Source organism: Miscanthus floridulus, chromosome 11, assembly GCF_019320115.1.
Source record: "Miscanthus floridulus cultivar M001 chromosome 11, ASM1932011v1, whole genome shotgun sequence".
In the NCBI taxonomy this organism is placed as follows: Eukaryota; Viridiplantae; Streptophyta; class Magnoliopsida; order Poales; family Poaceae; genus Miscanthus; species Miscanthus floridulus.
The window spans coordinates 29,827,212-29,899,300 of NC_089590.1; the positions used below are offsets into that span (position 1 = coordinate 29,827,212).

General features: G+C 43.3%; 2 protein-coding genes across 2 annotated transcripts; both read right to left on the reverse strand.

Annotated features, from left to right (window-relative positions):
• Positions 1-20,411: 20,411 nt before the first annotated feature.
• LOC136494726 (cysteine proteinase 1-like) lies at positions 20,412-25,052 on the reverse strand. Its single transcript, XM_066490908.1, has 4 exons — positions 24,559-25,052; positions 24,296-24,415; positions 21,071-21,314; positions 20,412-20,984 (listed from the first exon to the last, which is right to left on the reverse strand). Exons 1-4 carry the CDS (start codon positions 25,036-25,038, stop codon positions 20,695-20,697), a joined length of 1,134 nt encoding a protein of 377 aa, XP_066347005.1. The 5' UTR covers positions 25,039-25,052; the 3' UTR covers positions 20,412-20,694.
• A 1,999-nt stretch (positions 25,053-27,051) lies between these two features.
• Positions 27,052-34,027, reverse strand: LOC136494727 (3-oxoacyl-[acyl-carrier-protein] reductase 4-like). The gene is made up of 11 exons (XM_066490910.1): positions 33,611-34,027; positions 31,269-31,411; positions 30,708-30,761; positions 29,596-29,676; positions 29,449-29,494; positions 29,276-29,370; positions 29,174-29,206; positions 28,504-28,638; positions 28,326-28,419; positions 27,680-27,762; positions 27,052-27,595 (listed from the first exon to the last, which is right to left on the reverse strand). The coding sequence occupies exons 1-11, from the start codon at positions 33,762-33,764 to the stop codon at positions 27,563-27,565; spliced, it is 951 nt and encodes a 316-aa protein (XP_066347007.1). The 5' UTR covers positions 33,765-34,027; the 3' UTR covers positions 27,052-27,562.
• Positions 34,028-72,089: the final 38,062 nt, after the last annotated feature.

Sequence of the window (72,089 nt, forward strand, 5' to 3'; positions counted from 1 at the left end):
ACTTGGTCCAAGTTGCGGATTCAATGCAAAGAGTCTTATCAGTCATTAAGGATAATTCATCCCTAGTTCTCACCAAAGTCTTGTCACCTTTATCCACCATTGAAGATCAAGCCTCAAAGGTGAAAAAGTCTTAGAGGAACCTATCTAATCGTGAAGCTTTATTGGCCAAGAAGAACCCCAATAGGCAAGAGGCCAAAGAGCTAACACAACTGATTGACAATTTGAAGAATTCCCTCAGGATTGATCCAGAGCTGAACCAACTAGAGACCAAGTGTGCAAAACTTGAGAAGGAACTAGAGAACATGAAACCTGCCATAGATCACCATAAGTCCAGTCTGGCTCAAATACCCAATGCCATTAAGTAGAAGAAACAGGAGCTATTGACCAAGGTCAGAGAAGGCAGGGTCATCTGCAGCAGCCTTGAGAATATTCCTGGATTAGTCGAAGAAGACAAGCAACAAATCGCAGAAGTCGATGCTATCCGGCTAGAAGCATTGAGAGCAATCCAGGATATTCTAAACTTGTAATCTGCATACCAATATGTATTTTGTGTGGAACCAATGACAACCATGTTTTCTGTTAATCTATTGTCTTTCTTGTCTCAGCTAAAGAGCCAATTTGAAAATAGCTGATTCCAGACCTCTGTCCTTAATCCAATTAAATTTGAAAATATGGCCTTCATAAAGAAAACTCCTCAATCTTCTATCCTCAGTTATCAATGCTGCATTCTCTTCGGCATTAGTGAGGTGACGCTTCACCTTCTATTAATTGTGGTTGCCTTTTGCACGTCCTGAGATATCTACCACCTCGCTTTGTGGCTACAAATACCAGCTGAGGGCTTCGGCCTCGAACACATCTATACTCGCAACTGCTCTTGTTCCTTTGCACTTCTCTGCCCTCACAAACTCTACAGCGATTTTCTTCTCCCTTTTTGCAGATCCAATCGACCTTATGGCTAGCGAGGACAATAGCGACAAGCGCGTGGCAGAGGAGGTTCTAGAGGAGAACCTACTGATGAGCCAGTGCCTCCGTCGTATGAGGTGAGATCGATATCTTCTGCTCATGGCAATGTACTTTTCTAACTTGTTTATAGGTTCATCTTGAATGACAACCTTCGTCCTCTTCCTCCTAGGGCTGGCAAGCCCTCCAATGCTGCATCTGATGCTGCCTTCGCGCCAGACTCATCGTCAGACTCCTCTGATTCCTACAACAGCGAGGATGCCCAATGTTTCCTCTAAGAGTGGAGGGTAACCTAGGACTATTATTCTGAGGCAACTCGAGAAAATGGCCAGTTTGAGATCCACCTCGGGGTCTCTCAAGCTACCCTTCATGCCACCGAGGAAGAGGCCAGCATTTCTCGGGCACGGCTGGCCGAGTTCAACGCCATGGTGGCAAGTAAGATGGACTCCAAGAACACCTTTATTTTGATTTCTACTTTCTTTATCTTGATAGCTCTTTTATGTCTATGATCGCCAACCCTGATGGTGCAGTTGGAGTCCCTCCAACTGGCAGTGAATGTGGCTATGACAGCCATCAATGCCCGAGGCCCCCTCATCAATGCCCGCCTCCACAATGTCCTGGCCCGTGTCTAGGAGATCGCCCTTCATGGCATTCACCATGGCGCATCAATGGTGCTGGCCGCGGCGTAGGTCTAGACCGGGTATGAGCTCCACACCATGGAGACCAGTTTCCCAGTGGGCGATGGCCCCAAGGAGCTAATTGAGGAGTTCATCGATGCAACAGAGGCCATCGTGGACATCACATCCGCTCAGGATGTGATAAACAGTGTCTTTGATTAGTTTGTATTTAGGGCAAACTAATCAATGCACAAAATCTTCTGTTTTTCCATGATCATATCTCAGCGTACTTTTGCAATGTCTGTATACATCATGATTATTTCTATGTTTGTTTTTGCTCTATAGGCGATACATCTCGTATCGGCTTTTCCCTTTTTTGGGTTAATTTTGAGCTAAAGATGATACCCTTCTGGTACCAGCTATTAGAGCCGATGACTGAACAAATCGGCTGTCAAGTATGGATCCAAATGCTTGGATAATATTCCTTCAGACATTTTCCATCGATCGCTTCTTGATAGGTTATACCAGAACTCTTCAGACCAAAGATTAAACAATTGACTGATCTAGGCCAGGCACCTCATTAAGCAAAACAATGTTTAAACTTTCTTTAATAAATCTATCAACTCTGGCTTGTATTCAAGATTCGACTTAGCATTCACATACGTCGGTCTAGGCCTATCTCTAGGACTAATGTCTATCCCCTTTAATTCACTGGCCGACATGAAGCCATGCCCTAGCTTACCACCTGTACCATCCATTGGATTATCCATTAAAACAAACTCTTAGAGCCGATTGCTTGGATCGGCTATTGGCTTTCATCATTGATCTTCATGAAGCCTCCTTCCCATAGCTTGCTAGAAAAATACTTGAAGTCTTCTAGTTCCCAATATACTAGATCGGCTGTTGCGATACTTATAGAATCATCAGCATGAACTAGCTCAACATCGTCTCCATGCCACTGAATCAAGCACTAATGCATAGTCAACTATACATAATAGTTTGCATGGATCCAATCACAACCAAGGAGAAAACTATATGAACCTTTTCATCAATGATGAAGAATGTGGTGAGCAAAGTCATACTTCTAATTGTCAATTCGAAGTTCATTGCCCCCTGGTCTTGGATGCATTGCCCCCAAAATCTTTAAGCATCATGTCGGTCTCAATCAAATCTCTTGGTCCCTTGCTAAGCTTGCAAAAAGTAGTATAAGGCATAAGATTAACAGAAGCACCTCCGTCTACCAACACCTTGCTCATCGGCTTCCCATCAACAAAACCTTTAACATATAAAGCCTTTAAGTGCCGATGCATGACTAGCCTATAAAATATAGCTTGTTGTACTACTGTCAACTTGGCAACTATCTTCTCATATTCTAATTCATCAAAATCTGATTAGACTTCCTGATCTGTTGGAGCTCTGAATTCTGACGACAATATAAAAGTCATTTGAATATTAGCCGATGGTTGACCCCTATCGGCTATTTGTTTAGCACGCCACACTTGAGGTCTACTAGATGCCTGAACCTATTCTAACTCTCTATTCCTTAGGCATTGCACCCTTCTTTTCTGGCTTCTTGTCATACCTCCTAGGCACCATTGCCCTTCCTGCCAAACATATTCTTCTTCATTATCGTCTTCTTCATAATCAGCCCAGTTCTGATCAATAACTCGCTTCCCAAGCCGATCATGAATACTTCTATTTTTTAAGTGTCGATCCATATTATTATGATGATACTCATCTTGAGCATGGATAGACTAGCAGTTGGCTTGAGATTGCCTAAACTCCCAATATTGCTCACTACACTCTAGGAAATTATTTCTAGTAGGCAATTTCAAACCTTCATTCCAATAGCATCTAAAGAAAGGACAATTCCAATGTGATTCAACTTGCTTTTTTAAAAACCTCTCTTTCTCCTATTGATGTTGGTATTCTTTCTCTACTAACCAACGCTGATAATCCTTTTCCTTCTGCCATTGCCATTTATTCAACAAAATTTGAGATGTGACATGTGGCCTTATTGCCCCATCCCTTAACGTCTCTCCCAGCTCATATTGGCTCTTCTGTTGGTCATGATGCCTTCTAATCTCTCTATATTCATCAACCGATATTTACATCTCAGGATCGACTGTTCTAGTTTCTTTTGCTCTAGTTGATGTCAGGACCTTAGTCTTTCCTTTGAGCAACTTCGCATCAACCATATTCTGATCTCTTGGGAAAGGATTATCATCAACTTTCATCTTCTAAGGTGTATCAAATTTAAGCTTCCCTTGCTGAATAGCCCTCTATATTTGTTGCTGGAAGATTCTGCACTCATTAGTTGAATGAGAAGTGGCGTTATGAAACTTGCAGAACTTCTTATTCTTCAACTGATCTGGGGGCAACATAACATGATTGGTAGGCAACTTGATCTGTCCCTTCTCAAGCAAGAAATTGAAGAGCTTGTCCAATTTTGTTACGTCAAAATCATAACTCTCTTTAACTCCTTTTCCCCAAGGGTTTGGCACCGTTACTGTCTTCTTACCCCAATTCCATTCGATCGCAGCAATCTCTTCTTCTTCATCATCCTCATAGCCATCATCAACTGAATATGGGTTATAGACTTCGGCAATTGTGGCATTTTTCTAGAATTGGGTATCTCTGCGCATATTCTAGAATTGGCTATTGAGTGTTGCCACTCATTGAGCCAATAGACCTAAATTGTTAAACTCTTGCCCAAGCAGCTTCTCTCTCCATGCTGGCAACATTCCTTGAATGGCCAAAGCAGCTAGCTGATCATAAGTCAAGTTCAATGAGAAGCACAAATTTCTGGTCTCTTGGAACCTCTGAAGAAACTCGGTGCCCGATTCATTAGTTCTCTGCCTTATGGTCATTAAATCAGTAATTTTCTTTTCTCCTATCCCAGTATAGAAATATGTATGAAACTTCTTCTCTAGGTTAGCCCAATTGATAATGGAATTAACTGGCAACGATGAAACCAAGTAAAGGCTGGTCCTAGTAGGGACAAGGAGAAGAAACGAACTCGATGAGCCTCTTCAATGGATGCTTCGCCCAACTGTGTAAGATACCGACTGACATCTTCTATTGTGCTTGTGCTATCTTGGCCAGTGAACTTAGCAAACTCTGGGAGCATGTAATTTGTAGGAAGAGCAACCAAATCATACCACTCTGGATATGGATGTTTGTACAAAAAGGTCTACCCTTTTGGCTTCAAACCAAACTGATTCTTCATCATCTCAGTCACTCTGACAACAATTCATCAGCATTTGAATCTATATTTCTTTGCAACTGCTGACCCATCTGCATATTGAAATTTAGGGTACCTTGATACCGTAGATTTGGAACATATGAAGGGTATTGTAATCTGTGCCATAATGATATCCCTGTGGAATCTCTATCTATTGAGTCCTTTGCTAGTTTGCTGCTTGGAGTTTTTGGTTATAAATGTTAGGATCTATATCTCTATGAATCATTTGGACTGATGGTGCTATTTTTTGAGCCGAGAATGGTATCTGGCCTGCTATGCCAAAATTAACCATTTGATTCTAAACTTGCCTCATCGGCTGTTGCACATGCTGCACTAATGAACCAGGATTATACTGTATTTGATTAGTAGTAGCACCCTGAATTTGCTCAGATGAGCTCTAAACTGCCTGGACATCATCTTTACCAGCTGGTGCTGCTTCTTGATGGCTAGTACCAGCTTGATTAGTCCCCTAAGTCAACGGATGTGGAATATTGTAGTAAACCAGTCCAACCTGATCAATTGGATATCCATGAAACACCTCTTTCATGGTGTTGTGGAATGTGTTCAAGAAAATTGTATTATGATTCAATATGGCATCATGAATAGATTTGTTTATAGCCTCCATGAAGAAACGGCTATCCTCAGCTTCATTTGTATCTGACTGTCTATGCAACAAAACTCTTGGTAGTGGATATTTCTGAACAACTTTATTATCATGTGTCTTGGTGTAGGACAACAAACACTTGTTTTGAACTTCTTCTATACCTTTACTGATGACATCTTTATCCTCATCAGGTAGGTCTTCATAAGGCACCATAAGTATGTCACTATTGTTGTGAGTTGCCATGATGATTGTGGGGTCCCATCGGGTATGCCAGAATGTATGTCGGCGCAAAAACGTGTCGATGCACCTGGCACACAGCAAGTCGGAAGGATCAGTTTGATTGAGGAAGGCTGGAGATCCGCTTGGCTTCAACGCAGGGCTAGTCGATCCTGCAAATTCTTGAAGGCATGCCAGTCAATTTGACCTACAATTGACAAGGAGATAGTTCCAAGTGTGCCGCTACAGGAGCAGCCAGACAGGAAAAATTGACTAAACAGCCGATACATGAAGAAATCAGCTATTAAAGACTCATGGATTGCGATTGATTTTATGATGACAAGTAAAATACACACATATGTAAGTAAAATCATCAGCTAGGTGGATATTACCAGTGTAAAGCATTGAGCCGATGAATCTAACGAGAAAGGATATAACATGCAAACAAATCGACTGTCTAGTACAAATGGATCTACAAACACTCTGAATCTAATCTGTTACTATCAATAGTGAGGTTCAACCAGATCAATGGCAGCTATGATGATAATAACAAACTAAAACTAAAGAATCTATAAAATCGTCTGTACATTGATAGGTTTTCTAAAAGACATGCTATATGTGTGAAAGTACAAGCGAATCGGCTAAAATAGCCGATTCAGGTAGAAAGGGGACTACAACATGTAAACAATCGACTATTTAACATGGACAAACCTATGAACTCATTAGACTTAGCCTGTTATCTTTAACAGTGGGGTTCGACCGGATAGATGGTAGCCATGATAAAGACAACAAATCAACCCTTTAAAGTAAACAGATCTATTCGCATTCAACAGAATCATGGAGACACACTATAGGCGTTAAAGCACAGACGATCGGCTATTTAGCCAATGCGGACATAGCAAACGGCCAAGGTCATGCCTGGTCGAAAGCAAATCTACTAGCTAGCATCCTCCAATCTAAAGTACTAACAGTGGGGATCGACCGAATTAATACATCCATAATAGTGAGCTATGGACCAGATTCAACTAGCAAGCAAACCTTCTCAACATCAGACATGCCTTGATCATGTACTATGCATGACCAAGATTGAAGCAGAATAGTCAATGAAACATAATCCATCATTTAAAGTAAGAACCATCACAATGTAACATAATAAATGATGGATTAAAAGGATGTGAGGCTGATCTAGATCGATCTCGATCGGGCAGGTTGATATTACTAAAAACTAATGACAATAAAGACATCAGCAAGATCGGTAACTTGATGAATCTACCAGAAGGATGCCACCCTTAGGTAGAGCCGATAACTTGACCTTAATCTAATTCAAGCAGTGGAGGTCAAACTTAACCGATGCAGATGTACTTGAACTAGAAAAGAATCGATAACTAGCTTATGCTAGAGCTCGTAGTGGAGGTCGAACTTAACCGATGCAGCCTTATGAATAGAAGTATAATCCATGATGGTACTTACAAACAAGCCTGAGGTCAGTCGGACCGATGCAGCCCTGCTTGTTGAAGAACTCGCCGGGATCTACACTACTCCTACTCTTAAGGGTTGGCGTGAAGCTAAAAAAGTAATTGGTATTGATTGATTGGATGATCTTTACAATAGCCAGGGTCCAATATTTATACCCAGAATCTAAGCATGAATCCTACTCAAGTAATGACTCATTAAAATTTGGTGTAAGAGAAAACATTCCTAACCATAGCTTATTGACGTTATCTTTCCCTTTTTGTAGAGTCTGACATGTTTCTCCCGATGCCAACCGTAGCTTATTGACGTTATCTGTTGACATCATCCGAAGAGAGCCGATCCCAGTGCCGCATCTGAACCAGCTGATATCGATCCTTATGCAATTGATTCCTTGATGATACAAACTTGGAAGTTTCGAGTTTCCATGTTCTTCTTTCCAAATTTTGGTGTAAACACCCACAACGTAGGGAAGGTAGCTGGAGATTAGGAAGAACTAAGGAACAAATTCTATCTTGTTTTCTTCCCTATATCCCTAATCGCTTTCCTACGATAGGAGATACTCAACTTTCAACAAAAAGAGAAGGAACTATAGGTGCAGCTAGGGATAGATTCTCAATTTTAACAAGATCTAGCCCAAGCTTGTCTATACCCAACCATGTGCTTTTACAACATTTTTGGTTAGGGCTTAGCAAGGAATCTGGCCTACAGCTCGATATAGCTACCGGAGGCTCATTTACCTATAAAACCATAGCAGAAGCATAAGCTCTCCTAGACCGCATTCTAGAGAACACTCCCCCGCTAGAACCCCTCCGTATAGAACCCGAGCTAAACCATGAGGAAGTTTCTTCGGCCGAGGCCGAACCCATAACATCCCTAGAGAGACCCTCGGTCGAACTAAAAGATCCGGAGGAAGGTTTGCAACCTTCGGACCTTCCGTGCTTTGAGGATGAATTTTTCAAAGATTTTGGAAATACCTCAAACAACGCAGGCCAAAAGAGGCTGCCAGTCCTAGTCACTCCTTTAAGTCCCTTAGACAAACAATTCCTTAGGAAATCAATTAAAGAGTCAACCACAATTCTGAGCAACGAATGGAATGAGGAAGTGGAACATTCTTCTAAAGAAATTTAGATTCCTATGCCCTCTTCAACCATTCAATGCAATATTCGGGACGATAAGGTGGATGTGCTTTACAATCCAACTATTGGAGCAAACATTATGTCTGCATCTTTTGCGTCTGCCTATTTTGGCAATGAACCAATTGCTCCGACAAACAAATGCCTCAGGATTGCTCCACGGATCAACTTAAAGGGACGTGGAGTTATGCACAACATGTCCATGCATCACAATAATGTCGAAATGGATCTTGATTTCCATGTCTTTGACATAACAGATTTTGACATCTTGATAGGGTATCCCCTAGAAAAACTCTTCTTGGACCCACCAAAAATAGGGGATTTGAACGTAAAGTTGGGGAGAGACGTCTTTACCATTCCTATCACTCGAGCCAAAAACTCGGTGGTAGAATCTCTCCCCCATCTCGACCTACCCAAGGAGGTCATGTTGGTTTTACCCCTTGACTCCCCAGAGTCGTCCTTAGAAAAAGATGCAAAACTCTTCATAGAAGAAGAGGATGACTTAGGAGAAACCATTGATCTTCCCCAAGAGGAAGCAACGTCACAACTTCTAGTTAAGCTTAAACCCCTACCCACTGGTCTACGTTATGTTTTTCTAAATGGCGACAAAGAAACTCCTATAATCATTAGCGATAAGCTTTCTGATGAGGAGACGTCCAAACTCATCGCCATTTTAGAGAAACATAGGTCAATCTTTGGGTATTCCATGCAAGATCTCAAGGGGATTAGCCCAACTCTCTGTACCCATCGCATTCCAATAGATCCATCAAGCACACCATCTAGAGAGCCTCAGCGTAGGCTAAACAATGCGATGCGGAAAGTCATGAAGAAGGAAGTACTCAAACTTCTTCACACCAGGATTATTTATCCTATACCACATAGTGACTAGGTTAGTCCCGTCCAAGTGGTTCTAAAGAAAGGAGGAATGATGGTCGCTGAAAACAATAAAAATAAGTTAATTCCACAACATAACGTCACGGGGTGGAGAATGTGCATTGATTACTGGAAACTCAACACGACAACAAAGAAAGACCACTTCCCACTGCCTTTCATTGATGAAATGTTAGAGCGGTTGGCGAAGCATTCTTTTTTCTATTTCCTCGATGGGTATTCGGGATATCATCAGATTCCCACCCACCCCGATGATCAGAGCAAGACAACATTTATATGCCCTTATGGAACATACACTTATCGTAGAATGTCGTTTGGGTTGTGTAATGCACCCACATCATTTCAAAGGTGCATGATGTCTATTTTATCAGACATGATAGAAGAAATCATGGAGGTTTTCATGGATGATTTTTTAGTCTATGGCAAAACCTTTGATCACTATCTGGAGAACCTAGACAAAGTCTTGCAGAGATGCCAAGAGAAGGACCTGGTACTTAACTAGGAAAAGTGCCACTTCATGGTCCGTGAAGGCAACATTCTTGGGCACCTTGTGTCCAAGAGGGGGATTGAGGTAGATAAGGCCAAGATAGAAGTTATCAAGCAGCTACCACCCCCCATGAATATAAAAGGGATTTGTAGCTTCCTAGGTCATGTAGGGTCCTATAGACAGTTTATCAAGGATTTTTCACAAATCGCTAGACCCCTCATGAACCTGTTAGCTAAGGATGCACCTTTTGAGTTCATAGATGAGTGCTTAAACTCTTTCCACACTCTTAAGAAAGCACTCATCTCAGCGCCAATCATCCAACCACCTGATTGGTCGCTACCATTCGAGATAATGTGTGATGCTAGTGACTATGATGTTGGTGCGGTCCTTGGCCAAACCAAAAGATAAGAAGCATCACGCAATCGCTTATGCTAGCAAAACGTTGACAGGAGCACAACTTAACTATGCTACCACCAAAAAAGAGCTCTTAGCAGTCGTTTTTGCTATTGACAAGTTTAGGTCTTACTTAGTGGGTGCAAAAGTTATTGTTTATACTGATCATGCTACACTTAAATATTTGCTCACTAAGAAAGACGGTAAACCTAGATTAATAAGATGGGTTCTCTTACTCCAAGAATTTGACCTTCAAATAAAAGATAAAAAGGTAATAGAGAACATTGTAGCGGATCATCTATCGAATTTGACCTTGAAATAAGCTACTTGATGCCCTTTGGGCATATAGGACAGCTTATAAAACTCCCATCAGCATGTCGCCGTTCTAGCTCGTATATGGGAAAAGCTGCCATTTACCAGTTGAGCTTGAACACCGACCTCACTGGGCCATAAAAAGCTGGAACATGGATGTGAAGCTAGCTGGCAGAAATCATTAAAAACAAATTGCCAAGCTAGAAGATTGGCGAGAGAAGGCGTACAACAGTGCCAAGCTCTACAAGGAAAGAACTAAGAGATGGCATGATCACCGAATCCAATACAAAGAATTCAAGGAGGGAGATAAGGTTCTTCTATTGAACTCCCGAGTCAAACTCTTTGGTGAAGGAAAACTAAGAAGCAAATGGCAAGGATCGTACACCGTCGTCAACAGTTCGCCACACGGCACGATCACCATCTAGGACGATGACGGTAACATTTTCAAAGTTAATGGTCAACGTTTAAAAGTTTTTCTAGAGCCTTCTTATAACACTAACTTAGAAATAGATAGAATAGACTTAATTGCTTTTGATAAATTCATTCAAAACTTAAGAAAATTTAAAAAATAATTATACTAACATATTCTTTCATTCACTTAAAATATAAAAAAACTTGTTTTATCTTCTTAAGCAAGTCATCATAGTAAAATGACCTTTATACCCTCACTAGACAAACCATGATTCTTGCTCTATCTTGCTTGATTCTTGCTGATCACACGAGCATCCACTCATTAATACAAAATCATGTGAAATTTGAAACATGAATATTCTTGATTCAACTTGATCAAGTGCATCTTTGCTCTATCACGTTGTGATACTATTGAATCATAAATCAACACCAAGGATCCCCATGCACACAAATGAACCTAGACAAAATCTCGAACCAAGGGGAGGAGTTGGGGTGCGGGTGCACCCATGGTGTGGCCGCACCACCCCTAGCTCCACTGGCCCCAATCTTCTCATGCATGTTCTTGATCCTTGGTGTATCGCAGCCATGATGGTGCTTGGTTTGTTTCCATCATGGTAGAGGCCTGAACTCCTATATAAGCCACCCCATATCCTCTCCTCTCCTCACACCAAGCTCCAAGCATTTCTCTCTTCCTCACATAAGCATGATAAGCACTCTCAAGCCTAGCATGGCTAGCCATGACCTTGCCTTGTACACAACCTCGAAGGAGTGCCATGATACATTGACTTAGTGCCTGAGAGTTCCTTTGTGAGGGAAGAAGCACGACTCATCACCGAAGCACCACTCACTATCATGGCACCACCTAGCTATGCCATAAGCGGTGGTTCGAGCCTGAAGACCACGGCACATACCAAGGGGCCCCAAGGTGGTGCCAAGGAGAATAAGGCAGCACCAACACAACCTACCACCAGCACCATCAGCCTCAAGTGGAAGGCACCCGACATTAGCAAACCTAGCAAGCACTCTATTGTAACACCTTCGGGCAATACGGTCTCCCATGCTAGTTTGTCCTTCCATATCGCTAGGCCTAGTCTCTCCTACACCATGGTAGGAGTACGCAAACCCAAAGGAGGGTACAGGAAGGCACTCATGCGCAAGCCGGCTAAAAAGCCGGTGAGCAAGCCGGCTCCATCAGGAAAGGAGTCAGAATCCTCGGGTGCACCCCCTAGGTTCAAGAGGATGGTGAAGCCTCAAATTAGAGGGCAGCCCGCTAGATTCTTTAGCGACAGTGACAGCGAGCAGCCACCCAAAGGCCCCACGCTCCCATCCCTTAGTGCTAGCAATAGAAGTCTGTGCGAAAGCATTAAAAAGGCTAATGATCGTCTCGCCGGAAGTCTCATGAAAATCAAAGACCTCGGTGAAGAGATCAATGAGCTTCGCCACGACTTTGGAGAAAAGGTTGCTAGAGTCGCTAAAGCAGCGGAAGTTGAGCATGTTTTAAATCAACCTTTCTAGGCCGGTCCTGCTGCAACAATAAATTAGGCGCATTATCTTTATATTTCAAGTTTTCATTCCCATCATATTTGATTTCCGTCATGTAATGCGCCTATCATTTTATTATTGAATAAAGATTTTATTATTAGAAATATTTTGTTGCATCTTGTTTTCTTTGTCTTTTTGTTATCATAATAAAAATAGGAAAGAAAAAAGTGTGGAGGAGGAACCACACTTACGTCCAACTCGGTTGCACAAAAAGACAGTCAAATTCAAATTCAGTCTATGCAACTCTCTCATTTCATATTTGAATAGAAGCTTAAAAACTGAAATAAAAAGTATATGTTCCATTTCCATGTCTTCCTGTGATTAAGAAGTTAGTATACTTTTTATTCCTTGCTAATATTCCTAAAAAATTTATGAACACTTATAATAGGGAACCCATTCTATCTAAGTAATTGACAAATGAGAAATAATAGGATGACATGATGCTTGCTCATTTCTTGCAAAGTACTTGGGATTTATTTTACAAAACAAAACTCAAATAGCATGTTCCTTGAATGAAATTCAAATACCTACCAAGGCCATATATGATCTTAGATGACAAAACCTTCCATATATGCCTCTTACTTTGTGTTGAGTTTGGTCAAGTTTTGTGACCCCGTTGAGAGATGTTTCATGCTCCCAAGATCAAAACACATGTACACGCCACAGAATAAACAACTATTCCTACACTGGGAATACACTACAACATGTTTTCCATCACTAGCAAAATAAATACTCCATGCTATAAAATATGATCTCTCTAGCATATTTCTAGAATGAGACAGCAAGGTTATGCAAAAAAAGTATTGAAAAAAATGGGACACATGAAGGTCCCATATCATAGAAAAAAATAGGGACACATGAAGGTCCCAAAAGAAAAGAAAATAAAAAAATGATGAGCACATGAAGGCTCATAAGAAAAAGCTAGCCATGTCTCAAAACAAAAAGCTAGAAAAAAAGAGATCATATCAAACAAAGGAGTATAATTCCACCAAAAATTCCACACACTTGCACTGTTTTGATCTAAGAGTATGATGCTTCTCTCCGGTGCGGTCCGGAATTTGACTTTATAAAATATGCAAGGTAAGAGTGATTCACAAATTTTCATCCCTACCAAAAGCTCCATATAAGCTATTTAGAAGTAGGATGATCAAAAGAGAAAGCAAAATTTCAAAATATGCCTCGGTGAGGAACCACTTATAAATTTGAGTGACCCGAGAGAATCATTCAGGGAACAAAAAGCTATCTTTATGTTTTCAAAATCATACAAAAACCCAAGTTTCTGAGTAGGAACAGAGTGAGAGGATTTGTATCCAAGCTATTCTATTTTTCAATTGCCCAAGATATTTTGGTAGACACTTGGAAGTTCATAGGTTCAGGTGAAGCTCGGAATAACCTGTACGTAGATTTTTAAATCAAGGAGATGAACCCGCTTAGTCATTAGAACTTTACTCGAGGACGAGCAAAGAACTAAGTGTGGGGGAGCTTGTTGGTGGTCCTTAATTCACATTTCTACCACCAACATTGAAACAAAATAAAACAAATATGATTGCCAAAACTTAGAATTAGGGTTTACAACTCACATTTTCCACGAGTCTTGGTATATACATATTTTGCAGGCACAAGTATGAAAACTCACCAAACTGCACAATTAGGAAGGCGTATTCAAGCAAAACATATGCAAAAGCCCAACCAAATACCAACTTCGGACTAGAACACTAGCATGGGAGCCATCCAGGCCTAGCCAGAAACCCACTAGAGCAAGGCAATGGTGACTAGGCTGGCCTAGGGTGCGGCCGCACCCATGGTGTGGGCGCACTGCCCCTAGCTCCACCAGGCTCCACCTTTCTCTGGCGGTGCATTCAATGCACGGAGAGGCGGTTGCATGCAGTGTTTCCTAAAATATCTAAGCAAATGGACCATCTTCAAGCTATAAAAGGAGCCCCCTCCTCACATTCAAGAGGAGCATACACATTTGGAGGAGAAGAAGAAGGGCTACACTCATTCCATTAGCTTCTAGCTAGACTAGTTAGGGAGTGAGAGAGGGAAAGAGTTAGAGGAATAGCAGAGTAGCAGTGCTCTCTACTTCTTGTACCTGGTGAGCCTTGTACATTGGGTGGACGGAGTGCCGGACTTGTCGGCCCCCTTTACACTTGTACCTCTATGTTCGTCTTACTACTTGGAGTAAGAAGTTCATGTTCATCTTTTGGTTTTAATCCCTTAAGTAAAGTTATTATTGTTGCTACTTACTTGTGGGTTCGTCGTCCGTCCTCATGCTAGGTGCTCTAGTAGAGGACTCCTGATAAAGACAGAAGTTTCTGGCCAACGCTAGAGTAGTAACGGTTAGCGTAGATGTGGTGTCTAAGCTACATGTTACCTTCGTTTGCCTCATATCCCATGGTTGAGGGGTAGGTGGCAGGTGGTGACAGCTCTGTCCATCCTTTGTAATCCCCCACATCCAGATACGGCATAGAGCTGGAGGTCGAAGGTGCTTGGTAGACCAAGTATAAGCTAATGCCCGAAGTGAGTTTGTAGTAGCAAAGTTGTCTTCACTTAAGGTGTCTACCCTTAGAAGAACCTCACCACCCGAGTTATCCTTCATCTTGTTCTTCTAGGTAAACTAGACAAGAAACTACTTACACTACCGTTCCTTTGGGAAAATACGATACCCTAAATACTTTTGGGTGAAGTGCTACAATGGTACTTCCGTGTACTTGCGGACTTTCCTGCTTACGCTAAGAAGCACCAACATGTATCCTAAGAGCTCCACTTTTGAGTTACTTGGCTATTTCGATTTGGGTTATGCCAGTTGTAAAGTAAATCGAAAGAGTACTACTGGGACTTGTTAATTTATTGGGTAGGTCCTTGGTGTCTTGGAGTTCTAAGAAGAAAAAACTCTGTTGCTTTGTCCACCACTAAAGCTGAGTATGTGGCAGCCGGTACATGCTGTGCCCAACTACTTTGAATGAAGCAAACTCTCAAAGACTTTGGTTGTGAGCTAACCAAGATTCCCCTTTTGTGTGACAACAAGTGTGCCATTAAGTAGGAAAACAATCCTATAAACCACTCTCGAACAAAGCACATAGACACCCGGCATCACTTTTTGAGAGACCACGAAGCCAAAGGAGATATCGCAATTCATCATGTGAGCACCGAAAAGCAACTAGCCGATATCTTCACAAAGCCCCTAGATGAGTCAAGATTTTGTGCTTTGAGGAGTGAGCTAAATATCATTGATTCTCATAACATGGTTTGATGCCTTGCACATACTTTGTTTGATCTAGATACGAGAAAAGATTTGCAAAATTATTGTGTGATTAATTTCAAAATCTCCTTTCTAATTTTCATGTGCAACTATTGCTTTGTGATGCTTGCTTGAAATCTAGTCACACTTGAAAATGATAGTGTCCATCATTTTTGTTGCCCCATATGGCATGGTGAGTTTGAGCTAGGAAGTATCTAAGTTTCCTGCATCAGAAGTCCCGGCTCATGTCGGAAGTTCTGACAGCCAGAAGTCCCGGCTCCTACCGGAACTCCCGACGTAGATCTGAGTCAGCTGCTTTGACTGCATTTTGACCGCACCCCTTTGACCTAAGGTTCAAGTATCTTCACCATGGACTAGCCTAGTCATTCACTTTTTCCCCACCCGTCTCCTCTCTCATCCGCGCCCCATGCCCGTCATAGCCGCCCCTACACCATTCCCTACGCGCCTTGCCGTCCCTGGACATCGAGAGCTTTGGCCCACCCTCCGACCATTGGGAGCTCCATCGACATTCTTCTTCCTCCTTGGATTGAAGGTGTTTGGGTGGTGGGGTAGTTGTGGATTTGGTCGTCAGCATCACCCGTGCTGTGGATCTCGTTCTTCCCTGCTCTCTTCTTCCCTTCTCAAGGTATAATCTTCATTTTGAAACCCTAACTCCAAGGTACCATGACATTTGCCTCTATTCTTCTTCCCTCACTCCTCCTCTATGTCCCATGTGTGGATGTTTGTCTTGATTTGGAGACCCATGAATGGGCTAGCCACTAAGTGCGTCGAAAGTCCTGACTTTGGCCACAACTCCTAACCCCTTGATGGTCACTCCATTCATGTTTCTCTATCTCTAGATGTTCATTCACTTTTCTTTGCCTTGGTTCTTAGTTTTGTTTCGCTTTTTTCGTAGCCAAGGCCTTCGGTAGTGACGACAGTCCTCCCCGCCATTAGGAGAAGCGGTCCAAGAAGAACAATGACCCCACTAGCTCCTCCAAGCCATCGGGACATACCAAGGTTGCCTGTCCTTGTGAGGGTGGTAGTGCTTGTGGATGTGGCAGAGGCACACGTGGCCGTGGCACCCAAGGTTTAGCAGCTCCGCCTCCATTGGTTGGAGCTATGGCTAGGGAGTTTATACTAGGCATTAGTGATGTGCTTGTCATTGATCCTGCTGAGGAAGCCCTCAATCAAACTGGCACGACCATCGTTGTAACATCTGAGATGTTAAAAAGCAATCAAAACTTGATCATGAGCATCATCAAGCATAAGCATCAAGTATCATGCCATAAATGCATTTCATGTTGCAGTAATAGCTTTCATATGTTGCAATGTGATGTTTCACATGTTGCATGAAATGATGTCAATAATCATGTTTAAGGATCTTTGTGAATTTATATATGAGAATTTTCTTATACAATTAAAATTTTGTTAATATCAACTTTGTTGTTTAAAGTATGCTCTATAATGTGGGATCAAAGGTTAGTGATGTTTCAAAGTCAAACATGCTGAAATTGGACTCCAAAGATTGAATTTGATACTGTTTTCCCTCCCTTAGCATTTTTGGCTAAGTCATGGAAATCAGGGTTAAGTTTAATTTTGGGAGAATTATTAAATGAAATTTTCATAAATAGAACTTGACCAAATTTTGTTTCATGAATTAGTTTGAGGTTTGGACTTTGTTAATGTGCAATTATTGTAATGTATGATCATTGTTTAGCATCTAAATAATTACCCAAAATTCAATTTCAGTTTCATTATATCTATCTTCGGATCTCCAAAACTTAAAAACCCTTGATGTTTTGATGTCGGCCCTTTAAGCTTGGAGCCACTTCATGATCCTTTTGAGCTTTATGATGAGGCTTGCAAGGAGTACTATGGTGAGTCGTTCGATCAGCCTCGTCGCCATGGCAAGCAACAAGTTGGCGCTGAAGATGAGGAGAACCGTGAGGAAGATGATGATGACGACGATGATGATGATGATGATGATGATGATTATGGTGGTGACCGTGATGACGACGAGGACTATGAGGATGAGTAGTCGTTTCTTTCACGCGGCCTACCCCTTTTGGCACTTGTTGACAAAGGGGGAGTGTTAGGCTTTGATCCTATTGTAATAAGTTAGTTGGTTGCTTGGAGCTTGTGAGACTTTAAAACTTTTAGCTTGTATTAACTATGTCGTGTGGTGGCACTATGTGATGAACAACTATATATTTGTGTGATGGATGATTGGAGGACAAGTAATGCTTATCTATCTATCCTATTAGCTATTGTGTTTGTCTCTACTTGTGATTGGTGGTTGTTATATTTTGGATGGACATGTGTTGATTAAAGTTTCTTCTTTGTAATCTTGGCCATCAATCTCCTTTATTTGTTTGTGAATATAACATGTCATATTGCATATCTTTTTCATGGATATATATCTGTTCACATACACTTGTTGCACCCCACAGACTACAAAATTTAGGGGGAGCTTTTGTCTTGATATATGCAAATGATGTATAAATAATCATCATTGAAATTCAAATTCATTGCATACATCAAGGGGGGGGGCTCTCCATAAACTTTAGGGGTTCAAAAGCTTTAAATTCTTTCATTCTTATAAAAGCCTAAGTTGGTTGTCATCAATTACCAAAAAGGGGAGATTGAAAGTGCATTTGCCAACTATGTGGATTTTGGTGTATTGATGACATTAGAATTAGGGACTAATGAAATCTTATTGAGATATATTGCAGCTTTAGTCCCATGAAAGTTTTAAAGAGTCGATTTAGAAAAAATGGTGTCCCTCAATTCTTAAAGTTGGAAAGGCGGACGAACTCAAAATGCACTCCAAAGTTTTATTTCAAAGTTTTAGGTTTAGGTATGCCGTACTATAAAGAGGAATGCAAGTTTATGTGGTCTGAGAAAGATAGAGTGCTCAAGCATAAAAATAAATACAATAGAGAGACATTTAAGCACCTCATGAACATTTAGATATAGTTTTTGGGACTTTGGCCATCGGAAGTTCTGATGTTTGCCGGGAGTTCCGACAGTCAGAAGTCTCGACTCCCGCCGGAAGTCCCGGCGCTCTAGACTTAGTCGCCAGGCTCGGCTAGCCATAGGATGTCCCGATAGGAGCTAGAAGTCCCAGCAGCCGCCGTGAGTTCTGACTAGGGGTGAGCTAGCCCAGCTGTCTGTGTGTATGAACATTGTTTTTATTAGGCGTCGGATGTTCCGGCGATCTGTGTCGGAACTTCCGACGTAGATCTGAATGGTTAGATTTTGCCTATAAATATAAATAGCTCTCTTCTCTCTTCTAACTGTTCCCCACTCATTCATTGCGACTTAACTCTGTCCAAAAGAGCTCTCAAGCATTCAAGGCTCCCCTCCTCTATCCTCTTTGCTCCTAATTTTGATTCTCCTAGGGTTTTGAGTGAAAGGAGAGCGGATTGAGTGAGAGAATCACTTTGGCAAGCTTGAGTACTTGATTTCTTCATCAAGCTGGTTGGATTTGCTTCTATTACTCTTGGAGCTTTGCTCCTAGCCGGCTAGGCATTGCCCAAGAGCTTCCATCTTGTGGAAGAGCCTTGATAAGTTTGTATTACCCTCGATTTCTTAGTGGAAAGCTCAAGTGACCTTTGTGGTTGCCTTGAGAGAGGTAAGGAGGTGGAAGAGACTCCGACCTTTGTGGTCACCTCAACAAAAAGGACATAGGAGCTCCTTTATGGGGTTGTCGAACCTCGGAATAAATCATTGTGTCCTGCGTGTTTGTTGTTGTTGTTGTGATTTGTGCTATCATATTTGTTCTTGGTTGTTTCTCTTCTCTCCAAGCACCTCTTAGGGTTTGGACTCGATCTACAGAGTGGAAGCGTTTCGGCATCAAGGGAGTGACTCTACGTGTCTACCTAACCACTTGAAAGTGAGGGTGTAAGAAATCTCGCACTCAATGTTTATTTTAGCATTTGTAGTAAAATCCATGTAGGAGTCGGAACTCTGCCAGAAGTTCCGGCTCAAACTGTCGGGACTTCTGACAGTTGCTAACATTTGACTTTGAGTTTGTGTAGAATTTTTTAGATACGCCTATTCACTCCCCTCTAGGCATTCTTTAGATCATTTCAGATCCACCTCCTGGAGCCCCGGATCCGTCCAGCCGGCCGGCCTAGCTCGCTAGAGTTGAAGAGGGTAGGGAGGGGGTGGACGGGAGAGGGGGAGGGTGGAGGGCTGCAGACAGCACCCTTTTTGGGGGCCATCGCCGCCGCACGCCGGAGGGGGTGCATGGAGGGAGGAGCCTAGGGCGCCGCCGGTGAGTCGCCCCCGAGTCACCTGTTGGGGGCGCTCGGGGGGAGGGGAAGGGGTCTTTGCTGCATGTTATTGAGTCAAAACTTTCCTCCTGGTTGCTTCTTCACTTGAGACAAGCATTTTTTATTGTTTAAATACTTGTTTCTTAGAACCTTTTGCCAAAGGCCATTCTCATTCAAAAGCTTGAATAGTCATTTGCTGAGTAGACACAAATTTTGGACCTCAAGGTTTAAAATTCCTAACCCACACAAACATTTTGGTTGACACAGGATGTCCCACTTAGCAAGTCTGTATTTCTTCTCACCTTCGTCGCACTTTTTTTCTTACCCAAACAAACATAATATTTTAATTAATTTAAGAGTTAAATACATGAGTGGCACACCATTTACAAATTTATTGACGTGCGGTGCATTATTTTTCAAGTTTAGGAACGTGCGGTATACTACTTAAAAGGTTTAGAAGATGATGATGCATCTAACTCTTTTAATAATAAGTAGTCTCAAACTAAGGAAGCGTTTGGTGCAACTCCGTGGATTGTTTTTGTGCTTCATCGACCAAACACTTGTTCAGGTGCGATTCAGAGTGAACCTGCATACTTTCTGGCCCATGTAAAGAATTAAGAACTATGTATTTGATCTATAGCATACTTTTAGCAAATGTGCAAACACTTGATATTTTACAAACATCACCAATGCTAACACATAGCAAGTCCCATGCCCCAATGCCTATTCTGGTCTGAGAAGCAGCATAGACAATAAACCAACCCAGACAAACATTAAAGCCATCGAAAACAATTTCACATAATACCATAGGCAGCCCTCAATGACAAGAGTTCTAGTGTAAGGTCAAATCAAATGCAGTGGTATGTACAGACAAGAGGACCAATAGGTTCCTATTCCTTCTTAGAGCTGTGAATGGCAGTCACAGTAGATACCATGGAATCAACACCGCACTTATTTTGCACATGTGGACCCCTACAAATCTTGTAGTATCCATTCTCACCCCAGTTCTCACCCCAGGAGTTCTTTATAATCCAGTATGGCTTTTCCTTGAAGCGGATTGGCGCATAACCAGCCGATCCATAGCCAACTAAAAGAACACCGTGATCCAGATGCCTTCCACAAATGTATGGGCATGACACACCACCAATATATGTCTGCATGAAGACTGCATTGATACCAACTGCAGGAAACAAAGGATGGTAATGTGTGATTATATTCATAGGCTAATTGTGACACCTACAATGATCAAATGTTTTTTATCCTTACTTGCGAGTGGACCATGTTTAACCAAATTAGCAGCAATTTGGTCTTCATTAACAGATACAACACTGAAATTGTTGACTTGAGCAACTATTTTGGACTTGTCAAACTTGCAGGTGCTGTCCCTCCCATTGTACGGATAATCTTTCTCTCTCTCTAGGCCACCAACTTTCTGGAGATAGCTGAAAGCTGTAGTCATCAAGCCACCATTGCATCCTGAGTCACATGAGCGTGGTTCTGATGGATCACACTGTAAAATTCATGACAACAACAGAGCAGAGGAATCAGAAATGGGGGCCATCAGAACAAGTTTGCAGTCACCTAAACTTATTTCTCTCGATCGTCTTAAAACTAAAGTACCATTTGAGTCGTTGGAAGCTGATGGCTTGATGCTATGGTAAAAAAAAAACAAGAAGTAACAAATTTTCCAATTAGACACTTGCATCCCAATGGAAGTGTTAGAACAACTTATACAATAAACTGGAAGATGATGCTGCTACTGCCTTTATTTGCAACGAAAGAAAAATTCCATGTGGTCAACAGCCAGCCACATTTACTTAACTTAATACAACCAAAAGGTGGATACAATCGAAGTATCAAGAGCCTTTTACCTGTGAACCACTAAAAAAGTTTGAAATTCCAGATCTACCACCGAAAATGATACAGTGCCTAACGTACTACCCCCAATGACATAGGTGCCACTGCAATTAACTCCATTAGGGACCTTTTTTTTTTGCAGAAGGGTCAGCATCCGTGTTGACCAACCCTGAGCTATATTGCCCCTGAATCTTCTTTTTCCTGCATCGACTTCTCCATCTCTTCCCATCCTCATCTCTCTCCCTCACATCCTCTTCTCCTGGTGAAAGCCCTAGTCCATGGGTGTAGCGACGTGAGCAGCCCACAAGCTGGTGGCTGCGATGTGGACAAGGCGTTGCAGCAAGGGTGTAGGCTGACACGGCACACGTGTGGATAGCAGCCATGTGAGCAGCACTGCAACGTGGGTAGGACCCAAGTCTAGAGAAAAGTTGGTGGATGGCACTGTAGGCACCACAGTTTTTTTTTTTTTGGGCAAATCTAGAATTTCGAACTTTTTAGTGGGGCATAGGTAAAAGGCTCAAGAATCATTGTGTAGCTTTCTTGTGAACGAAGCGTATCTTAGCTGGTTAGATTCCTTGCAGTGGAACCTATCCACTCATGTTCAAGTAATCATGTCCTTGACTTGATAAGGGTGCTTACATTTTTTAATTCATTTTAGGATTTAACGGCGTTATTATTTTAGTGGTAGGCGATGTGCCCCTGAGGGGCCTATGATGACTTTGTTAACCTTGAGATTTACCGACTTAGGGGCTGTTTGGATAGGAGAAATGTTTTAGATTCGCTTGGAACTTGTGAATCGGTGCCAAAGGTTGAAATGACAAGTTGGTTTCGCAGTGATTCCGTTTCTTTGGCCTCCCTTCTTGTCTAACAATTGTATTTTATTCGTTTATAATTCTTTTTCACTGCAACAAGTTAAAGTGGGTTTCATTTAAGTTGTTCTTCGTCCACGAAAAAATTAGGATTTTTTTAAGCATATTTTTATTTATATGATTTTTAAGAATATATACATAGATTCTTGTGAATCATAATCCAGTATAGTAGCCAAATGGTTTCACAAAGTGATTCTGACTCATCATCCAAAACGCTTTTAGACAATCTGGATCCAAAACATTTCTACAAGAATCTGGATCCCTACCAAACGCATCCTTAGTCTTTCGAAGACGGGTCATAGAGGTAGTGTGCGTATTTTCATACAGATGAGTATGCTTAAATGTACGTTTGCAACTACTATATTTTTTAAAAAATAGCTTTCCTGTAGTCCTACAATTATGTTTATATTTTCTAGCAATTATGTTTATATTTCCTACCAAACTTTTTTCTTTTTCTAGCAATTATGTTTATATTTCCTACTTAAGTTTTTTTTTAGAATCTTACAATTTTCCTACTTATCCCTACCAACCAAAACAGAACGAACCCATAAGGGCATCTCCAATGTACGGAGACGGGGTTGGTCCTTTCATTTAAATGGTCCTACATCGATTAGACATCATCTGTTATTCTAGCTGCAGTGTTTAGAACCAGAGCCGGCTCTATACATGGGACCCGTGGTGGAAAAAATTTGACCACCATTTCCTTCATGCAATTCCCCTCCGCATCTAGTCGTTCCCCATCCTATTCCCTTGTCCCATGCGCATTGCCCAGCTCTGCCCGATCCATCCGATCTCCCGTACGCGTCACCCAGCTCTACCTGATCTATCCGAGCGCCACCTGCGGATCTGTGAACCCCTCTCCTCCCTCGTTGAGTTCCATGCCTACCAGCTCACGTGTCGTGAACGCAGCGAGGGGCCTGAATCATGTGCAGTGAAGGTAATGAGGGAGCCCGACAAGCCTTGGCAGCATCCACGGCAGGCCCTTTAGCCTAGTTGGCCACCTTGCGCCACCGCCGCGTGGGAGGGAGGACTATTTTAGGGATATAATGGGAATGGTTGGATGGTGGTGGTGGCAAGGGGGCTGAGATTGGTTGGAAGTGTTGGGTGTGAAATTGAGCATATGCTGGAAGCTTGTGTTATCTGGTCTTGGATTTTTGGTATCAGAGGAAAGCAACCTACTAAAACTTTCCTTCGAGGGATCCATATGAACAAGGAAATATAATTATGGTCTTGTGTTGTTTTGACTTTGCTTCACTCTTTTTATGCAGGATGTCGGTGTTGGGAAGGAAGGAGGCTGGTTGCTGGGAGGATTGTTGGGAGAAAGGAGGCAAGCTGTCGGGAGGAGTGGGGACGAAGGAGGCAGGCTGTTGATGGCTTTGAACAAGGAGAAGGTTGTGGGACTTTCAAGTAGAAGAATGCTTTTGAAGAAGAACAATGCTACAGCAAGCAACATTGCATTTTTTGAATGCAACAGTCAAGTGAATTTGGATTAGTTGAAATGTGAAACAAAGTTGTTGGGTTTTGGCCTTGGCCCGTTATAGCCGTTGTTTGCGTCAGATCTTATTCATGAGCCTCCCTCAGTCACAGTGTAAAAGACCTACTCCTATAGGAGCATTAAAATGACACCGCAGCAGAAGACAACACGATAACAAAGGGGAATATTCTCCCATCATCGTTTTGGTCCAATAGAACAAGAATAAGAATTCGAAGTGGAATTTTACTAGTATTGATCAACGAGAGCTACTCGCAAGTATGTGGTGGATACCTCGTGGTCACAGTCGACCATCTGCTGCTCGCTGAGCACCTCGAGCTTGCCGGTGGCGAGGTAGTGCGCCCCCTCCAGCGCCCCCGATGTGCTGAACGACCAACACGACCCGCAGGAACCCTGCAAACAAAGAAATCCACTCTAAATTAAAACAAATGGATAAACTCTGGGCATTCCCCATTGAGCGAATCCAAGAAGAGGGGACGCGGTTATGGGATTGGATTGAAATCGTGTCCACGGAAGAATCAAGGACGGCACAGGACCTGATCCTTGACGGGTCCGACGGCGCCCTGTTCACGCCAGTCGAAGTCGGTCGGGAGGCCGTCGGTGGGGAGGATAGGCGCCTCATGCGCCGACCCCGACCCCGTGAGCAGGTCCCGTCTGGAGGAGCGGCGGCGGAGGCCGAGGAACTGCCGCCGGAACTCGGCGGGAGTGAGGTCAGAGAACTTGGTGACCCCGTGCACCGCCGTGGGGTCGAGCCGCTGGTGGCGCCGCGCGAGGAGAAGGTTAGCCTTGAACACAGACATCCGGTGCGCGCGCTCTTCGTCGTCGCGGTAGGTCTTGCCGAACCGCCAGACGAAGCTCGCGAAGTGCGCCTCCGCGTTCAGCTCCAGCTCGTCGTCTGCGCCGTCACCGACCACCTGTTCGATGAGCGGATCCTCAGCGGCGGAGGCGTCGGGCGAGCAGAACGCGGCAGTGGAGAAGAGGAAGGCGAGGAGGAGGAGGCGGCGGCGGCGAGCCATGGAAATTGGTCGTGTTGGGGGGGGGGGGGGGGGGGGGGGGGGTTGTGCGGTTGTGTAGTTGGAGTGATTAGCAGCTCGGGTTATTTATGTCTGAGCTTTGTGTTGCTTGGATGCGGACATGCGGTTGCGTGGAGGCAATAGCGATTAAGGCTTTGTATATACTCCTTATTACGTGTTGTGTCGAACTACCATTCTACCAATACCGTGATAAGGACATCAATGGTAATTTGTAAAGCTACCTGTAGCAAGGTGTTGGATCCGATTAGCATTTAGCAAGGTGTTAATGCTAAATCCGACAATCACACCGGCAGGGGCTAGATCGTTCGAGGCTACACACAGTCTAGATACACAACGAACATAGTTCTAAACGATAAGGCCGACAACAGGTCGGCACGTTCAATTTAATGTTCGTTCTTCGCTTGAGAAATCCACGAACGTCTAGTGGAAAAAATGTTCCTTCATTCTATTAGTGATGCTGCTTCTCCTTCTACGTGAATTCAAGCAAACGCCACTTGTGCATCTCCCCTGAATGTGACTTGATCCATGAATTCAACATACTCAGCAATGGTAGCAAGGTTACCCTCAATTTCGTCGAACTTCTCATGCACATCATTCACGCCGAGATCCAAGAGAAAGGAAGGGTTGTTGGGGCATTGATGTTTAGCTCAACACTTGACTTCCTCTCCTTATTCACCAAGTACTCAGCAAATTAAGATCCTTGCGGCAAAAGACCTTCCTATGAGTCCAGATTCTACAACAGCTCCTCATCCCATACCACATCCATGTGTGGTATATTACATCAAGCACCAGTTGGACGTTGCCTCGTTATGGCATTCTGTTGAATACTTGGGGAGAAGTACTTGGTAGGTTTCCTATTCATAGCAATTTTACTACCATGTCTTCTCACTGCAAGCTGCTTGCCACAGCGATAACTGCCATGTCTTCTCACCACAGCTTCCTTGGCTCCTTGCCACAGCGATTCACGTCGATGGACGAACAACTGGTGGGTGTGCCCTGCTGGGTGGACTACCACGCCTGACACCGCTAGTCCCAACCTCCTCTCAGACTCTCAGTGGTGTTAGTCACCCTCGAGCACTAATAAGCGAAAGGAGTGCTCTCCAGCTACACCGCCGTTGCGGAAATTTTTTCTATTCCTACATTTTCATATAAAAATAAATTGATTTCTATAAAATTCCTGCATTTGCCTTCGCTCATCACCTCCACGACGAACAGAGCAGATATCCCAAAAGTAAGCCGCCATGCTTCGAGCGGATATCCCAGAAGTAAGCCGCACGCTACTGTAACGAACACTTGTTCACTAAGGCCTTTAGATGCCATCCAAATTCCAAGTTTTTTCACTCTCTCTCTATCACATTAATTTTTAGCCGCTTGCATGGAGTATTAAATGTAGGTAAAAAAAATAACTAATTATACAGTTTAGTTGGAAATCACGAGATGAATCTTTTGAGCCTAGTTGATCCACGATTGGACAATATTTACCAAATAAGACGAAAGTGGTACTATTTATCGGGTTCAAAAAAAAAAATTTGCAAAGTGAACAAGGCCTAATGTAGTAGACGTTTCCTTGTTTTTCTCCTGCTTACGTGCTGGAAAGCAAATCAGGTTTTTACTGAAGCACGGGGTAACCTGCTAGTACCACCTATCACCCGTGAACGCCGGCGAGATCAGACCCACGACGTGAGCATTCGGAGGAGGAAAATCGGAGATCTCAGTAACACGAGGAAGCTCACCTTTCTGAGTTCCTCACCCAACTCGTGTAGTCGTGTTTCTGAATTTTTCTATGTCCTCTGGTGGTGTGCTGCTGCTTTTGTTATATAGTCCTTAATCCTGCTGGCCTTGGGCTGCGACTTGGGCCAACGGACTGGATAGTCCATGCACATATTGATACGGTCCATCGCACTGCTTCCATGACAGACTGTTGAAGATAAAGCATAACGATGATCATGGATAACTCGTAGGAATTCAATCAGCCAGGATCCCAGTCAAATAGCATTGACAAATTGGCACATATCATAACATGAAAGCACACATTTCAACTTCCACATGCCTGATTTATTCCCAGTGAGTATTACAAAGAAAGAGAGAACTCTAATTTTGTTGTCCAAAATCACCCTCGCACAAGGGAGTACAATACCATCACGAAAAATTGGTTTCACAGGACATTTAGAAAATACCGACATCCGTTACGTAAAATACCACCGAAAGAATAGGCTGTTACCTTCAAATAGCATTTCGTCACGGTGCCGCTTTTGCCGTGAATTCCTCCATTGAGGCAGCTGGGTTGAGGAAGAAAGGTGTCTCGACGGAGGAATTCACGGCAACAGCAACCACCGTGACAGAATGCTATTTGAAGGTAACAGTTCGTTCTTTCAGTGGTATTTTACGTGTCGGACGTCTTTTGATGGTATTTTTCGAATGTCGTGATCTTTGGATGCTATGAAACCAATTTTCCCTACCATTAAATGTTAAGCAAAAGTAGAAGTGCATCAAGCTAACTCAAATCTTACATTACCATTCCTCCGTCAATTGTAAGCACCTGCACATAACAAAGGGTTAGTTGAGATGTTCAGAAACAAAACCCTGAAAAGTCAGGGGCATATACATTCGTAGTTTCACACACCTGTCCGGTCATATAGCTAGCTGCGGGGTTAAGGGCCAGGAACTCGACTAGCCCTGCAACTTCCTCTGGCTGGCCATATCTCCCTGGAAGTAGCATAATAACGTGTAGCATTAGCGCTCAGCGGTGACAGTCTGACAGATGAATCTTAAGTTAATCATTAGTGGGAAAAGGAGAATGTGCCAAAAAGAAAAGAAAGGACCAAAGAAATATGATAATACGCTATTTGCATATTGTGCCAAAATTAATGGATTATGGTTCTATAAAATGATGCTTGAGCCACTGTGTGCAAACAGAATTTGGATCTCAATTTCATATGCCATGAACTACCTAAATACGGATTTCAGTTCACGGCTTTGCTTTCTAATTTCTTACTACTCTGTTCTTGCAGTGTTTCTAAAGATAAAAACAATGCTAACTCTTATTATCCTATGCTGGTAATTTGTAAGTTGGGGCCCCTTGTCATCAGTTAATATATATACCAGGAATGAGCTTCCTTTCACAATCTATCAGAATACTAATACCAGCAAGTAACTTTCATATTTGGAGCGTCGCTTGACAAACAAAAGTAGCAAAAAGTCCCTGGTCAAGGGTGCACCTTAAGATGCAATCCAAGGAACCAGATGATCAGACAGCTTAAGATGCATACCTAATGGAATGGTTGACAAGATTTTCTTCTCAAGCTCTTCTCCAAGTTCGGCAGTCATATCAGATGCAATGAACCCTGGTGCAATAGCATTCACCTGCATGAATATTCAGAAATGCATCAGAAGCCAGACTAGCCAAAGTGACAAGGGAGCTAACAATGAAAAGATAAAAGTTCAGACATTGATATTTCTGCTTGCATACTCCCTGGCAACTGTTTTCGTGAAACCAATCACCCCAGCCTTGGCCGCACTATAATTAGCTTGGCCAACATTGCCAGTAAGGCCAACGACAGATGCAATGTTGATAATTTTTCCCTGCATTTTTACATAAAAATACACACATTACAACAACTTTTTAGAACGTATACAAGATAAATACAAACATAACTCATGGTAACAAACTATCAGCCCATTACTAAGGCACGACTCAATAGTTATGCATTATCAATGTGAGTCACTGACTGGTCTAAATTCTTAAGGTTTTAATCCCTTTCAGTTATTCATAAACACAAGGTAAACAATCGATGCAAGAAGCCAGTAATTTCTTTGTGCTTCTGAAAGAAAGTTAATATATCCTGAGTCGTGACTGGAAACTTTGTAACAGGAAGAGTTGCAACAGTTGTTTACTTATGAAACTTGAGTATTGCAAGAGTCCTGACTTAATTCTTATTGGTGCTTTTCTAACTAATTTGCAAGCTACCTACCACAATTCATACATGCTTCTAATCCTAGGTTGCATTTGTACTTTCAAATCCTGAAAACCAGTTGTAAATAAATAAAATTAAAAGTCTAGTCCAATTAGCATTCAGAAGAGATGTGTGGACCAATTTGAAGAGCAAACAGATTGTACCTTTTTCTTCTTCATCATTACTTTTGTTGCAGCCTGAAATGAATATGTTGTATAAGATGCATATAAATATAAATCATGAACAAAGAAAGATTGCAAACTTACCTGTGTACACAGGAAGACGCCTGTAAGATTCAGATCAATTACATCTTGCCACTGAGATTTCTTCATCCTCATCAATAATGTGTCTCGTGTAATCCCTAATAAGAAAATATTGTTTATTTGCCAAACAAAGTCGACCAAACAGGGAGCATGTGCAATCTACCAAGGGAACATACCTGCATTATTTACCAGCACATCTATTGTTCCCCATTTATCTAGAGCCTAATTCAATCAACACATGAATCATAAAACCATGGTAATAAAGATTGGTGTGTTTAAAAGCGAAATGGAACATTTCCTTTCTGTAAACAAAATACACTCACTGCTTTCATCATAGATTCTACATCAGCTTCTTTCGAAACATCTCCTCCAAAGGTGATAGCCTCACCACCAGATGCTTCAATCTGCAAAAAAGACAATGTAAGCATCTGATGGAGTATGTTCAAGATGGAAAAGGAAAAAAGATAATAAACTGCCATGTCAAAGATTGCTCTCTAAAAATTTCTTGGCAGACAACTGTCACCAAGTTTCCAAGGATACTTAAATAACTAATTTGACTTAATCATACAAAAAGGTTAATTTTAATTAACCACATTCAGGAATCACCTTTCTATTGTTTTTTTAATCTGCACTCCTTGCATTGTTGTTGTTACTATTCTACTTGTCAAAAAAACGGTAACAATATACAACAACCAAAGATAGTGCAGAATAAGAATTGACATCAAATTTTTATTTGATTTATGAGATATAATTAAAGGGGCCTAGTGTATGATATGAATTAGGATAGAACTTAGAAGGTACACATTTGCCAGAGTGAGGGTGAACAGCGATCAGTTAAGGTAGAATGTGCGAAATAGAGTTCTTGAGGCAGAGTAGAACTTGGACAGAGGATATGCTAGGCTGAGGGCGTATGTGAGAGACTATAGGGGAACCTTACTTTGATTATTCCTAGCTTAATGAAAACAGCTGCATGGACACCTCTTCAATAAGAATTAAGAGGCATCCCTAATAACCTAACCAACAAACACCATGTCTAAGCAGCTAACATGGTAAACCATGAAACAACCCACAATGTCCATGTGGCTAACAAGCCAACCCCATGCACTTATGCTTACTAAGTACTAACAGCTTCTTAAATCTTAACTAATGCATCTAGTACAAACTAAGTATTGTGCCCGTCATCCAGTTGGACCAAGGCCCAGCCCACAACCATGAAAGAACATTTGAGTCTGAGATAAGGATTGTACAATGCTGAGAATCAGGGAGAGCGATAGCAGCAGTGATCTTAACTTGTAGTGAAAACCAAAGCAATTTACTAATAACAGTTACAATAAATTGGTTATGCACCGCTTGATTGCCCCTATGTCCGCTTTCTAAAGAGTTTCAGAGAAACAAATAATACCCAACAAAGTAATTTGTGAATGGACATGCTCACCTCTTTGGAGACCTCTTCAGCCTCTTTGGAGGACCGGGCATAGTTTACCAGAACCTAAAAATCAAGCAAGAGTCAAGTCCCTGAGATTAGATCAACATGTAATCACATCAGAAAGAAGACACTTTTTATCTGGAGGCAGAGATGCATTAGCCTATATCTAGGCTTGTGCAGTGCAGTCTGCCCATGTTTGGTTGCCCTCAGAGGCGCTTATGCAAGAATTGCATAGCGCTCAAAGCGAAAGCAGCTCCAATGCATCATTAGCTAAAACGTCAAATTTGGTCATATTAGGCAATACAGATTTGCACAAACCGATGGGGCCACACAAAAATGAAATATCATCACCTCTCCTACCTCTACTAGAAACATGAGACCTATACTAAAATATGGAGGTGACTACATGCAACACAATAAAGCAGCCAAACACAATTTTACAAAAATGCAGCTTGCCTATGCAGGACAACCAAACACCAAGACATTGCATACGTTTATGCTGGCTTGGGTTGTGCTGCATAAGGTCTATGGAGGCTAATGCAAGCAACAATCACAGCCTAAGTTGCTAACCTTGCATCCCGCTTTTCCAAGGGCTAGAGCAGTTGCCTTTCCAATCCCTCTAGAGGCACCTGTAACAATAACAACTGGAGCTTCCAGCTTGGTAGCATCTTTTACAACTGCTTGTTCAACAGCGGCAACATGGGTTTGCACACCTGCAGACAGAAGTTTGCTTAGCACTGACTACAAAGAAACAATTAGGTTGTTTCCAGCTTGCCGTGACAGAAGTTTTAAAGAAGAATGCTACATTCTTTTTGACTCTTTCTGAAAGAAATGGTTCTACTATGTATTGGTAAAATCATGAATCTGTTAAGGAAAAAAGTTTTATAGAGATAGAACAAGTTTATAGAAGAAGGGGAGCCTTGGCGCAGTGGTAAAACTGCTGCCTTGTGACCATGAGGTCACGGGTTCAAGTCCTGGAAACAGCCTCTTGCAGAAATGCAGGGAAAGGCTGCGTACAAAAGACCCAAGTGGTCGGACCCTTCCCCTGACCCTGCGCAAGCGGGAGCTACGTGCACTGGGGCTGCCCTTTAGAACAAGTTTATAGAAACTCAAAAGCAAATGCATTGCATATAATAAAACGTAAATTTTCAACCAAGGCAATAATAAAACTAATACCCTGTTTCAATGTTTGGTGCAACTGGATCTTTTACTTCAAACTAACATGATGAACCTAGCTACCATCTGCAGGTTCAACATAACATGTCATTACAGCATAGTAAAGTACATCAATTTGTGCTATGTGCACGTTCAATTATTACCGTCTTCTACGTCTTACATGCGATGAAATTCTAAGTGTCCAAAAATATTGCCAATGCTTTCGGCCACTGAGGGACCATGTTAAACCTGTATACAGTACTGGGCAATTTCTTTCACAATTGAACTGGTAGACATACCCTAAAAGTCCACTAAAATAATCAGCTATCTAGAATGAAATCCTACTCAGGTCTCATTTCTCTAGGTCAAGTTGTCAACAGGGTTGAATTCAGATGCATATCTCACTGTCCAGCTAGATTCAACCTCAGTGTCAATCTAACTTAAACTGGAGCTGAATTGGGGATAATAAAAGAACAAAGAAAATAAATGTAAGTTTCTGAATGAACAAGATTTGACTCTCAGTATCAATCAGTATAAAAGAATCATGTATAGACACAATTTTCCAATTGGAGAAGTTAAAAATAATCTACTTCCAAAAACTTAGTTATAGCATTTCACACATATGATATATCACATTTCTTATGTATAGTAGCACAAGATGTAACTTTTGTAGATTTGTTAGAAAAATGTCCTATAAGCTCCAATAATATTCAATTACTTCCAATTACATCTAACATCCATTAATTACACCTACAATAGTTGTCAATGTTTATAGAGATAATCAGCCAGTCCTCATCCTCTTAGTTCTCCCAACCACCAACAATCTCAGCTTTTCCCATGACCACCACAAACATGTGCGAAGAAACCCTGGTGTTGCCACCACCAAGCAAGTCTGCCTGTCACAATCCCTGCACATGGCTATCCGAAACAATGGCATTGGCTAGGTGTGGTAAACAATGGCATTGGCTAGGTGTGGTAAGCAAGGAAAATGGAAGATCAACATAGGCATCACGAGTGAGGAGATACTTGTGCCACACTTGAGATCGTTGGTCACTGCAGTGAAGGCCAAACACGCCAGTCAAGCACAATATTGACTGGGACAGATCTTGATTAAATGCCGACAAAAAAGCTAAGACTAATGGTGTGGCATTAGGCTCAGCCCATCAGCAGTATCTCAACATGCAAGGATAATATGATCCTTTTATCGTTCGAATCCGAATGCATAGCCATTCAACTAGTAGGTTCTGCTACAACCAACGCTCCTTTAAAAACTACTACGCACCAAATTGTACATAGAACATGTACGGAACATGTTCCAATTTCCAACTGAACAAAAGATAATCTGAGTCAGACTTTTCATGTTTAATTAACAAAATGTAACACTAAAGAAATGGAAGCTACAAATTTCAAAAATAAAATGAACTGTTTAAGACTGTATAATACACACAACCTGACTAACTCCATCATGATGCTCCAGTTACTACTTAGTAACGCAGATATAGCAAAACAGAAGTAATCCTGAACATGAGCTCGTTAATCCACATACTATGCAAAATTTCACCTAGCGAACGTGGATCCTAGGCATCATAAGCAACCAAGCAAGCATTCCAGGTAACGAAATATGAAAACCACATCATTTCGCTCGCCATGCTACGGTACAGAAGCTAGATCTCGGAACTCTACCCCCAACAAGACGACACTGAGCCGAAACAGAGCAGCACTCTTGAACGAGATCAGCTCAGAGAGGGGGTCCTCACCAGAGAACCCGCGGCCGGACCGCAGCGTGGGCGAGGAGCGGGCGGCGCCTCCACTAAACGTGACGAACCCCCGGCGGGAGGCGGCGGCGGCCCCGGAGCGTGGGGCAGCCGGGGAGGAGACTGCTGCTGCGGCGGTGGCGGCGGCGGCGGCCATGAGAGAGCGTCGGGACGCGAAGGAGGCGAAGAGGAGGCGGGAAGCCAGAGGGAGCAGTGTGCTTTGGAGATGCAGTCGGAGTATTTGTAGCCGTGGCGGCGCAAGGATGCGGATGAGACTATTGGGGGGCTGGGACTTTGGAAGCTCAGCGAGGACGGCGCGGCGGGCGGAGCGCACGAGGCGAGGAAGGGGACGGGGACGAAGGCGGGTCCGAACCCGGGGCTCCGCTCTTCGCCCAGTGGACCGAGCACGAGCAGCCCCACGGTCTGACTTGCATCATGTCGCTAACGATGAGCATCATGTCGCTAAAACGGTACCAAAATATCTATATTTAATTCCATCGAATTTATATTTTTGAATAAATTCAAATTCGGTTCGAAATTCGGAACACCAAATTCGAAATCAGAACGAAAACGATTTAGACATTTTTTCAATCATTTTCTACTTTTTTACTTTTAATTCGGAATATCCCGAATTCGAAATTCGGTTTGAACCAAATTTAGCCCACTATAAGTCCAATCTTAGAAAAATTATATCTTTTTCATACAATGTCGGATAAAGATGATTTTTATATGAAAATTGTAGCTCTCGACGAGATCTACAACTTTTTAGTTCTTAGTTTTTTTTTATTTGATGTCTTGAAGATGTTCAAAAAATTAAACAAAATCAGCGATATATTAATCGAGTACAAGCGCTTGTTGCCTTAAAAAAAATCATATCTTTCTTACATCGTGTCGAATGGAGATACTTTTTAAAAAAGTTGTCGGACTTGTTAATTATTATGTACTTATTAATTGTTATGCACTTGGTCCTACGGGTCAATATTCCGTATTGATTTTTCGTATACCAACCATGTTCGACATAATTCCGCTCGAATTAGTTTGTTTTCGAAATTTTTTATATTCCGTATGTTCGTATTCGTTTTCGTGTCTGGCTTTACCGTTTTTGTTTTCGTTTTCGTATTCAGATGTAGAAGTAGAAAACGGTTGAGAGTTTTTCAACCGTTTTCATCCCATGTCGTAGGATTTTTTTTTTAGAAACTAGTATAGCTTAGATGAAGGGCCTTTTAGCGTAGCTCTCCAGAGCAGCTGTTTCACTTTAGAGCTATTCTACGGATCGTTTGATATAGAGCTGAAGCTTTAAAATAGACTCATATGTAATTATTGAAACATAAATCCACCCTAAAACGAAAAAACACATTTTCGTCCTCCTGCGCGGCACAAGGCTGGGCTCGGCCCTGCCTGCCATGGCTGGCCTCCCATGCGGCGGGACGACGTGGGTGATCTGGGCATCTTGTGCGCATCCCGGGCGGCTGCTCGTGGATTGATTCCTGCACCAGGTCCAACTCCCGGAGCTGTCGCGGGCAACCGGCAGGGGATGCTGGGCCATGGCGAGGCACACGCCGGCGGTGGGGCTAGGCAATGGCGAGGCGCGCGCCAGAGACGAGGCTGGGCCATGGCGCCAAGCAGCAGGGCGGCGCGTTGCTGGGCTGGGCCACGGCGGGCCGCGCAGCGGCGGCGAGGGGAGCGCCGACGGTGGAGCGCTCGCGGGGCAGTGGGGCCGGAGCTGGTGCGACGGGCGGCCAGGTAGAGGTCGCGACGAGAAACAGAGGCAGCGAGAGGGGAAGAAAAATTAGATGGAACTAGTATTTTTGTGTAATGAGTGGCAACGGCGGGTATTTTTCACCGAGTTTCTAGAGCACCTCGATTTGGTGGTTTGGGATTTCATGGAGCTAGGACGTTTGTCTGAAAAAAAATAAGAGCGGCTTAATTATTTAGGATCTGGAGCTAAGTAGAGCTCCGCCAAATACCTCGTAAAGGCATGTTTGAGATAACTCCGTAGCCGGGGGGCGCAGCCTCCCCTGGTCATAGTCGCCGCTAGCCTAACTGGGATAGGATGACACCTATAGGGACGGCGACGAGCGCGTGGAGAAATTTCCTTTCTTTGTTTCCATAAACATTGACACTTGGGGTCCACCACAAGGGCAAAACATGTCATTCTACCAAAACCTTAGTTTCAAGGATTTGGAGCTGCTGTGTAGGTGGATGCCGGATCCACTAATGGAGCTGCTCCTTGCCGAATCTCAAATCCAGATTCACTTTTCCAATGATGGAGTTGTCTCAAATAGGGCCTAAGTTTGAGGAATACTCTTTCCATAAAAAATATTTCTTATTGTTGAGGAGTCAAATAATTTAAAATTTGATCAAATCTTATAAAAAAGTATTAATTTCTATGATACCAAATTGTCGGTGTTTTGTCAAGCGACGAGTGAATTTATACGTATGTCGCGCTGCTTTAGCAAGACGATGGTAGCATCCAAAGACACAAGGAATTATATTAGTTCAGGCCAGATCCCTATGCCCAGTCTCAGAGAAGATCGAGTGCGTGTTCCTCGGTTGAATGCTCTGAAATTCTTACAATGGGTATGCAAGAAGATAGAGAAAGGTAGGAGAATAGTGGTGAGGGACTGCCCAAATGAAGTCTTGAGAGTCCATCCCCATGGATGGGAGCCCTGGCCGCCATTATATAGAGTCCAGGGACTAGATTACAGATGGAGATGGGTTCTCCTGACCTAGTGGTCATGAGCCCAAGGGATGGAAAACTAGTAAACTTAGCTTGCAAGGAAGGTCGTCTTGTCTTGGCGTCAGCGTACGTCCGGATATGGTTGTCGTCATGGTCTTGTGCCCACGTCGCAGCATGGCATGGCGTGATGCTATAGTGTCGGTCGTGACAGCACTGTTAGCACGGTGTTGGTTCGTCGGCTGTCATGTGCGACGTGAGCTTGTTGTGGCCCTTCGTCATCGTCTCTTGTTCTTCCGAGGGCATCGTGGCGATAGTGAAGGAGTAGGTAGCCATCACTAGGTCGTTGGTCGCCTTGCTGGTCATGGAGCTGGTGGCCTCGATCCCGAGCTGCTGGGTTGAGGCCGTCGTTGGCTTAGTTGGTCTTGAAAAGTCAAGGTCGTGGTTGTGTGCCCATCCCATAGTGGGTGGGGCCGTATGCCCATCTCGTTGTGCCGTATTTGGACGGTAGCCTACCGTATCGGTTGTCACTATTTGGCGGTGTTGTCTTATCCATGCAGCGTGGCACAGGGTTGGCGTCTGTCCTGACCTGTGGAGTGAGTGGGGCATGCCTACCCCTGTCAGGGCTGGCATGCCCGATGGGACTCGGTCCCTCCTCGTCCCTTCCTAGGGGTTAGGACCGAGGAGAGGTCGCACGGTGCTGCATAGCGTGCGTTGGAAGGAGGAGGGAGAGGTCGTGGTCGACCTCCCGTCTTAGTGCGTGGCCCAGGGCCTTTGTAGCCTAGATGAGCTACGATTGTTGGGCCTTTGCTAGTTGGGCCATCGTGGGCTTCCGAGCGGCCAACTAATCGGTGTTTTGAGATACCCGAGGTATCATAACCCTGAAAGTAGCCCCCGAGAGTCTTTATGATCTTGAAGTGATCGTGGAGACGCTGATTATTGACGATCACTAACACCTATTTTGACCATCAACATTTCACCCAAAAGCATGATAAAGTAAAGTAAATCATCATCACAAGTGTTGAATTTTATTTATAATTCACCTATTTCCACTTGTACCTGTAGAATTATTTGTATGCAAGAATTATATCAAAATTTGTGCAAACTAGTGACAAATTGGACAAAGGGAGCAAGTGGGCATGGTAGGGGGGCTAGGGGCCCACATGCCACGCCGGCCGGCCCCACAAAGGCATCGCCCGGGGTGCCAAGTGGCCCTGCCACATCACTGATCTATGGGAGCTACTCCACAAGCCTCCTCAAGCGTCCATTTGATGTTAGTTTGATCCAAAGGACAGGATGGAGTGGCCTTGGATCCATGGGTCCATCGTCATAGGCTTGGAGGCCTCCAACCGACCTCCTGCCCGAAATTCAACATGTGCTGCTCTTATAACCGCCTTTGGGAACCAACTAGCACCGTAGGATGCAAAGGCGGTGCATCCTAGGGCTGGCTGACACCCCTATGCCGCTGCCAGGTGCCCTGGGGTGGCCACCGACCTCCTGACTACCTACAAGTACCTCACTACCTCTCCACACTATAAATAGAGGGCGTGGAGCTCAGTGGAGAAGTGCCTCATTCAATTCCAAGCTCTCTTAGCTTCTCCAAGCTCTCTAGTTTAGTAGCTTAGTAGTAGAAGTAGTCTAGTAGTGGAAGTAGAGCAAGAGCGGAGCTTTTCTCGGAGTCTGGAAGAGTCTTTCTGGGTCTGGTATAGCTCCTTTGTAATTCTTTCATTTAGCATTTACTTTATTCAGTACTTTATTTAGTAATTATTGCTCTGCTTTGCTTAAGTACTTGTTCATTATTGTTCATCATTAGTGAGGTTAGGTGCTTATTGCTTGGCATTAGTATCATAGGTTATCTTTTAATTAGTAGTCTTTCATTAGTACTGGTTTCACTGTCTGGTTAGGATACTTTGACCCCATTTCATCAAAGCTCAGATCAAAGTAGTAAGCCTATATATTAAGCTAGGTGCTTAGGCTATAGATTACATGTGGATACGGCTAGGCCTCTAGCTAGATTATGGTATTTGGCAAGTGTTGACAGCCTTGTCTATCCTCTGTATTCCACCACGTTAGGTCTAGTTATTAAATCGTAGGGTTCATGGCAGATCTTGTCTATTTAACTCTCCTAGTTGGTAGGTGAGCTGTACCAAAGTACTAGTGCACTTCTCCTAGTCATTAGTTTACCCTTTGTTACTGAAAGATAAACTGCTCGCTCTCCCACCTAGCTATTCTCTCTCTAGTGCAGCTTGTTTTATTTAGTTTGTTTAGGTAGTTCACACATACCCACCATTATTGTTCACCTACCTAGGATACACTTAGGCTTTCCTTTAGCAATCCTAACTACAAATATAAATTTAGCCTTCCGCCTTCCTGTGGGAAAATATAAATTTGACACTCGGTACTCACCGATCGAAGTGCTACACGATAGTTCTGTGTGCTTGTGGAATCTCTCCACTAGTCGTTAAGAAGTATCAACACTGATGTCTACGTGTGTCAAGTATAGGCTCGAGGTCGTGGCTGGTCTGAGTTTGGAGCTCGACCCCTTACTGGCTGGAGCGTTCAATGCGGTAGGTGGCTGTTGTGTTCCATCCCATTAAGTTGCCTTGATGGTCCGGTACGCGACTGCTCTACTAAGCCTAGCCGTGTCAGAGAGCTGCATGCCAGGGTACGGGTCTAGACAGAGCCAAGTGGTCTTGTCGACGTTGTACTGGCTCCATCTTTTGGAGGATCTCGATTTCCTCGACCTCACGCGGGCTTCTAATATTGGCTGTGACCTCCCGTAATCCTTGGGCCTATAGATAGGGACCTTCCTTCCGTTTGAACTGCTCGTAATCGTGCCTTCGAACTGTTCCTAGTTCTTTTGAGAGGTTAAATTTAAGAGATAGAGTATTTCTTGGTAGATAGTCAAGATTTTGAGGATGCGACCTGCTAGGGGTCGGTTGCATTGGCCAGAGGTCAGCCATACCTCCTCTAGCAGGTGGTGCTAGAAGAAGGATTATGATCTGGAGGAGATTGAGGCGATGCTCAGGACGACTTTTGGATCTCGTCATTCCGGCACCTCCCCGATTCCTTAGGTTTGGGGTTGCTGAATCACGAGCGCCAATGGCCACAATCAGCTTTTCTCAGAACCCGTGGGTAGCTCAGCAGCGGGTCGTGATCTTTTGGGAAGATCATTCAGTGACTGCAGGAAGCTACGTGAGGTTCAGGGAGAGCACTACAGTGCCTTGGTGCTCCCATCATGTCTTCTGGAGCATGATGGTGGTGATCTGTGAGCTAGTCAGTCCTACCCCTCTCTCTCTGTATCTCAATCCAGAGGCTGTGATGCTACAAGAAGGTTTGTGAGGTGCTTTGTCACCTCGTTCCTTTTGCGCTTGCAGTAGACACCCCTAGTTTTTTAGTGATATCATCCTCGTGGTGGTATCAGGTTTTATATCTTGTAAGCGGCTAGACCGCTCTTTTAATCACTGGTTACGAACAAAGCAGAGCCCTTTATTGGAATGTCGTGATTTTTTGTGGGGTCACGGCGAGCCCCCAAGATGTTGATTCGGGGTCGGACATCTTAGTTCAAGGTCAACGAGTATGCTCCACTCAATTAATTTTTCTATATAAAATGGAGAACTTGTTTGATCATAAGCCTAATGCGCTCTTATATCCTTTGGATGGAAAAGGGTGTATTCTACACTCACTAAATGTATCTATATAAAATATTCCAATTATTCCCTAGTTATATAACAATCTTCCATGTACTAGTATGTACCTGATTATTTACAATCTTCCATGTACTCCCTGGTTATGTCGCAGCTTATTTACATAAGCTTAATATTCTCTAAAAGTGTCATATAATTGAAGAAAAAAACTCAAGACGCCCTATAAGTAACATGAAGAACGTGGCATTCCTCAAGAAGCCTATTTTAAACTGGGTCTTTTGTGTTTGTCCTTGTAAGATGCAACAGAAATGCTCATTTTGTTTGTCTCCAATAATAGTAAGTTCACATGTGATCCTGTATGCATATGTTCTACTTTAAATAATAATCCCTTCTCTATAATAGGGAAGCTAGCTTGGCCACTTGATTGCATGAAATTTGAGACGTGTAAAGAACGCCATACCAAGAGAATGTCATGGGATCCTATCTTCGACAATAATAATATCTATTCAGAATTATTCCTCCAGTCCTCTGTATGTGTGGTTTTTGAAAATGAACATTAATTATTCCATGATAGTGAAGAAGCCAGGGGCAAATGTTTTGCCATCACCTTGGAGGAGGTTCCGGGCGGACGAGGGAAGCAAGACCAAATGGGACGCAACCGAAGGCATGTTTGAGTATGTAGTAGTTGCCACACGAAGTACTGTAGCCATAGGTGACTTTGGAATGACCTATGGCCATTCCAAATGGCTAAAAGACTAAAATGTGAACTTTGTTTAAAGCCATATTGTTATGGAGCTCTAAAGCTATTCAACATTGGATTGGTTGGGTAAAAAACCTTTGGTGCCAATTTAGTGATAGTTGTATCAGAACCAATCTAAGTTTGTTCTACAATAGGTAATATATATTATTTTGAAAATTCTTGTAACACCCTAAAATTTGCTCCTTTGAAAATAGAATTAAAATGATTTATTTATGAATTTTGTGCTCATGAAATATAGGAAAAAGAATATTTTTATTATATAAAAATTCATCATAAGGAGTAGCAACATATTTGAGCATACATGCTGGTGCATTTGATTTATAACTTGAGTGGTTTGAATCCAAAATTCAAAGTGAATTCAAGATTTGCTTTTGGAAATGAGTTTGAAAATGGCTTTGAAATAAAAGGAAAACAAAACCTCTCTCTCGCTCTCTATTTGGCCTGGTGGCCTACTCCTTCCCCTAACTTCCTACGTAGGCCAAGTCAGCCCATCGCTCTCTCCTTCCTTTTCTTTGGCGCTAGCCCACTCCTTCCCTTCTCCTGTCTCTTGGCCGGTCCAGCTCTTTCTCTTCCTCACCTTCACTTGGCCTCGGCCTGAGCCAGCCCGAAGGCAGCAGCCGCGCGCCCCTTTTCTCTCTTTGACAGCCGACCCCGCCTCTTCTCTCGCCGACGAACTAGGCCCACACATCAGTCCCACCTTCTTCCTCCTCCCATCACCTAGCCGGACACCACCGCCGCCGCTGTCAAGTCCGCGTCTGCCGCTGCCATGACTCTGCGTTGCCATGCCTCCCAAGCATCCTAGCCCCCTTAAATAGGAGCGCTGTGTTGCCCACATTGCCCTGCATAACCCTAGCTTTGCCTAGTGCCAGCTGCCGCCACATTTGGATCTCACCGTGTGGAGCTCGACGCCACCGGGATGCCTCTACAGCTTCACTGCCGCTCTGAGCCTCTACCAAGCTACGCGTGGTGGTAAGTAAAGCATCTAGGCCCCTAGTTGGGGTTTGGTGATTAATGACAATACGTGATTACTATGACTAATGTGTGTTTTGCAGAGACAATTAAGTTAGGTCATGGTAATGGAAATTGATTGGGCAATCATGGTTGTCATGCCCCTACAATGGAAATCGTTTTGGTTTTCAAAGGATGGACGACAAGGTTAAGGATGGACTAGTTCTAAGTGTCATTTGGTGTTGAAGAGACACTTAGAATAGTTTAGGACTTTGTTTTTCCTTTGGCCATACTATTAAGGGGGGTATGAACTAGTAGCTTGACCTAGGTGAGTCTAGTGGGTTAGGTGTGGTGCACACTTGTCAAATCTAGCACTGGGTAGCTCCTAAGTAGCCCTAAGATCAATTGGAGCAAACTTCATTCACATATAATTTTGAGTTAGAAGTGAATGGAGGGTCAAATGTTTGACCGGACGCTGGTTCCGGTGTGACCGGACGCTGGCAGTAGAGTCCGGTCAGTTCATTTGATCAAGTGAAGTCGTCTGGATGTGACTAGATGCTGAGTGAAATGTGACCGGACACTGGGTGCCAGAGTCTGGTCAACTCCAGTAAGGTTCCAGAGAGGGAGAATCCTGATCGGACGCGTCCGGTCAGTGCTGACCGGACGCTGGTCAGGTTTCGGTTACTGATCGGACGTTGAACAGCGAAGTGACCGGACTCTGTGCTCCAGCATCCAGTCAACATCAGTAAGATTCTAGAGAGCAGTTTTCGTGATCAGACGTAGGTCAAAGTCCGATCACAACTTAACGGCTCAGTGGCGGGGAGAACTGACCAGTGCATCCGGTCACCTTGACCGGAGCGTTCGGTCACCCCGTAGAATGCTAAATCAGGCACATAACGGTTTGTTTTGAATGAGGGGGTATAAATACTTCTGCTATTCATTTAAGGGAGTACTCTTGCCTATTTCAATAGCTGAGAAACACCCTTGAGAGTGCCAAGGAGAGCAAGTGCCTAGTGAGGTGATTGAGATTTCAGAATCCAAGATTAAGGCCTCATTAGTGAAAAGAGAGTAACAAGTGTGCATCCACCCTTCTCATTAGGCTTGTTTTGGTCAAGTGAGAGTTCTTGCTTGTTACTCTTGGTGATCACCATCACCTAGATGGCTTGGTGGTGATTGGGAGTTTGGTGATCATCCGGTGGAGCTTGTGGATGACCCAACTCAAGTTGTGAGCGGTTGTGGGTGATTCACCGTGACGGAGTGTCAAAGAATTAACCCATAGAGAGCACTTAATCCTTGCACGGATCAAGGGGGAGCTACACCCTTGCACGGGTGCTCCAACGAGGATTAGTGGGGAGTGGCGACTCACCGATACCTCGGCAAAACATCACCGCGTTCCTTCTCCTCTTTTTACTTTGAGCATTTACTTTTGAGCAATTCAATTCTTGTCTTTACATTCTTAGAATTGCTATGCTAGAGTAGGATTGGAACTTAGGGTGCTAAACTTTTGTGCGATAGATCATTAGAATCACATTCTAGGCACAACAAGTGAAGTGGGCTAAGTGTAGGGTTTAATTATTGCAAAGAATTTTAGAATTAGCCCAATTCACCTCCCCTCTTGGGCATCTTGATCATTTCAATTGGCATCAGAGCCTCGTGCTCACATATTTAGGCTCAACCGCCTAGAGAAAGATGTCTCACGGGGATGGACCTCCTCCTATCTTTGAGGAAGATGATTTTCCTTATTGGAAAATTTGCATGGAGGCATATTTAGAAGCTCTAGATGTTGGAATTCTTAGAGTCGCCTCTCAAGGTTTCCCAAAACCTAGGGATCCCATGCACCTTCAAGGCAATGAAGTGAATTACGAAAAATGGAATGCAAAGGCTAGAAACACCATCTTTAGAGGCCTTTGCAAAAATGTGTTTAACCGAGTGAGGAACCACAAAGACGCCCATGCACTATGGTCAGATATTTGTGTGCTCCATGAGGGAACTAAGAGCAAGCATGAGGAACGATATCATCTTGTTATGAAAAAACTTAATTCATTTGAGATGCTTCTGATAGAAAGTGCTAATGAAATGTACTCATGCTTAAATGTTCTTGTAGAGGAAGTCAATGGGCTTGGACTCACCAAATGCAACCATCCGATGTTGTAAGAAAAATCTTGAGAGTCCTCCCCATTGACAAATATGGGCATATTGTGACCGTGCTTCATCAAGGTGATCTTTCCACCGCTACACCAACTTAAATCTTGGGAAAGATCAACGCTCATGAGATGTACATACACATCACACCACAAGATGGCTCATCCTCTACCAAGAAGAAAGACAAAGACTTGGCATTCAAGGCTAGCCAAGAGAAGGGCAAAGCAAGAATTGAGTATGAGAGCTCAAGTGATGATGAAATTGATGATGCAAGTCTTGCTCTCATGGTGAGAAGAACCACCAAGATGCTTAAGAAGCTAAACAAGAACGGCGTCAAGTTTGATGGCAAGAAAAAGAAGTTCTTCACTAGCACTAGAAGGAAGCCAATCTCAGAGATGGATTGCTACAATTGTGGAGAACTTGGTCATCTAGCTCATCAATGCCCCAAGCCCAAGAAAGACAAGTATAAGAAGAAGTACAAGGGCAAGAAAGATGACTCAAGTAATGAAGATGAAGATGAGAAAAAGAAAAACAAGCCATACAAGAAGGACTTCCACAAGAAGAAAAAGAATGGCAATGCATACATCGTCGGTGATTGGCTCATGGACATTGATTCATCAAGTTGCTCATCCGATGATGATAGTGACAACGAGAAGGTAGCCGCTATTGTGATTGACTCTTCATCATCTTCACCAACACCACCGCCATCATCCTCTACACACCTATGTCTTATGACCAAGGGTGAACGAAAGGTATCAAATGATGATGATAGTAGTGGTGATGAACATGCTAGCAATGATGATAGTGATAGTGATGATGATAAATTTGAGTCACCTTCATATGATGATCTTGTTAAATTGCTAAATCAATACACTAAGATCATTAGAAAGACTAAAGCTAAGAATAAAAAGCTTGAACTTAAGAATGACTCTTTTTTAGCTAAATATGACATAGCGGAAAAGGCTAGTGTTGAGCTTAAAGAAGCAAATGATGCTATGTCATCCAAACTCAAGGAGCTCAAATCTTCTAAGAAAGAGCTTAAATAAAAACATGATAAACTTGAGGGGATACATAATGAGCTCATCACTAGCTACAACATGCTAAAAGAAGAGTATACCAACCTCAAGGTTAATCATGATAATCTTGTTATCTCTCATGAGTTTTTATCTAGTGAGCCACATGATGCTACTAATGATGTTGTTAAGATTGATATAGCTACATCATGTGTTGATTTGATTATTGAGAGCATTGAGCAAGGTTCTAGTAGCAAAGGCAAGCAAGTGGTTGAGTCCGATGACTATAATGAGTATGTCAAGATCAAGAATGAGAATGAGAAGCTAAAGAAAGATCTTGATAAACTATCAACCACCAACACCATCATGATAGAGAACCTTGACCATGATAGTGATCTAGCTCTTGAGAATGAGAAGCTTAAAGAAGAAAACAAGAGACTCAAGAAGGAGAAGAATCATGATGAGCTCAAAGAAGAGAACAAGAAGCTCAAGCTAGAAAAAGAGCATCTCAAGACTGGGTTGAGCAAGTTTACAAGAGGACAACATCTTCAAAGTGAGCTACTCATGAACACCATCATGAAGATGGATAGAAGTGGAATTGGATACTTGGGAAAATCTAGAGAAGAAGGCTCAAGCTCAACAACAACACAAGTCAAAGCCAAAGCCAAAGAGGTGTTTTGAGTGTGGACAAGAAGGCCACTTTGCCCATGAGTGTCAAACTCCACCACCACAACCCTTGCCCAAGCATGCTAGGCCCTTTGCTTTCAATGCTCATTACATGCTTAGGAAGGACTCTAATGGAAAAATGAAAGTTATATTCTTAGGACCTCCCAACAAGAATAGGCCTAAGAAAATTTAGGTTGCAAAGTCACTTGTTGAGAAAGTCAAGGGCCCTCAATAAGTTTGGGTCCCTAAACAAGCTTGATCTCTTGTGTGTAGGTGAACTATAAGACCAGTGGAAGTCATTGGGTAATTGATAGTGGTTGCACACAACATATGACCGGTGATCCTTGTATGTTCACTTCACTAGATGAAGAAGTAGATGGCCAAGAAAGAATTACATTTGGAGATAATTCAAAGGGCAAAGTCAAAGGATTGGGCAAAGTGGCAATATCAAATGATCATTCTATCTCAAATGTGCTATATGTTGCTTCCTTGAGTTTCAACTTGCTATCCGTTGGACAATTATGTGATCTTGGCTTTCAATGCTTGTTTACCAAGAAGGAAGTGGTTGTATCTAAGAAGGATGATGATCAAGTGATATTCAAGGGATTTAGATACAACAACTTATATCTAGTGGATTTCACCTTCGAAGATGCTAACTTGAAGATATGCCTATTCACCAAAACATCACTTGGGTGGCTATGGCATAGAAGACTTGCTCATGTTGGGATAAGTTTACTCAAGAAGCTTATGAAGAATGAATTGGTGAGAGGGTTGAAGGATGTGAAATTTGAGAAGGACAAGCTTTGTAGTGCATGTCAAGCCAACAAATAAGTTGCAAACACTCATCCTACAAAAGCTTTCATGTCAACAACAAGAGTGCTAGAGCTCCTTCACATGGACTTATTTGGACCAACAACATACAAGAGTTTAGGAGGAAATCTTTATTGTCTTGTGATTTTTGATGACTACTCTAGATATACATATGAGTTCTTCCTTCATGACAAGACCGAGGTTGCTTCATGTTTCAAGAAGTTTGCCAAGAGAGCACAAAATGAGTTTGAAGTGAAGCTCAAGAAGATTAGAAGTGATAATGGAAAAGAGTTTGACAACACAAACATTGAAGCCTATTGTGATGAAGTTGGGATCAAGCATGAAGTCTCCGCAACATACATGCCTCAACAAAATGGTGTAGTTGAGAGAAAAAACCAGACACTTATCACTCTTGCAAGAATAATGCTTGATGAGTACAACACACCCGAAGCTCTATGGGCGGAAGCTATCAACACCGCATGTTATGCATCCAACCGCCTATTCCTTCAAAAGTTTTTGGCAAGACACCTAATGAGTTGCTCAATAGGAAGAAGCCAGACGTCTCCTTCTTTAGGGTGTTTGGTTGCAAATGCTACATCTACAAGAAGCGGCAACACCTAGGGAAGTTTCAAAGACATTGTAATATTGGTTTTCTTGTTGGTTACTCATCAAAGTCCAAAGCATATCGAGTATTTAATCATGCCACCAGCTTGGTTGAAGAAACATATGATGTAGAATTTGATGAATCTAATGGCTCCTAAGGAGCACATGAGAATCTTGATGATGTAGGTGATGAATCATTGAGGGAGGCTATGAAGAACATTCCGGTTGGAGACATCAAGCCTAAAGATGATGTACAAGTGATTGATCCACCTTCTTCATCAAATGTGCCACAAGATGACGATAAAGATGTGAGAGTAGAAAATGAAGATACTCAGGTCTCTCATGATCAAATGGTGGCACAAGCACAAGATGTTGATGCTCCACAACCTCCCCCTCAAGTGGTTGATAGAAGAAATTCACCTCTACTATAAGCTCGTCCACAAGATCTCATCATGGGGAGTCCATCAACGGGTGTAATGACTCAATCTTAAAAGCTTACTTCTTTTATTGAACATCACTCTTTTGTCTCTTGTGTTGAACCTAAAAATGTAGAAGAAGCTCTTCAAGATTCTGATTGGATAAATGCCATGCATGAAGAGTTGAACAACTTCGCCCGCAATGAAGTTTGGACTCTTGAAGAGCGACCACAAGGTGTAAGAGTCATTGGAACAAAGTGGGTGTTCCACAACAAGCAAGATGATCAAGGCGTTGTTGTGAGGAACAAGGCAAGACTAGTTGCAAAGGGGTTCTCTCAAGTTGAAGGGTTGGATTTTGGAGAGACCTTTGCACCGGTTGCAAGACTTGAAGCCATTTGTATCCTCCTTGCATATGCATCGCATCATGAAATGAAATTATATCAAATGGATGTTAAAAGTGTATTTTTAAATGGCTTTATTAATGAACTAGTCTGTGTTAATCAACCTCCCAGGTTTGAAGACCCTAGATATCCTAATCATGTTTATAGGTTGTCCAAGGTGCTATATGGGCTTAAGCAAGCCCCAAGAGTGTAACACCCCAGGTGTTTGCCTTCCACATTTGCACTGCATTTCATGAACATGAGCATCATTCATCCCTTCATGAACTTATATCACATGCAACATGATTTCGAAACATTGCAACATGTTGTATATTTTATGTGTGTTGTCTCTTTTATGAAATATAAAGTGTGCAACACTTGAGTGCAACATGTGCCACTCACTTAGTGAAACAAGATTAGTTAATACTAGGGATGAAAACGGATCAGATACGGACGGATATCACCGATATTATATTTGTTTTCATATTTCTGTCCGGATTCGGATTCAAATACGGATAGTGTCAACTATGTCGGATATGATACGATTGGATATCGACATCATAAATATGCGATTTGAGTATTCGGATACGGATACGGTATCGGATGTTGGATATCCGGACTCGGATACGGACAGATCTCAACCCTTCTAAACGGATTCAGTTTCGAATACGGTCGGAAAATATCCATACCGTTTTCATCCCTAGTTAATACTATGCAACAAGATCATGCAACATGTGAAACATGACTATGAAACATTTGCAACATTTCTTGTGTTTTTCATTGTTTCAGTACATACCTTGATTGATTCTTGTGTGACCAATGCATGGTGTGGCTAGAAATGCTTGTAAGTAACTTAGTTACACATAGAATGCCTTTTGGAACATTGTTCATGTTGATCATTTTGCCTAATTAGGTTTCCAAGTCATGGTTGACCAATTTGGACCCCTAGAGCTCCTGTGTTTGACTGTTTAAAAAGTGTAGCTTAGGATGTTTGCATGTCTGGGCGAACTAAAGCAAAGTTGTAGAGAATTATATAAGGAACAAACTTTGTTTAGAAGTCAAGTCTTGAAAATGTGCACAACATGTTCAAAAAGGTCCCACAAGTCAGAATTTGTGCTGATTCAACACTTGGAAAATTTCCTAAGTCTAAAATGCAATGTCAGTTTGATCGAGCCGACTTTGGCTTGATATAACTCGTGATCCATTTAGAATTAGGTCTTGGTCCTTTAACATGAATTGTAGCCGGTACTTAGGGCTACAACTTGTATCTAGACTGTTTTCGCTATTAACCAATGGATTAGGAGAAGAAGGGCCATCATGTATCGCTGTCAGGCGCCGTTGGTTCACTGAAACGAAGCTACAGTGACTGACCGTCTTCAGACTGTCACCGCCGCATGTACGCCGCGTGTCGCCGGCCGTCTGATCGCGTAGGCCACGCGTTGCGACCGTCCTGGCGCCGCTGCCGCTGTCCATTGCTAAAGCCACGCCTCTCTGCCATTCCATTCACTCCTCCCTTGCCTCCTCTGTTCGTCCGAAGCGCAACAGCGGAGCCACCGCTCCACCATTGCCGCCGAGAGCAAGCGCCGTCGCCCAGCTCACTTGCCACCGCGAAAACGCTGCCACCAATTAGCCCAAAGCTCCACCATCATCTCACCTAGCTCGTCCAGCACGCCGTTGGGCCGGTGAACCGAGGTAGGGGTCGCATTTAGCCTTCCGCCGCCGTCCGGACTTCGCCGGAGTTGGAGCTCCCCATGGCCATCACTGCACCGCTTCTCTCTTCTTTCCCTAGCTCCCGTATCGCCTTCCCCATCATGCGCTGTTGCTCGAGTGATGATGTCACCACCCACGCCGGTCCAGCCAAGCCGGAACACGGCCGCGCGCCGCCGTGCGCCATGGCCGAGCCGCGCGAGCTCCATGGCCGGGGTACCTAGAGGTCGGTAGGGTTTGCGGTTAGGGTACCAATCGACGCAGTAGGTCTAGGCGGTCACGTTGGTGCCGTTCTCGTTGCCGGTGAGGTCACCGTCGGCGAGCTACGCCGTCTTCCGCGCGTCGCAGCCGCCTCCTCTGCTTCGCTGTCGCTGACCAGTGGGGTCGGCTGATGGCCGGGTCCCACACGTCAGTGACTGAGTTTGTGAAGATAGTTCAAAAATACAGTTTTGAATGCTTATTTGATATTTTTGTATCTCCTGATATGTAGATCCAAATTGGATGGTTCCAATTTTGTGAGACTCACAGTTAGGTCTAGTATTTAAGAAACATATGTCTTGAGCATATTATGTAGAAATTTTGGATGAATTAAATAGGAACTTGAAAAGTGTTTTTGTATGCATGCAAACTTGTTTAAATCATATCTTGAGTTTCTGTGATCCAAAAATTATAAAATTTTGTGGGTAAGCTAGTCTTGTATAGTAGAAGCTCTGGTTAAAATTTGAGAGTCATTGTATATGTAGTTTTTGAGTTATAGATTTTCCTTTTATCATTGGTAGATACTTGGGTGAATTTTAGTAAATTATTTATGAATCCGTTGGCCATGAAGATTGTTGGAGAGTATCCTAGTACCCTAAGGATGCTAGGAAAAATATGAAATCTGTTGCTTGACACTTTTCACTAAGGTTTCCTAATTATGTCATTTTAAGTCATTCTGCCTTACTATTTTTGTGTAGGTTGTTATACTTACTCAAATGGTGTGAAATTTTTATGATAGTCTACTTAGAGCATGTAGTGTCTACTGTAATTTTTGTAGAATTAATGGTGTAGTTTTCATATATATTTACTATTTCCACTAATTAATTAAATAAATTAAGAAAGGTATTAAAAGAAATGTTTTGGGGATGAACACCCTACTTTCTAGTGTGCTTGTGATATGTGTGATATGTCAGTAAAGTTGGTTTTGTCCAATTAAGTGTTTATATCATAAGTTAATAATGATTTGTTGCATCATGTCCCTCTGGACAGATCTGGGGACCTTGGAAAGTTCCCCATGATAATTTGGTTTTATGTGATTGTGATGAATACAAAAGCTGTAGATAACTTATGTATCTAGCTCCTGTCAAAATTTGAGGGCATTTGGCCCAGTAGTTTAGAAACTACAGCTGTTTAAAGTTAGGTTCCAGTCTTTGCTTGTTCTCTGCCTTGTGAGGACAGAGTTCTATTGATTTATGAGTTCGACCTGGTAAAGGTTAGAATCATGCTTTGAGGTCTAAGAATGTTTTGTAGACAATTTTATAAGCTTTCCAGGTTGTCTTGTTGCATAGCAATTGGATTTATAAATCTCCAGTTATGGCTAGTTTACTGTACCGATATATAGTCTCCATTTGGTTGTAATACAAATGCTTGAGTGTATGCTTGTGCAATGTTCTCATTGATTGTTTTAGGGGTTAGCCTAACTTGAGAATATGCTTAGGTGCAGGTGCTAGGTCATTAACGGAAGATGAGCAATTATACCTTAGGTTATATAAACGTGGTAAGTGAAAGTGATTTGAATAGGGCTTAAGTTGGAATATGCAAACTACAGCGAACATGTGCATTCCCCGAGCATCCCCGACATTCGTACATGTGCATCCATGATATTTATCTTGCGCATTCATGCAATAGGTGTGCCAGAGGGAGTGATGTTGCTGGAGTTCGAGGGAGCCAACTAGGAGGAGGAACCCGAGGTGCAGGAAGCCGATGAAGCAGTCGCCGCGGAGGAATTGCCCGAGTGCCCTGACCACCAGCCTTCCTCATTCCTGAAAGGCAAGCCTCGGAGCATATTAAGCCTCCCATGTTTTACAAATACATTGAGTATCTTTTATTGTTGATGATGCATTAAGTATAGGAATTGGTTGGAACCAATTGCTGCATTGTATATCCTTCCTTGTCCAGATGTCGCACTGGAATCCTATTTAAGTTCAGGAACGGGTTAAATGCTTAGCCATGCTTAGTGCGGTAGAAGTCAGGTGATTTCCTGTCACCTGCGAGCTTTAGGATGAGGTGGATCACGGTTGGCTATATTTGCTATTGTGGAAAAGAACCATGTGAATAATGAATTAAGACCGGGCGGGGTCTTGTGTAGGTTTGAACATAGTGACTCCGTCTGAGTCGTTTAAGGACCGATACGCTGTATGTCCTCATGTCATGTTGAACGCAGCCTAACACTTAGCTGGCCGGATAAGTCGTTCCGACCGCGAAGCCTAGTAGCTCGACTCAGGCCGGGGACGCGAGTAGTGGTGACATTCTGGAGGTAGTAAGGATGTGCGGAGAGCCATTGGCATAAGTCCAAGGCGGGTTAGAGTCCCGAACAACCTTGGCAGAGTGGTTCTTTGAGAATGTCGATCTGTTCGGACTCGTGACTCCTGAATCATACCAAAGGTGACTTGTTGCGACCCTGATGGGGGAAGCAGGGTTTGTGTTTAGGAATACCCCTCCAGCTAGATAGGAATCGATTCGAATCACCGTCTCTCCCGGATAGTGAGAACTTGACTGAGCAGCGGCAACGTAGATTCAATTAACTTAACAATATGGTTAAATGGATGATGATAAGGTTGCCACAATGAATACCTGATATGGTTATTAATGTTTGCACCCTAATAAAATGATTGCTTAGTACAGGTGCTAATATAGATGACAGGTTAATGGCTAAAAAGTTACTGCTAGTTCAGGTTAAGAGTTGATCATTATTACTTATGCTTTTTTGCAAAAAGAAAGTGTTAGCCAGCTCCACTACATTAAGCTATGCAGAATCCTTGGTGTCATTTGTTTGGTTTTCGACGGGTAAGTCTAGCTGAGTACATTCCCGTACTCAGGGTTTATTCCCTCTTGTTGCAGATGACCTCCTATATCAGGGATTCTGCAAGTATTGTCTCCACCCGACGGGTGATGAGGACTAGATCATGGGCATGATCTCCTTTCTCTTATCTGAATGCTTTTGCGGTCCGTGATCAGCAAACCAGTATGTGTATTTGAACTCGGTGTGTGAGTTAAACTATTTGCTTCCGCATGTTTACAAGACTTGTTTTGTAATAACAATGACTCTGTGATGATGTAACCTATTTGCGAACGTATGCGAAATGTTGTAACATACGATATGTTATGTTGAATTACTATGATCTTGGTTGCATGCAAGTTGGTTTGAAATCCTTCGAGATTTCGGTTGACTACCGGTTTATATGGGCTCAAGTTCGAGAATTTGATCGTTTCGGTGATTGTTTTTGTACTTGTGCTCTTATAAATTGGTCGGTTCAGCGACAGCTGGTATCAGAGCTAGATTCAACATTAAACATGTCTTACGGCTATTTAAAACAAAAAGCTTTTGTTGTTAAAATGGTTTTCAAAACTTATAGTTATATATAAGTGTTCAAAAATCAAAATTTTTATGGTATACTGGTGATCACATCCCTTATAGCCCACTTAAGGACTTCTAGGTGGCTTATATATAATTACTAACTTGGGGGAATTGATTGTCTCTATTTCGTCGTCCATGCGGCATGATATTGCATGGATACCATTCGTTTGAATGGTAATGTATGGATCAATTGCCTCTACGCTAAGGTAAGAGTGAGTTGTGAGAGCATGACCGTCCAACCATCGGTCTAGGGGAGAGCTAGTTGTGGTTACTGGAGTATTTACATGTTGCATACATGTATATATGAAAGTACTTAATTGTGGGTACATTTCTCGGGTAGTTTGGATGCCAAAGTATATATATCGGGGGATGTATATATGGAAAGTATCTTAGTACTGCTTGTGTAATTAGCATTACATCTTGTTGGGTTGGGCTGCAATGAAGTTTTTCTGCAGGTACGCTAACAACGCACCGTGTAGATCGACTAGTTACCGCTATTTGAGAGAACGTATGTATGCCACCATATATTCCACTAAAGCTTAAATTTTCTTAGGTTTGTGAGGACGTACGGAACGGGCATGCATCATATTCACTCATGACATTCATATTGCATTACTCCCTCCCTTATAATTGCTTATCCCAAGTATAAAGTGAAATCTCTCGGCAAGAAGTTAGAAGGAGAGGAATACCCAGAAGAAGTCCAAGGTGTCTCCGATGTGGACAGTGATCACTTCAACGAGTAGTTCGTTAGCAAGTCTCAATAGTTAAGCTTTTGTAGTCATACTTGAAATGTACTTTAATTCGCTCCCTTCGGGATGCGTAACGTTATGGTAAAGTTGAAAACTTGCCATGTTGGAATGCACTGCGTATGGCGCTAGTAATCTACTTGATGATGTGGTGATTGGAGAATGAATTATTGCCTTTGTTTATTGTATGAAGTTTTCATTCTTGTCAGTAAATACAATTTGGCACGATTATGTTGTTCCTCTCCAATGTGCTGACATCATCAATAATTACTGGTTGCGCATTGTGCAGATGCCTCGTACTCGTTCCACCGGTGCGAGTGATGATGATGATCTTCCGCCACCACCACCCACACCCACGGAACTTATAGCAATGCTTGCGGAAGGACAGCGCACTATGGCCGAGGCCCTCCATACGATTGCGAATCATGATGGCCGTGGTCCACGACAAGGACCGGATCCAAATCAATACAGTGATTTCAAGGATTTCCTTGACACGAAACCCCCAATCTTCAAGGAGGCTGAGGAGCCTCTACAAGCTAATGAGTGGTTGAATACTCTTGAGCAGAAGTTCCGTCTGCTCCGCTTGACTGAGGTGCTAAAAACTGAGTACGCATCGCACCAACTTCATGGGCCTGCTGGCATCTGGTGGAGTCATCATCGGTCCACTATGCCTGCTAATGCCCAAATCACTTGGGATCAGTTCAAGTCTGCTTTCAGGGGAAATTACATTCCTCCTGGTCTTATGGTGATCAAACATATAGAGTTCATGAAGCTGACTCAGGGAAGCAAGAGCCTGAATGAATACCTGCAAGCTTTCAACAACCTTGCAAGGTATGCTACCGAGTTTGTGGACACAGATGCCAAGAAGATTGCAAGCTTCAAGCGGGGACTTAGCCCCAAACTGATGAAGACCATGGGCAATTGCAAGTGCGCTCATTTTAATGAGTTTGTGAGTGATGCTTTATCACAAGAGAACAACAATGCTGTATATGCGGCTTCGAAAAGTCGTAAGAGGGCCTATGAGGTGGGTGCCTCACAATCTAAGGCTCCCGTCGCACAAAGGACTCCATTCCGTCCTCCAGCGTCAGCCGCCAAGTTTCGCCCACCGCAAAAGAAGAATCCCGCCAAGACGGGGTTCCGCAAGGCATTTACAGTTGCTCTTCCCAAGGGCACTACTGGTCAGGGTAGTTCCAGGGCTCCACCAAGCAACATGCCATGCTGGAACTGCAACAAGACAGGCCACTGGGCAAGGGAATGCCCTTACCCTAAGAAGAATAATTACTAGGGTGGCCGTCAAGGACAAGTGAACCACACTAATATTACTGAGATCCCTTCAGGTGAGGTAGTGACTGCTGGTAAGTTTCTGATTGACCAACACCCCGCAGTTGTACTATTTGATTTAGGTGCTTCGCATTCCTTCATTAGTCCATCATTTGCGTCCAAGTTTATGCAAAAAACATATACTGTTGAGGGTGAGGGCTATTGTATTAGGGCTGCCAGTGATATTATCCCAACCAAGCTGGTAGTTGGGGATGTACAATTTGTGATAGAGGGGCGAAGTTATCAGGTTGATCTGGTAGTTTTACCGGGGCTAGGTATCAATGTGATATTGGGAATGAACTGGATGAACCATCATGGAGTGCTTATCGATACATCAACTAGGGTAGTTATGCTCAGAGATCCTGGTAATCAGGAGGGTTTTCTTGTACAGTTACCCCGAGACATCAATCTTTCTTGCACAACCAATGCGGTGCAAGCAAAGTCTCTGGCAGATATCCCTATCATGTGTGACTTTCCGGATGTTTTCCCTAATGAATTGCCTGGATTGCCCCTGGATCGAGAAGTAGAATTTAAGATAGAGTTGCTTCCTAGTACAGCTCCCATCTCTAGAAGGCCATATAAAATGCCTCCCAATGAACTAGCTGAACTTAAGACCCAGTTGAATGAACTGCTAAAGAAAGGCCTTATCCGCCCTAGTTCATCTCCGTGGGGGTGCCCAGCCATCTTTGTGAATAAGAAGGATCAATCTCTACGCATGTGTGTAGATTATAGACCCTTGAATGCAGTTACAATCAAGAATAAGTACCCTCTGCCACGCATAGATATATTGTTTGATCAGTTATCTAAAGAAAAGTCTTTTCCAAGATTGATTTGAGATCTGGGTATCATCAAATCAAAATTCGGCCTGAGGATGTCCCAAAAACTACATTCTCTACAAGATATGGTCTATATGAGTACCTGGTTATGTCTTTTGGATTGACTAATGCCCCCGCACATTTTATGTATCTGATGAATTCAGTGTTTATGCCCGAGTTGGACAAATTTGTGGTGGTATTTATAGATGACATCCTGGTCTATTCTGAGAATGAAGAAGATCATGTTGAACATTTGTGAGTGGTTCTTACTAGATTGCGAGAACACCATCTGTATGCAAAGTTCAGCAAATGTGAATTTTGGCTTCGTGAGGTACCTTTTCTTGGACACGTGTTGTCCGATGGTGGAATTATGGTTGATCCCACCAAGGTGCAAGAAGTATTGAACTGGAAGGCTCCTATCTCGGTGCATGAGGTTCGGAGTTTTCTGGGGTTGGCTGGCTATTATCGTCGCTTCATCCCGGATTTCTCTAAAATAGCCAAGCCTATGACTCGATTGCTGCAAAAAGACATGAAGTTTGTCTGGACTCCTGAGTGTGATGCGGCTTTCCATACCCTGCGAACTCTTCTAACATCGGCTCCGGTTTTGGCGCAACCGGATATCGAGAAACCTTTTGATGTGTTCTGTGATGCATCAGGTATTGGGTTAGGAGGTGTTCTTATGCAAGAGGGTAGAGTCATCGCTTATACCTCTCGCCAACTTCGGAAGCATGAAGTGAATTATCCAACGCATGACTTGGAACTCGCTGCAGTTGTTCATGCTTGGAAGGCCTGGAGACATTATCTACTTGGTAATGTGTGCAACATCTACACTGATCATAAAAGTCTCAAGTACATCTTCACTCAACCAGAGTTAAATATGCGTTAGAGAAGATGGCTCGAGTTGATCAAAGATTATAACCTTCAAGTGCACTATCACCTGGGCAAGGCAAACGTCGTCGCGGATGCCTTAAGCAGAAAGTCTCATTGCCACTCGTTGATTGAGAGTGATGTCCATTTGTCAAAGCTCCTTCATCCTGCAGTCCTACACAACATCACTGTCAGTTGTACTCTACAGAGTCGAATTATCGAGCTACAGAAGACAGATGCAGGTGTGTTTCACATCAAGCGCAAGATGAAAGAGCAAGAAACCAAACATTTTCGAGTAGATGAGGAAGGCGTGTTATGGTTCAAGGATAGGTTGGTAGTTCTAAAGGATAGAGAGCTTAGAAATCAAATCATATCTGAAGCTCATTCCTCTAAACTATCTATTCATCCTGGTAGTAGTAAAATGTATCATGATTTAAAGCCTCGATTTTGGTGGACCAAAATGAAGAAAGAGATAGCCGCTTATGTGGCTAGGTGTGACACTTGTTGTCGGGTCAAGGCTGTGCACATGAAAGCTGGATTACTTCAGCCACTCTCTATTCCAGGTTGGAAATGGGAAGAGATAAGTATGGATTTTATAGTTGGACTCCCTACCACACAGAGGAATTTTAACTCAATTTGGGTAATTGTGGACCGACTGACCAAGTCGGCACACTTTATTCCTGTCCGCATAGACTTTCATCCAACCGACTACGCGGAGTTGTACTTCAACCAGATAGTCCGACTTCATGGGATCCCTCATACTATTGTCTCAGATAGAGGACCACAGTTCACTGTTCGCTTTTGGGAGCACTTACACGGATTATTAGGGACTAAGCTCGTAAGAAGTTCTGCCTATCATCCGCAAACCAATGGGCAAACTGAATGAGTGAATCAAATCTTAGAAGATATGTTGAGAGCGTGTGTCATCTTGGCTAAGGGCTCATGGGAAAAATGGTTACCCCTAGCTGAATTCTCGTACAATAATAGTTATCAAGAGAGCATAAAGATGGCACCGTTTGAAGCTTTGTATGGCCGGAAGTGTAGAACCCCGTTGAACTGGGTAGAAGTCGGTGAAAGGAGATATTATGGAATTGATTTCGTTCAAGAAGCTAAAGAACAAGTCCGTACTATCCAAACCCACATGGCCGCAGCTCAAGCTAGGCAGAAAAGTTATGCTGATCGACGTAGAAAACCTATAGAGTTCGAAGTTGGAGACTTCATATATCTGAAAGTCTCACCTATGAAAAGTGTCCAATGCTTTGGTGTGAAGCGAAAACTTGCGCCGAGATACATTGGTCCATTTGAAATCATTGGACAAAGTGGTAAAGTGGCGTACAAGATTCAATTACCTCCTGAGATGAGTGCTATCTTTAATGTCTTTCATGTATCTCAATTGAAGAAATGTCTTCGCGTCCCTAAAGAGAGAGTTCCATTGGGGGATATCGAGTTAAAATCAGATTTGACCTTTGAAGAAAAGCCGGTTCGAGTGATTGACACTCGTGAGCGAGTGACTCGAAGTCGGGTAGTCAAGTTCTACAAAGTCATGTGGAGCAATCAGGGTAGTGAACGCGATGCAACGTGGGAAAGGGAAGACTATTTGAGGGATGGTTATAAGGAATTCTATCAACAATGGTACGCTTTTCAAATCTCGGGATGAGATTTTTATAAGGGGGGAGGGTTGTAACACCCCAGGTGTTTGCCTTCCACATTTGCACTGCATTTCATGAACATGAGCATCATTCATCCCTTCGTGAACTTATATCACATGCAACATGATTTCGAAACATTGCAACATGTTGTATATTTCATGTGTGTTGTCTCTTTTATGAAATATAAAGTGTGCAACACTTGAGTGCAACATGTGCCACTCACTTAGTGAAACAAGATTAGTTAATACTATGCAACAAGATCATGCAACATGTGAAACATGACTATGAAACATTTGTAACATTTCTTGTGTTTTTCATTGTTTCAGTACATACCTTGATTGATTCTTGTGTGACCAATGCATGGTGTGGCTAGAAATGCTTGTAAGTAACTTAGTTACACATAGAATGCCTTTTGGAACATTGTTCATGTTGATCATTTTGCCTAATTAGGTTTCCAAGTCATGGTTGACCAATTTGGACCCCTAGAGCTCCTGTGTTTGACTGTTTAAAAAGTGTAGCTTAGGATGTTTGCATGTCTGGGCAACCTAAAGCAAAGTTGTAGAGAATTATATAAGGAACAAACTTTGTTTAGAAGTCAAGTCTTGAAAATATGCACAACATGTTCAAAAAGGTCCCACAAGTCAGAATTTGTGCTGATTCAACACTTGGAAAATTTCCTAAGTCTAAAATGCAATGTCAGTTTGATCGAGCCGACTTTGGCTTGATATAACTCGTGATCCATTTAGAATTAGGTCTTGGTCCTTTAACATGAATTGTAGCCGGTACTTAGGGCTACAACTTGTATCTGGACTATTTTCGCTGTTAACCAACGGATTAGGAGAAGAAGGGCCATCATGTATCGCTGTCAGGCGCCGTTGGTTCACTGAAACAAAGCTACAGTGACCGACCGTCTTCAGACTATCACCGCCGCATGTACGCCGCGCGTCGCCGGCCGTCTGATCGCGCAGGCCACACGTTGTGGCCGTCCTGGCGCCGCTGCCGCTATCCATTGCTAAAGCCGCGCCTCTCTGCCATTCCATTCACTCCTCCCTTGCCTCCTCTATTCGTCCGAAGCGCAACAGCGGAGCCACCGCTCCACCATTGCCGCCGAGAGCAAGCGCCGTCGCCCAGCTCACTCGCCGCCGCGAAAATGCTGCCACCAATTAGCCCAAAGCTCCACCATCATCTCACCTAGCTCGTCCAGCACGCCGTTGGGCCGGTGAACCGAGGTAGGGGTCGCATTTAGCCTTCCGCCGCCGTCCGGACTTCGCCGGAGTTGGAGCTCCCCATGGCCATCGCTGCACCGCTTCTCTCTTCTTTCCCTAGCTCCCGTATCGCCTTCCCCATCATGCGCTGTTGCTCGGGTGATGATGTCACCACCCACGCCGGTCTAGCCAAGCCGGAACACGGCCACGCGCCGCCGTGCGCCATGGCCGAGCCGCCGAGCTCCGTGGCCGGGGTACCTAGAGGTCAGTAGGGTTTGCGGTTAGGGTACCAATCGACACAGTAGGTCTAGGCGGTCACGTTGGTGCCGTTCTCGTCGCCGGTGAGGTCACCGTCGGCGAGCTACGCTGTCTTCCGCGCGTCGCAGCCGCCTCCTCTGCTTCGCTGTCGCTGACCAGTGGGGTCGGCTGACGGCCGGGTCCCACACGTCAATGACTGAGTTTGTGAAGATAGTTCAAAAATATAGTTTTGAATGCTTATTTGATATTTTTGTATCTCCTGATATGTAGATCCAAATTGGATGGTTCCAATTTTGTGAGACTCACAGTTAGGTCTAGTATTTAAGAAAAATATGTCTTGAGCATATTATGTAGAAATTTTGGATGAATTAAGTAGGAACTTGAAAAGTGTTTTTGTATGCATGCAAACTTGTTTTAATCATATCTTGAGTTTCTGTGATCCAAAAATTATGAAATTATGTGGGTAAGCTAGTCTTGTATAGTAGAAGCTCTGGTTAAAATTTGAGAGTCATTGCATGTGTAGTTTTTGAGTTATAGATTTTCCTTTTATCATTGGTAGATACTTGGGTGAATTTTAGTAAATTATTTATGAATCCGTTGGCCATGAAGATTGTTGGAGAGTATCCTAGTACCCTAAGGATGCTAGGAAAAATATGAAATCTGTTGCTTGACACTTTTCACTAAGGTTTCCTAATTATGCCATTTTAAGTCATTCTGCCTTACTATTTTTGTGTAGGTTGTTATACTTTCTCAAATGGTGTGAAACTTTTATGATAGTCTACTTAGAGCATGTAGTGTCTACTGTAATTTTTGTAGAATTAATGGTGTAGTTTTCATATATATTTACTATTTCCACTAATTAATTAAATAAATTAAGAAAGGTATTAAAAGAAATGTTTTGGGGATGAACACCATACTTTCTGGTGTGCTTGTGATATGTGTGATATGTCAGTAAAGTTGGTTTTGTCCAATTAAGTGTTTATATCATAAGTTAATAATTATTTGTTGCATCATGTCCCTCTGGACAGATCTGGGGACCTTGGAAAGTTCCCCATGATAATTTGGTTTTATGTGATTGTGATGAATACAAAAGCTGTAGATAACTTATGTATCTAGCTCCTGTCAAAATTTGAGGGCATTTGGCCCAGTAGTTTAGAAACTACAGCTGTTTAAAGTTAGGTTCCAGTCTTTGCTTGTTCTCTGCCTTGTGAGGATAGAGTTCTATTGATTTATGAGTTCGACCTGGTAAAGGTTAGAATCATGCTTTGAGGTCTAAAAATGTTTTGTAGACAATTTTATAAGCTTTCCAAATGGATGATGATAAGGTTGCCACAATGAATACCTGATATGGTTATTAATGTTTGCACCCTAATAAAATGATTGCTTAGTACAGGTGCTAATATAGATGACAGGTTAATGGCTAAAAAGTTACTGCTAGTTCAGGTTAAGAGTTAATCATTATTACTTATGCTTTTCTGCAAAAAGAAAGTGTCAGCCAGCTCCACTACATTAAGCTATGCATAATCCTTGGTGTCATTTGTTTGGTTTTTGACGGGTAAGTCTAGCTGAGTACATTCCCGTACTCAGGGTTTATTCCCTCTTGTTGCAGATGACCTCCTATATCAGGGATTCTGCAAGTATTGTCTCCACCCAGCAGGTGATGAGGACTAGATCATGGGCATGATCTCCTTTCTCTTATCTAAATGCTTTTGCGGTCCGTGATCAGCAAACCAGTATGTGTATTTGAACTCGGTGTGTGAGTTAAACTATTTGCTTCCGCATGTTTACAAGACTTGTTTTGTAATAACAATGACTCTATGATGATGTAACCTATTTGCGAATGTATGCGAAATGTTGTAACGTACGATATGTTATGTTGAATTACTGTGATCTTGGTTGCATGCAAGTTGGTTTGAAATCCTTCGAGATTTCGGTTGACTACCTGGTTTATATGGGCTCAAGTTCGAGAATTTGATCGTTTCGGCGATTGTTTTTGTACTTGTGCTCTTATAAATTGGTCGGTTCAGCGACAAAGAGCTTAGTATGAGCGCCTTCAGGATTTCTTCATTGAGAAGGGTTTCACCATTAGGAAGGTCAACACCACACTATTCACCAAGAAGCTTGATGGAGATATCTTCATTTGTCAAGTATATGTTGATGATATCATCTTTGGATCATCAAATGAAGATTTTTGCAAAGAGTTTGGTGAATTGATGTCGAAGGAGTTTGAGATGTCTATGATTGGAGAGCTTACATTCGTTCTTGGTTTTCAAGTCAAGCAAATGAGAGAAGGGATTTTCATCTCTCAAGAAAAATATACCAAGGATCGTCTCAAGAGGTTCAATATGGATGAATGTAAGCCAATCAAGACACCAATGCCATCTAATGGACATCTCGACCTAGATGAGGGAGGTAAAACGGTTGATCAAACTCTCTACTGCTCTATGATTGGTAGCTTGTTATATTTAACCGCATCTAGGCCCGACATCATGTTTAGTGTGTGTATGTGTGCTAGATTTTAAGCTAATCCTAAGGAAGCTCATTTGATTGCTGTTAAAAGAATCCTTAGGTACCTTAAGCACACACCAAGCATTGGCCTTTGGTATCCCAAAGGAGCTAGATTTGAATTAGTTGGTTATTCCGATTCGGATTATGCCTGTTGCAAAGTTGATAGGAAAAGCACATCCGGAGTGATGAGGACATCACTACTTCGTCACATACAAACCAAGGAGATGAGGAGGTCTAGCATGGGCATCCAATTCATCTTTTTCATGGTGGAGGCCCAGTCCAACTGAAGTTGGAGCCCATCTCGGATTCCAGGACTAGTCTGCCTTAAACTGGTCACCCAAGACGCATCCGGACTCTGTTTTCGATGATCCACATATGGATGGAAAGCTAATTTGATAAGGAAGCCAATCCAAGTGGTCTCATGTCAAAAGCTGTTTGGAATCAACAGGAATCATGGTCACAAGTCAGTGTCCAGAATCTATCAAGGTGCTACAACACTGTCTTTTGGTCTATTGGACCGTGTATCGTGTTTGGGCCCATTAGGGGGGTGCATCCAGGGGGTGATGCCCAAGACTCTATAAATATCAACCGTCACTCTCCTTAGGGTTTGGGTTTTGTTTAGTTCTTGATTTCCTCATAAAATAGACATTGTTTTGCTGCAACTATCGTCGCCAAGGCTGCTTGCTGTGAACCAGGGCCCTAGTTCTTGATCTTGTTCGCCTATGGCGATTAGTCCTTTCGAATAAAGACTTGAACTCCTTCTCATTATTATAAGCCTCATATTTATTTGCAATTTCGGATTGCGTTTATCTCATTCTTGCTTGTGTTTTCGATTCGCTTGCAGGAAAGCCTTCTCGGCGAGGTCAGTCACGTTCGCATGGTTGATAACCAACAGAGCAGTGGTGTAATGGTTGCAGGGGTCCAAATCAGTCTTGGTTCGAAGCCTAGATTGTGAACGTCGAGTCTCCACCAATCGACACTATCATACCCATCGAAAGATCGGGCCTAATCTACATCATGGAGGGTGCCATTTGCTTGGTAGATCACTTGTGTCTTGGTCCTCCAAGAAGCAAAATAGTGTGGCTTTGTCCACCGCCAAAGCAGAATACATTGCCACAGGTGCTTGTTGTGGACAAATACTTTACATGAAGCAAACTTTGCTAGATTATGGTGTAGTTCTAGAAAAGGTACCACTTTTGTATGACAATGAGAGTACGGTAAAGTTTGCTAATAATCTAGTTCAACATTCTTGCACCAAGCACATAGATATCTGCCATCACTTTCTTAGAGATCATGTTGCTAAGAATGATATATTATTAGAAGGTGTAAGGATCGAGGATCAATTGGCAGATATCTTCACTAAACCGTTAGATGAGGCTACATTTTGTCGGTTGAGGAATGAGCTCAATGTGCTTGATTTTAGTAACTTCACTAGAAAATGAGCTTGTGTTGTCCCTTGCAATGCATTGTAATATACAACATGATTATTTTTTGGTAATGCATTTAGGGATTGTATAACATGGTTAAGATAACCGCTGAAAAGCGTGTGAAGAAGCTTAACCTTGGATCAAACTTGATAAGCAACTAGATTTACTTTCAAGTATTGCATTGCATATGCATGAATGTTGTTTTGTTGTTTCTCTTCAATAACCCTTTTATTGCCTATTTTCTGAAAAAGAATTATAGCCTAAGGAAAAATACTTTGAAAATTTTGAGGGTTTGAGAGAGGTCACTCACATCAGTCCCAATTTGTGTTTATTTGAGTCTTATTGAAGTTGGAACTTGATTGGGAATAGGCAGCATGAAGGAACATTGAAGATTTGTTGAAAAAGGGTGACCGGACGCTGGATCGGACTCTGCTCCCTGTGTTTGGTTAGTTCACAGGAGGTGAACCCTACATCTGGTCAGATGACATCCCTGCGTCTAGTCAAGCAAAGAAGAAGATCTAAGGATCGACCAAACTCTAGCTGCGTCCGGCTAGTGGTGATCGGACGTGTCTGGTTGCGACTTGGGAGGTTTTGGGCCTCTCTGTTGTCGACCGGACTCCGAGTGGTAGCATCTGGTCATTGCCACCGGAGCGTCCGGTCAGTAGAAGTCATGTGGGTTTCGGTCTCCATTCCATTTCCTTTTCTCATCTGTCGGGGGACCACCATATAACCACGCATGATTTGACCTAGCCTGAACCAATGTCGCCCATGCCAACTTCGCCGCTCTTGCCCGCGCAGTGCTCCCGTGCCCTAGCCACCGCCTGTAGCACCACCGTGCCATGCCGCATTGCGCCTCCCCACACCCGCGCGCCACCGCTCGCCCCACGCACCACCTCTACCGCCGCATAGTCGCACCACGCCACCACCGTAGCCGCCACACCGTCTCCTGTGCCATCGTGCCCTATGCCAGCGCCGCTGCCAGTGCTCATGTGGTTGTGCCCGCACCTCGCCGCCGTGCCCTAGCGTCGCCACGCTCGTGCCTCTGCTCCACGTGCCCAAGCCACATTGCCACTTCTGCTCCTCCATGACCCATACAGTGCCACATTACATCATTGGAACCCTAACCCTAGGCAACTCCTAGTGGTTCTCCTTGATCCGTTCCTTACTCTTTGGTTCGTCGGTTCATCAGGTAGAAAGCCATCGCCTCTAATTTCGTATCTACTGCTTTCTTCTTAGGATTTTGTATCTCTAGATGTATATTATAATTATTCATATATCTGATCTATTCTATCATGCAGTGAGTCAGTGTTTCTGAGGTTACTTTGGCAGTTGTTAGTTAACTCGGGGGCCAAGCTCACGAGTATGGATCAAGGCCAAGCCTCAAAAGTGACAGTTGGTAGTTGATTTTTGTCAGTGGCAATTGCTCTTTTTAGGTCCAGCAATGGCATGTGTCAAGAACGCCGAAGGTGGTCCAGGTGATGAGGATCCGAGGCCTCCGCCTCGCTTGCATGCTGAGGTGAAAGGCAAGGGGACAAAGAAGACTACATCAAAGAAGCGAAAGTTTGCAGATGCTGATATAGCGAGAGCAGTAGCAGTAGCCACCACCGCAGAGCGTGTAGAGAGAGGAGGTGCTTGGAGTGGTGTTGTCATTGTAGATCAGCTCTCACCAGCACAAAGGGCTACCATCAAGGTGGTAGAGCGTCATCATGGTAGTCCAACTAGGACTGTCATGCTTGAAGGATGATGTGTCATTTTGGAGGAGAGTCAACCTCAGGGGGAGCCATAGTAGCAGGCTCAGCCAACAGAGCAGACAAAGCAGACTCAGGAGGCAAAGCAGACTGAGGAGACAGAGCAGGCACCTCAGCCACAGTTACACTGCTTTGGTCGTACTCATACCCAGGTGACACCGAAGCCAGAGACACAGAGGAGGGGTTCTCGTTCGCCTCCTAGACCTTAGGGTTTGCTTCCAGTGACTCACCTAGATTTGAGGGCCACCATGGCCAAGCAGGTGCAATAGCTCAGGTTCATGTAGTTCAAGGACTGGTTTCTGCCGAGGAGGGATGAGCGTGCTTCAGAGGGTTTCTATACACCACTACAGGAGGATTTCTATAATGCATATCTTAACAGTGGGGTTGCATTTAGATCACAGAGGGTTTGTTCCATTATGGCCATTGTAGCAACAACTAGAGAGCAGATCCACCCTCATCTCTCTTACTTGCTCGGGTTGATAGACTTACTTGGATGGATAGGTAGATATGTTCAATCATGGGTCCATGAGTTATATGCTACACTTTGGATTGACCTAGGCCATAGGTTCATACACTTTGCATTTAGAGGCCATGACTACAGGCTGATGAGCTTTGGGGTCAGAGAGATCCTCAAGTTATAGGAGTCACCCATCCACCTTCACAAGGTTTGTTATGGACACACAGAGCCTCCTAGATGCCCTCACGGTGGTCTTGTGCCTCCCATAGATCTTATCCGACCTTGCTTCATAGAGCCATTCAGTGAGGGGTCGAGCAGGACACCTAGGGATCTTACTCCTATAGCTAGACTGCTTGATGCTATCATGAGGAGGACCCTGCTACCGATGATGGGATATCGTGAGGGCTTGACTCGTATTCAGCTATGGCTACTGAACTCTCTGATGTAGCAGATAATGTTTGATATATGGGATGTCATTCTTTTTGAGATGGAGGATACACTTGCAGAGGGATTCAGACATCATAGGCAACTACCGTATGCTCATTGGATCACTTTTTTGATTCATAGGGCAGTCACAATGAGGCCTCCTGAGATGTTGGTAGAGTATTCTGGTGCTACTACCAAGTTTCCAGCTTATAACATGACTCAGATGCTCCGTCACAATAGAGTGAGGACACCTAGCCAGTCGAGCCATCACCCAGAGGTGCTAGAGTCTATAGCCCACTAGGATGAGACTATCAGGGGTATTGCAGCGATAGAGGAGGAGCAGCTAGATGCATAGTAGGAGGGTATGGTTGAGAGTGACCCCAGTGATAGTTCAGATGATGACTACCAGGATATCCCTCAGATGCCTCCACGATGACATGACGATGAGGCCAGTGGCTCTAGCTCAGCTCCACCGGCACCACAGATAGACCCCGCTCTACTTCTATTCTTGAGCGGATGAGGCAGGATTAGGCTCACCGGGCCTAGGAGACCGCAATTGCATTTGCACAGTTTTAGGCCAGACAGGACGAGTTCCAGCGATAGCAGCAGGCTATCCAGCAGCAGCAGCAGGCCATGCAATAGCAGCAGTTACTTGGATTCATGGAACATGTCATCTCTGCTATTGGGGCTCCACCACCACAACTTACACCTCAGCTCGGCCAGCCTGCCACCACTACAGTGACTCAAGGTTTTTAGCCTAGTGGGCTTCAGAGTTAGGGACAGCCAGCTACCATGTTCGCCTCACCTATAGAGCAAGTGTCCCAGTGGTTTGCTTCGCCAGTGCCAGCCTAGGGTCTTTCCTTCACACCTCTATGTATGTGCTTCACACTGGCTTAGAGTTCATCAATGCTTGTGACCGACACCCTAGTTTCCAGGAGCCTTGGTGCTACATTCAGTGAGTTGACAGGGCAGCCTACACTGCCAGAGCTACATGTCCCTAGACCTTCCACAGTTGCTCCTATTACTAGGACTATAGAGACGCTCCCATCATCCGTTGCATCATTAGAGCCACCTACTATAGTCATACCTACAGAGTCACAGGTCGCACTAGTTCTAGATCTGACCCAGACCACTTTAGCTTTAGTTCCAGTGATAGAGGGTCAGACTGCTTAGAGCTCCGAATCAGAGGATGATGCTACCTAGTTCTAGATCGCTCACCGCGACTTAGCGCCTGACTCGTCTGCTCCTGCCCCACCGACTGACCCTTAGGTTTTGGTGTTTGACGCCAAAGGCGGAGAGGGATCGAATATGATAGACTTAGGGGGAGCAATATATCTAGGAGGAGCTTATTTATTACATTTAGCTTTTTATGTGTGATACATTATTATGCATTCATGTTTACTTTCATGCATTGAACTACATACGTGTGATCATGATATTTATGTGATAAGTGATATTCATGTGATATTTATGTGATATGTGACATGTGTGCTCTCTACTTTGATCTTTATATATGTCATGTCACTTGGTTATTCTCATTTGCTTTGCTTTCTGCGTTTTACTCCGATGCAAATGAGCTTTATTTCTTGTACTCATGCTTATTTCATATCTATTGAGTACATCATGTTGGCTTGGGATCGAGTATGATAGACTTAGGGGGAGTGATATATCTAGGGGGAGCTTATTTATTACATTTGGCTTTTTATGTGTGACACATTATTATGCATTCATGTTTACTTTCATGCATTGAACTACATACGTGTGATCGTGATATTTATGTGATAAGTGATATTCATGTGATATTTATGTGATATATGACATGTGTGCTCTCTACTTTGATCTTTATATATGTCATGTCACTTGGTTATGCTCATTTTCTTTGCTTCCACATTTTACTCCGATGCAAATGAGCTTTATTTCTTGTACTCATGCTTATTTCATATCTATTGAGTACATCATGTTGGCTTGGGTCATATAAGCTTGCCGAACTCTTTTGTTCTTATTGTCAAAAGCTTATATGAACCAAGCATGTTGAAAACCTAATCTTTTTTACATACTCAAGGTTGTATTGTCATCAATCACCAAAAAGGGAGAGATTGAAAGCATCTAGGCCCCTAGTTGAGTTTCAGTGATTAATGACAATACATGATTACTATAACTAACGTGTGTTTTGTAGAGGCAATTAAATTAGGTCATGGTAATGGAAATTGATTGGCAATCATGGTTGTCACGGCCCTACAATGGAAATCATTTCAGTTTTTAAAGGATGGACGACAAGGTTAAGGATGGACTAGTTCTAAGTGTCATTTGGTGTTGAAGAGACACTTAGAGTAGTTTAGGACTTTGTTTTTCCTTTGGCCATACTGTTAGGGGGGGTATGAACTAGTAGCTTGACCTAGGTGAGTCTAGTGGGTTAGGTGTGTTGCACACTTGTCAAATCTAGCACTAGGTAGCTCCTAAGTAGCCCTAAGATCAATTGGAGCAAACTTCATTCACATATGATTTCGAGTTGGAAGTGAATGGAGGGTCAAATGTTGACCGGACGCTGGTTCCGGTGTGACTAGACGTTGGCAGTAGAGTCCGGTCAGTTCATTTGATCAAGTGAAGTCATCTAGATGCGATTGGACGCTGAGTGAAATGTGACCAGACACTGGGTGCCAGAGTCCGGTCAACTCTAGTAAGGTTCCAGAGAGGGAGAATCCTGATCGGACATGTTCAGTCAGTGCTGACCGGACACTGGTCAGGTTTCGATTACGGATCGGACGCTGAACAGCAAAGTGATCGGACTCTGGGCTCCACCGTTCGGTCAACATCAGTAAGATTCTAGAGAGCAATTTTCATGACTGGACGCGTCCGGTCAGTGCTGACCAGACGCAGGTCAGAGTCCGGTCACAACTTAACGGCTCAGTGGCAGGGAGAACTGATCGGTGCGTCCGGTCACCTTGACCAGAGCATCCGGTCACCCCGCAGAATGCGGACTGAGGCACATAATGGTTCGTTTTGAATGAGGGGGTATAAATACTTCCTCTATTCATTTAAGTAAGTACTCTTTGCCATTTCAATAGCTGAGAAACACCCTTAAGAGTGCCAAGGAGAGCAAGAGTCTAGTGAGGTGATTGAGATTTGAGAATCTAAGATTAAGTCCTCATTAGTGAAAAGAGAGTAGCAAGTGTGCATCCACCCTTCTCATTAGGCTTGTTGTGGTCAAGTGAGAGTTCTTGCTTGTTACTCTTGGTGATCGCCATCACCTAGATGGCTTGGTGGTGATTGGGAGTTTGGTGATCATTTGGCGGAGCTTGTGGATGACCCAACTCAAGTTGTGAGCGGTTGTGGGTGATTCACCGCGATGGAGTGTCGAAGAATCAACCCATAGAGAGCACTTGATCCTTGCGCAGATCAAGGGAGAGCTACACCCTTATGCAGGTGCTCCAATGAGGATTAGTGGGGAGTGGCGACTCTCTGATACCTCGACAAAACATCGCTGTGTTCCTTCTCTCTTTACTTTGAGCATTTACTTTTGAGCAATTCAATTCTTGTCTTTACATTCTTAGAATTGCCATTCTAGAGTAGGATTTGAACTTAAGGTGCTAAACTTTTGTGCGATAGATCATTAGAATCATATTCTAGGCACAACAGGTGAAGTGGGCTAAGTGTAGGGTTTAATTATTACAAAGAATTTTAGAATTAGCCCAATTCACCCCCCCTCTTGGGCATCTTGATCCTTTCAGTAAGGAACCCTCTGAAGCCATCTTCCCCTTGCTCTCTTGCTCTCTACTATGCATATGTGCTCACCGTCATTCCTGAGCTGCTCGAGCAAGCCTCGAGCCACCCTAGTGCCTTCACGTCCCCCTCCAACCCCACAGACGATTTCACCGTTTTCTTCTCTAGCTCCCTGTGCTTTTCCTATCGAGTTTGGAGTTCGGAAGCTCGCTCCTGGTGGGATTCCAGTGAGGTGCTCACTGCCATCAATGGAGCACTGCCGCATGGCCCTCTGTTCCGGCCGGCCAAACGTGCGAAGCCACCACAGCTGTCCATCACGTGATCAACGTCCCAGATTCAAAGATACCCTTTCGACGACCATCTTGCTAAAGAGCCCCTATGATTTTGCTAAATAGAACCACCACTTTTGCTAGTGTGTTGCTATCTCTACCGTAAAAGGAGTAATACAATCAATGTAAATGCGGAAGCTAAAGAGCAAGGTAGAGATATGCAAACTCCCGTCGACGACACTAGTATTTTTACCGAGATATCGAGAAGCACGCAAGCTTCCCCCTCGTCCTCATTGGAGCCCCTTGCAAGGAATCCCTCGCAAGGGCCATGCTCCTAGTCGGGTAACTCCATGGATAGCCTTGAGCCTTCCCCACGTGCAAGTGGGTCTCCAATGAGCCTTCTGGCAAGGCTCTCCCGGATGCTCCCTGCCGTCTTCACTATCAAGCTTCCGGACAAAATGCCGCAGGCCTTGTTCCCTCCGGTACACAGTGACGGCCACACCACAACCGCGGTTGGTGTGATCTCGTAAGACTACAAGCCCCTCCAATGTACAACAATGGTGCGTGTAAGCACCGAGTTGTAAGAGGTATGCAAACCTCACTAAACACTAGGCCTAAACCTAGAGCAAGCGCATAAGCGGTGGTCTAATCAACCTAAGCACTTCACAAAGCACCTACGCTAATCACCGAATGAATCACTAAGCTCCATGCAAGTGGAGATCACTAAAATGGTGTATAAACACCCTTGATATGTTTCCTTAGCTCCACACATGTCATTTGGCTGGTTGGGGGTTGTATTTATAAGCCCCACTAAGAAAGTAGCCGTTGGGGACAAAATCCCGCTTTTCTGCTCAGACACATCTGGTCGTCCTAACCATTGGAGCCACGATCAACTGATCGAATGCTGCCAGCACCCGGTCACATGCCACCAGATGTGTCCGGTCACAATTTCACCGCTCTAGAACCTTTCTGTACTTGATCGGACGCTGCAGTCCTATGTCCGGTCGATTTGTCGCCAGCGTCCGGTCATGCCTGCTGTTGCTGAGCCTCTTGATCGGTGCGTCCGGTTACCTCTTTGAGCTCGTTTCTTCACTTTTGGAGCTTGAGCTTGAGCTTGTCTCAACTTGCTTGCCCTTCATCTTCTTTTTCTCGCTACATGCGAGAGCTTTGCCTTTGCTTGATGAAGAGGCTTCTTCTTGACCCATCTTGCGTGACATTTCAAATGCCACTATCTTGCCAATGACTATTGACGGGGTTATAGTGCTCAAGTCCTCCATGTTGTGAAGGATGGTGATGATGCTTGCATATTTGTTTTGTGGTAGCATAGAGATGATCTTCCTCATGATGTCCGCATCATCTAGCTTTGTTAGTCCTATTAAATGGAGCTCATTGATAATTAGATTCAAACGAGAATACATATCACGAACAAGCTCATCACCATTCATTGTAAAGGAATCATAATTTTGTTTAGCTAGACAATGATTTTGCAAATGGACATTAGATGTGCCGTCTGGAGCTCTTGGAGTTTTAACCAAATTTCATGTGCTATATTTAAAGTGAACACTTGGTTAAACACATCCATGCTAAGAGATTCAAACAAGCAATTCTTAGCTCTAGCATTGAAATACATTTCCTTTTCTTTACTCTTTGTGGGTTTATCAAGATTCTTAATGGGTTTCATC

Excerpts from the sequence above, each read along its gene's own strand:
- LOC136494727 (XM_066490910.1), bottom strand. The coding sequence starts at position 33,764 with ATGGCCGCCGCCGCCGCCACCGCCGCAGCAGCAGTCTCCTCCCCGGCT. Across the intron at positions 29,371-29,448 it reads TGTGCTGGTAAATAATGCAG|GGATTACACGAGACACATTA; the intron begins GTATGTTCCCTT and ends TTTTCTTATTAG. Across the intron at positions 27,596-27,679 it reads CTAGCTATATGACCGGACAG|GTGCTTACAATTGACGGAGG; the intron begins GTGTGTGAAACT and ends TGTTATGTGCAG.
- LOC136494726 (XM_066490908.1), bottom strand. The coding sequence starts at position 25,038 with ATGGCTCGCCGCCGCCGCCTCCTCCTCCTCGCCTTCCTCTTCTCCACT. Across the intron at positions 24,416-24,558 it reads TCGGACCCGTCAAGGATCAG|GGTTCCTGCGGGTCGTGTTG; the intron begins GTCCTGTGCCGT and ends CTTTGTTTGCAG. Across the intron at positions 21,315-24,295 it reads TGGTCGACTGTGACCACGAG|TGTGATCCATCAGAACCACG; the intron begins GTATCCACCACA and ends TGAATTTTACAG.